Source organism: Nothobranchius furzeri, chromosome 16, assembly GCF_043380555.1.
Source record: "Nothobranchius furzeri strain GRZ-AD chromosome 16, NfurGRZ-RIMD1, whole genome shotgun sequence".
Taxonomy (NCBI): Eukaryota; Metazoa; Chordata; class Actinopteri; order Cyprinodontiformes; family Nothobranchiidae; genus Nothobranchius; species Nothobranchius furzeri.
Window position 1 is genome coordinate 50,580,018 of NC_091756.1, and position 52,827 is coordinate 50,632,844.

General features: G+C 43.3%; 3 protein-coding genes across 8 annotated transcripts in view; 1 reads left to right on the top strand and 2 right to left on the bottom strand.

Annotated features, from left to right (window-relative positions):
* The window catches only part of slc16a5a (solute carrier family 16 member 5a), a 28,534-nt gene extending 17,349 nt beyond the window's left edge, over window positions 1–11,185 (bottom strand). For 2 of the 4 annotated variants that reach the window (XR_011516924.1, XM_015962461.3), the window contains exon 1: window positions 10,812–11,185. The gene's annotated coding sequence lies outside the window, so the exon portion shown is untranslated. Of the gene's footprint in view, window positions 1–10,572; window positions 10,685–10,717 lie in introns of those variants that run through there. The other 2 variants (XM_015962463.3, XM_070545786.1) reach the window with 2 other exon arrangements.
* A 9,447-nt stretch (window positions 11,186–20,632) lies between these two features.
* kctd2 (potassium channel tetramerization domain containing 2) lies at window positions 20,633–28,765 on the bottom strand. Its single transcript, XM_015962464.3, has 6 exons — window positions 28,267–28,765; window positions 26,768–26,876; window positions 26,599–26,690; window positions 26,379–26,474; window positions 20,957–21,082; window positions 20,633–20,811 (listed from the first exon to the last, which is right to left on the bottom strand). Exons 1-6 carry the CDS (start codon window positions 28,618–28,620, stop codon window positions 20,782–20,784), a joined length of 807 nt encoding a protein of 268 aa, XP_015817950.1. The 5' UTR covers window positions 28,621–28,765; the 3' UTR covers window positions 20,633–20,781.
* A 6,874-nt stretch (window positions 28,766–35,639) lies between these two features.
* tubgcp2 (tubulin gamma complex component 2) lies at window positions 35,640–50,649 on the top strand. 3 transcript variants are annotated; one of them, XM_015962466.3, is made up of 18 exons: window positions 35,640–35,780; window positions 36,072–36,240; window positions 36,829–36,957; window positions 40,855–41,031; window positions 41,296–41,455; window positions 41,539–41,746; window positions 41,966–42,165; window positions 42,416–42,605; window positions 45,079–45,224; window positions 45,293–45,473; window positions 45,557–45,737; window positions 46,119–46,291; window positions 46,370–46,498; window positions 46,578–46,698; window positions 46,787–46,930; window positions 48,008–48,121; window positions 48,305–48,468; window positions 50,315–50,649. In XM_015962466.3, exons 2-18 carry the CDS (start codon window positions 36,091–36,093, stop codon window positions 50,388–50,390), a joined length of 2,643 nt encoding a protein of 880 aa, XP_015817952.1. In that variant the 5' UTR covers window positions 35,640–35,780; window positions 36,072–36,090; the 3' UTR covers window positions 50,391–50,649. The 3 variants fall into 3 exon arrangements, with proteins under 3 accessions (XP_015817952.1, XP_015817951.1, XP_015817953.1); XM_015962465.3 differs by having other exon boundaries at window positions 35,640–35,776; XM_015962467.3 differs by lacking the exons at window positions 35,640–35,780; window positions 36,072–36,240; window positions 36,829–36,957 and adding an exon at window positions 40,678–40,749.
* The last annotated feature ends 2,178 nt before the right edge of the window (window positions 50,650–52,827 follow it).

Below are 52,827 nucleotides of genomic sequence, written 5' to 3' on the forward strand. Positions count from 1 at the left end.
ACTTGTACTGCTAATAATAATGATGGTGATGAGTGTATTTCAGCTCATTTTCAGCTCTTTTACAGACACTCGGGTTGATGTTTCAAAATGTAAAGCTGAAACAAAACTGCACTCACAGGCCACCACGGAAATCTGTGTGCATGAGCCTAACTGGACACTTAACCCATCTAAACATTGATGGCTGTACAGTTTGTCCAGCTCTATTTCAGTGTGAATGTCACAACACAATTGGAGAAACAGGAGGATTATTTTCGAACATCAACTGTAACTTAATGCTACGAGTCCAGTCTGAAACCCTGTAAAGTCATACTGTGATCATATGAACACAAAAAATTCTGCTGTAGGGGGCCACCCCTCAACTATGATTACTTGATCCTCCCCAGATTAGAAACCTTCTTCTGTTTATTTTATTTGTTTTGTTTATTTTATAAAATGTGCCTATGTTTTCCGCTTACAGGTTTTGGGTTCTTGGTTGATGTTACGTGCAAAGCGCTTTTGCTGGCAGTTTCTATAGCTGTTTTCTTTTCCAGGTTCAAGTTGCCTGCTACACTGAGGTGAACCTTCCCTTTTTGTCAGTGATTGGCTGCTGTGTACCTGGTTGCCCAATCAGCTGTGGAGCCTGCCTTTAAATAGCCTACACCTGGTGGAAACGGTGGCCATTTTGTTCTGATCCTGCCTTTGAGCCCAGAGCTTGATTGTCCCTGTTCTTTAGTGTAAAGTTGAAGCTGAAGTCCTTTTAAAGCTGGTTGCCAGGTATGTGGTGGGAAGGTTGTGGACCAGGTAAGATGGGGTACCCTGTACATCTGCACACATAGTATCTGGATGTCTAAAAACACTAGGTAAGCGTGGGTAGTACCTCCCTTGTACTGGTTTTTGAACACCATTTTGTAGATAAGTAAGTTAGGAGTTTCTTTCTCTTTTTTTCCTCAAGGTTAAGAGTTCAGTTAGGGTGTGTTTAGTTTTATTTATTTCATTTATTTGGTCAACCCACAGGTCCCTTCTTTTCACCCACATTTCTTTTTTTTTATATACACAACCTTCAGCAAATAAACTTTTTGCTCTTTAGCAGACCGGCCTCCTCCATGATTGTGACTATCATGTTGCTTCCCCTATACCCTAGACTGGGGGGCATGTAACAAGTGGGGGCTCGTCCGGGAACCCGGAGCTATTTGACGATCACAGTTGGGTTTGGCTGTGTTTGCTACGGGTCATGATGAGGTTTGATTTGCAGGAATTTATTGATGGTCCTAGTCTGGAGAAACTTGAGTCTTGTCGCAAAGATGACTTATTGTGTATTGCTGCACATTTTGATGTCTGTGTGGTTAAACTGGATGTCAAAAAGGACATTAAGGATGTCTTAGTGGCTCATCCGGTAGAACTGGGAATTATTGAAAGCTCTGTTTCGGATGCGGGGATTTGTGTTGTGGATGTTTTGACGGGTCCATGTGTTTCTCAAGTAGGTGAGGAGGAGTGTGTGACCTCCCGTACACCACAGAGGCCGGAAAAGGAAGATGTGGCTCCTCCTCCAGTCCTTCCTCATTTTGATACATTGTCTCCTGATCGTCAAGGGTCGAGCATGAATGCTGGGCTTAAGGTTCGTCTGGCTCGTCTACAACTGGAGGCTCAAGAAAAATAGCAGGTGCGAAGGGTAGAATATGAGCTTCGGTTGCAGGTTCGTAAAATGGAAATAAAGGCTGACAAAGAAATAAGGTTGAAAGAATTAGAAATAAAGCCTGCCCAACTTTCTTCAAAAAACGTACCTCCTTCTGTTTCTGCTCAGGCTATGGCTGTTGAAGCTGGAAGTCATAAGTCGGGGTTTGATTTCAGTAAAAATATAAGTTTGGTACCAACATTTCGTGAAACGGAAGTGGATGCTTATTTTGGTGCTTTTGAACACATAGCTACCGCTCTTGCGTGGCCCGAAGAGATGTGGTCTATTTTGCTTCAGTGAAAATTAGTTGGTAAAGCGCAAGAAGTGGTTTCCTCCCTTTCTGTCAACGATAGCTTGAAGTATAAGGTGCTTAAAGATGCAATTCTGCGTGCATATGAGCTGGTGCCTGAAGCTTATCGGCAAAAGTTTAGAAATCACAGAAGGTCTGACAGCCAAACTTTTGTTCAGTTCGCGAGGGAGAAGGGAAATCTTTTTGACAAATGGTGTTCTGCTAATTATGTCAAGGGTAACTTTGAATATCTCCGCCAGCTAACTTTGTTGGAAGATTTCAGGTCTGGCCTTCCGGAGAAGATGGTAATCTTTATGAATGAACAAAAAGTTTCTTCTTTGTCCAAAGCAGCAGTCTTGGCCGATGAGTTTATTCTAACTCATAAGAACACGTTTTCCTCTTTTCTTTTCTTGAGGTAATTTTGGTCAGCCACCCACTCCTGGGGAGGTTCACCACTGTTCCATGTTGTTTCCATTTGTGGATAATGACTCTCACTGTGGTTCGCTGGAGTCCCAAAGCTTTAGAAATGGCTGTATAACCTTTACCAGACTGATAGAACTCAGTTACTTTTGTTCTCATTTTTTCTTGAATTTCTTTGGATCTTGGCATGATGTCTAGCTTTTGAGGTGCTTTTGGTCTACTTCTCTGTGTCAGGCAGCTCATATTTAAGTGATTTCTTGATTGAAACAGGTGTGGCAGTAATCAGGCTTGGGGGTGGCTACAGAAATTGCACTCAGGTGTGAAACACCACAGTTGGGTTATTTTTTAACAAGGGGGGACTGTTACTCAATAAACTAGACTGATACTTGGTTCAGAACTTCTCCTTTATTCCGCCATGACACCTTCGAACTCCCGCACAAAAAGGCCATTCCGCCGGAAGCAACCACACACTTTCAGAATAAAAGCATATATGCCAACAGGACATTTGTTTAACATAAAAGCATTATTAACAATCTCACCTATCCTTTTAAAAGAAATTATATTTATCACTTACACCTATAAAGATGTGCTCTTTCAAAAACAAAACCAACTGACTGTGATATGTGCGATCGGATAGGTTTAATACATTTTTTTATTCAATAGTCCATTGTCCCTCACTCAGCGTTTTCAGTAGCTGAAAGCAGGATGCCCCTTTTTTGTGAGACAGTCTGCAAGTTGAGCTTTGGCGCTGTGCCACAACACTTGCTCAACCTTCTGTGTTTGAGTGAGCTCCCTTATGCTGCTCATTTCAAGGCAAAGTCTTTTTTCAGAGACAGACTTCGTTGACTTGAGTGCGTCGACAAGAGAATGGTTGTCTGTAATACAGATTATGGGGACAGCATGTTTAAAGTCTCCAGTTGTCAACTCTGAAAACAATGTAGACAGGCATGGACGTAATTTTCACTTTAGAAGTGGGGGGGACACGGGGGGGGGGGGGTATCTTTACAGTATGTTCTAATGGGAAACCGGCTTCAACACAAACGGTTGTTTTCCGCTTGGTCCTAGAGCTCAACCAGTGTCAATTTAATATAGCGTAATATTGTTTTTGGATGGTAAAAAGCGCAGGGGTCAAAACTTGACTTTGGAAAAAGTGGGGGGGACATGTCCCCCCTGTCCCCCTCCCAAAATTACATCCATGTAGACAGGAAAAGTGCATTATCAATTTCATCAGACATTGCCAGTGTTTCGCCAGCTATTGTGCTCCGTACAACTCTCTTAACTCTTCATGACTGCCAGGAGAGTTGTGAAAACTTTCCATCCTTCCCCATGAGGACAATTAGATGTCCTCCTTGCGTTCCTCCGTCGGGAAGATTTCCAAAAGAAGCATCACTGAACACAGCAATCTTGAGATTGCCGTCTCTGCCCAGTTGTCCAAAGTTCAAAGTTACACTCTTTGTCTTCAGTTTGCACACTACTCTGTTAGTTTCATGAATTGTGTTCACAGTTGCATCCTTCATGCTTGACGCCAACATGCTTACATCAAACATTATATCTGGCCTGGTTTTGTCTTGCCACCCAAAGAAGCTGACCCACTTTGGATCTGAGTTGATCCTTTTCTCCTGGTAAGAGAAGTGACTCTTGTTGTACAGTGCGTTGGGGGTCCACATGTATGGGCTGCAGTTGTTGGATGTGGGTTTCCTGCTGTATGTGTGCTTTTTTGTCAATAGTCACAAAATCCATTCCCACATAACTGAAGTTGTTCTGCTCTTCACGGCCAACTTGAAATGCAGCTTTTAGCTGGGGTATCACTGTTGAAGAGAAGCTCTCTGTTCCTCCCCAAACGAAGTCATCCACATGACAAGCAAGTACTCCAACAACATTGCCTTCTTGACCCGTCCAACAGAAAACAGCAGGGTCAACCTTTGATATTTTTCCTACAAGTTTTTGTACAATCTGCTTTACACAATTGTACCAATACAGTGATGTATCTGCTAATCCATTCACACATTTTTTTAGTTTCCACAGTCTGCCGTCGGAGTGTGCTTCTGGTGGAGGTCTGATATAAAGATCACGTGACAATGCAGTGCAATTCCTTGTAGAAATGCAGATTTAATATCCATCGAGTTAAGCGTCCATTTTGTCTGGCAGATAACTGCAACAAGCATGTAAAGGGACTCTGAAGCACATGTTGGTGAGTCCTTTTGTAGTTCTGACACTTGTAATTCTTCAAACCCTCTAGCCACCAAAGGTGCTTTAGGTTTTAATCCATCAGACATCTCCTTCACAGTGCAGACCCATCTTGTGGAGACTGACTTTTGCCCTTCATCTCTAACCTCTACAAAAACATCATTTTCCTTCCAACTTTTTATCTCGTCTTGTTTTGCATCATCAAACGCTAAATGTCCCATCACAAACACCTCCTCACTTGTACCTGTTACATCCACTTCCATGTCAACGTCTACCTGAAAATCTTCCAGTTGTTTGATGTCAACTGAACTGGTGTTTCCTGCCAAAGAGTTAGGTTCCACAAGAACCACATTGTACCAGTTTCTATATTTGCCTGTGGCTTTTCCTGCACGGCCCAGCACTTTAGCTGTATGAAGGCCTCCAGTTTCACAATCTTTGTATTTTATCACATGTCCAGGTTTCAAACAAACAATTTCTGGCTGCACACCACTCTGTGCGTTCCTTTCATATTCTCCCTTTGTTGTTGCAGGTTCTGCAGTGGTTTCTCCAGCATCCTCACTAGCTGTTACTTCTGGTTGTCCCTGTGTGTTTGTGTGCTCTGCAGCCTCCATGTCATCAACAAAGTCTCTTGTCCTCTCCTAACTTAGCACAGCATTTTTTTTTTAATTTCTGCGTAGTTTTCCAGTTGTAAATCATCTTTCTCGTTGTCCACCTTTTTCAGTCTGAGTTGATGGACTCTGATACATATTCCACCATGTCTGACAAACACCACTGCACCATCCTGTCCAATGACGACCCCTGGTCCTTTCCACTCTGGGGAGTCCACTCTCTTATAATAAACTTTGTCACCAACTTCATACTTGTCATCTCCATGCCGAATCTGTTTACGCAGAGCTCGTCTTATTCTTTCTGAACATTCTGCTTCTGTAAATGCTTTTCTTGATGCATGCAGAGCCGAGATGTGATTTGCCACCCATTTGCTTTTTGTTGTGCCTTCCAATGCAGGTGGTTTGACAGTTAGCACAGATGGCAGGCTGTCCGAACACCAGCTGATATGGACTATAACCATGCACGCTCTGTTCGGCCAGTCCAATGCAGTATCCCAGTCACAGCTTGTGTCTGTTTTCACTTTCATTTTGATCTCCGTGAGCGTCTGATTATGCCTTTCAAGTAGCCCATTGCTCCATGGGCTGTATGCTGCTGTCGTCTTTACTTCTATGTTGAAGTTCTCTGCCATGTCCCGGACCTCATCATTGTTAAACTCTCCCCCATTGTCACTGAACAGCTTTTTAGGTGGACCATGCGCACTTATCCATTCATGAATGAAGTGTTTAACTATTTCAGATAAATTCTTCGTGGTTAGCATGCTTCCTGCACTAAATCTTGTGAACTGATCAATGACATGGAGGTGCTACAGCCCCGGCTTAAGTTCATGTAGATCAATTGCCACAGTTTCATTGTACTGAGATGCCAGTGGAAGACCAATAACTGGCTTTGGTCTGGTTCTGCCATATCTCTGACATGTTTCACATTGTTCTACCACCTTTTGCAGAATAGATCTACACTCTTTGTCTTTATTGCCTGAACTTATCAGCAGTCTAAGTTTTTCAGCAGATGTGTGCCCAAACTGCTTGTGAAGTTTAATCAGCATTTTTGTCTTCTCTGCAGAAGTAATTGTTTCTGTGAGTGCCAGTATCTGTTCTTCACCCTTCTTTACATTATCCATTATGACATTGTCATGATGACTAGATGGCATATTGTTATCCATTATGTTCACACAGTAGTGACCGGAGCTGGTAAAGTCAAGCTTCACAGGTTTGTTGAACATCACTGCATTGTCAATTTCCATGTTAAGCACTGTTCCTGCCTTTTTCATTGATTCTTTACTTAAAAGCAGAGGTATTTTTGTTGGGACAACTTCTGTTTCGATCTGACACTTAATCTGTCCAATATTTGCTGGTGTCTTTACCCTTTTGATGGATTTTACTATTTTACCATCTCCAAACTTGAAGGATCTACTGATGTGTACTTCTGACATCTTTAGTTTTTTTTTACTTCAACTGGAGTTAGCTTAATAATATAGCTGTCAAGCCATTCTTGTCCACATACTGTTTTGGTGCATGCTGTGTCTATTATTGTCGAACCAAGGCACTCAGTCATGAATATTTCCGCATCTGAGGGTGCCTCTTTTGTATATGGAGCAATGTTGCACTCCTCCACCTTCTCTGACTCACCAGCATAGGAAAGTTTAGCTTGCTCACCTGTGTTTGGACAGTCTTTTGCCCAGTGAAATGTGCTCTGACAGACTGCACATCTTGATCTGCGTCCATACCTGTCCAGTGGATTAGTTCCAGGGAGTGACGCCTTTTGTTTATCGCGCTGATTCCAAGAGTAGCGTGGTTTGCTTTTCTGTTCTGTTAAGTAGGCAGTTTCTTGATTAATTCCCACAGCGTGAGCTTCCCTCCGAAGATCCTTTTTAACACTGATTTCATTGAAGAAAACGTTAAATCTGTGCCTGCAGTTAGGGCCAGCTGTCGATCTTTTGCATCCACAGCTTGAGAGCCAACACCGCATCCGGAAGCTCCCTCTTGTATTTCCGCATCTGCAAGTATCTCTGTTCAAAGTCATTGATATAGTCCTCCATGGACACTTTGCCGTCTCTCATGATTCGGTCGAAGTTAGTGTATGCTTCATAAACACGGTCCTTTTCTTCTTTAAGAAATAAATAATCAAGTTTTCAAAGTAACGTCTGCATTCCGTCATCTTCATTCAAATCAGCCACCGATGTTTCCATCGCAACTTCTCTTGCTCTTCCAGATAGCACCAAAGCCATTGCGAGCGCTTGTTTATTTTTCTCCAAGTCCGTAACCCGAATCCAAATGGCGACTTCATTTTTCCAGCTTTCATAGGACTTCTTTTCATCGAAGGCTGGTGGGATTCTGTAGTTGTTAGCCATCCTCTGCTACCAATGTTACTCAATAAACTAGACTGATACTTGGTTCAGAACTTCTCCTTTATTCCGCCATGACACCATTGAACTCCCGCACAAAAAGGCCATTCCTCCGGAAGCAACCACACACTTTCAGAATAAAAGCATATATGCCAACAGGACATTTGTTTATTATAAAAGCATTATTAACAGGGGCAATTACTTTTTCACACAGGGCAATGTAGGTTTGGATTTTGTTCTCTCCCTAAATAATTAAAACCATCATTTCAAAACTGCATTTTGTGTTTACTTGCATTATCTTTGACTAATAGTTAAATGTGTTTGATGATCAGAAACATTTTGTGTGACAAACATGCAAAAGAATAAGAAATCAGGAAGGGGGCAAATAGTTTTTCACACCACTGTGTATAGCCCAGTCCACCTCCAGTCTGATTACTCTGACCAGCTGGTCATATCTTCTTTGCCACAGAACAGCCACTCCTCCAGAAACTCTTCCACTCACCAACTTGGTGCTATAGTCAGTGGTAGACTCCCTTGCCCCAAAAAAGTCTTTATGCAAAATGTTGAGATCCTCTAAATCTAGCTTAGCTAGAAAGGCCTTCTGAATACACAGAATATCACACGTTTCCGATAGCTTATCCACCACCAGACAACGTGACTTGTCTGCCTCTGAATGACCTACTCGTAAGCCACGCATTATAAGATCCAACATTTATGTTCATATATTTCAGCTAATGTTGCCTTCTGCCGGCACTAGGCTGAACTTCTGCCGTGCTAGCCGAGGCTACCGGGGCAGCGGGCTGCAGCTGTAGTTCACCCTCAGCACCAGACGTCTTATTAAAGCGTCGCCTGCTTGGCTCAAAGAATCGGCGGACATTTGTCCCTGCTGGCCAAAGTTGTGGATCATACATGTCGGAAACTTCGCCACACTCAGCACTGACCTGGAACGAACCAAATCTGCCACTGCTGGAGTTGATCTTCCGACAGGTGCCACGCCTCCCCAGTCTCTCCGACAGGTAGGATGCTAAAGTGTCTGCTTCCAGCGTGGGGGAGAATCGAGTGGCAAAAACACTTACCAATTTAGTTCTAATCACTGGGATGTTGTCTACTACTCCGGTTCCAACTATCCCAATGTTTTTCCGCTAGTCCTTTATCCGCTGCTCCTTCCTTGGATGTTGCAGCCATCTCTCCTCCTTCGCGCTGTGCGCCACGCTTTTGAGTCGCTCCTCTTTTCACAGCGGTACTCCAGGTGGGGGACTGTGGCAATCCACCCTCACCTCCTCCTCCTGGCTCAGACGCATGTCCCGCTGTAAGGTTCTCCTCACCGCGACCTCGCGCCGGTACCTCCAAATCCTCTGGCTGCTTCGGTGGGTTGTGGGTGCCCTCCAGAACTCTCAGCCTGTGATCCACAATCGCCACGGCTGCACCAAGATTATCATCCGCTTTTACCTGAGACTCCACCGCCGCTCTCAGGCACGCCAGCTCCCCATTCAGCTTTTCCATCCGGCTGAGTAGAGCCGAAGCATCCAAGTTCCCGCACCCCACAGGAGGAAGCTCATCCAAATAATGAGACGAACCTGGGAATGTTTTCACCACACTCGTTCAGCACTTTCAGACAATCTTTGATGTTATTAGAGTCTTTTTGTTGGCTTTTATGCCTGATGTGACGCACAGAGGAACTACATAGTTCAAACAGCAAGCGTTTGGATTCTTCAATCCACTCCGACAAGAAATTGTTTGAGACCATTAACACAAATTCATCCTGGGAGAGAGTTCTCATTTTGACAACAATAAAATTTAGAAGTTTGTCTTCCACAATTGTTTTTCCATCTGCTGTCTTATATATAAGGATCTCAGATTTTTCTTGAGAACCACCAACTCCACCAGCTCCTCTGACACGCACAGCCACACACCATGTCATCAACAGTTTAGTACTCTGGAAAATGATCTCCTGTTGACACACCACCGCATCCTGGTGGTGAACTCAGAAGCATTTATTGGGACAAAGACTTTTGTAATTTGATCAGATAATCGAAGTCTGCTGTCCTCCTGGTCCAGAAAACCAACTTAGAACTTCAAGCATCAAACTTACAGAGGATTTAACTGTTGATTTGAACAAGACCACTGATAAAACAGCTAATGCTTCTGCTGGATTTTTTCCCCATTATAGAGGGTTTTAAACTTCATTTACCTGTTTAAGTGTACATGTTGACTCGTTTTATGAAGAAGAGTGGCCACAGTGTTTGTTTTCCTTCCTGCATGGTAGAAATCTCTATTTGTGGATGAATCTGTGAAATGTGACTGCAGAGTGTTCTCTGGACATAAAAATCCGAAAAATATCTTAAGTTGAAACCCTTTTCAATTAGACTGTAAAAGACTGAACGTCCATGGGATGCTCCTTTTATTCTCGGTCATTTCACTGACCTGCATCCACCTGTTCCGCCAGGTGTGTTTCTGTTTAACCTGCTACACCTGCTAACCCCGTATAATAAAAAAGTACCTATTTTCCAAAAACACTACTACATTTCTATCTTGAGCATTTACATAGAAAGTTCTACCAGTTTTGTAGAATATTTTTCAGTATTTTTTTTACTTCTTACCTTTTTTTAACATATAATTAAACATAAATCTGTTCAAATATTCAGGTTTTACAAGTAGTGTTTTACAAAAACATGATGGTAATTTTTGTATTATGAGTTTTTATTTCTTTTTACCTTTTTGTTCCAGACAGTTGTTTGCTCATCTGGATTATACAATCTCATACTTTAGACCAGATAAAACCACCGTAGATTACAAAAAAAAAAAAAAAAAAAAACACCCAGGGGCCAGTAGCTTGATGTGTAAATGTTTTAAAGAGGAAAGTAAACCCTCTGTGTTACTGAACACATGCTGTTTTTCTTGGAGAGTAAACCCTTTAGCTGCTCTGTGGGGGTATCTATTTTAATAGAATAAACGCTTTTAGTGTGGATTAAAGAGTTCCTGAGCAGCTGACTTCCATGTGGGCCAGCCTGTAGCAGGATACAAAGCTGCTTTATTCTGACAGAGAGAACACACTCAGCAACCTGCTGTATTTACCGCTTAGGTGTGCTTTCACACGTGGCATCTCGTCTTTATTTAGGCTTGTTTACGTTTGAAAGCCCCACAGATGTTCCTAACCCGAACCCCGTCAGGCTGAACCGGTTCGACTGTCATTAGCTAAAAAAAAAAAACACCACGGTACCGTCACATCAGCTGCTGAGCCAGCAGGAGGAAGCGGATCACCATCATCACCTCCTTCTTCCGTTTGTGTTTAAAAACCAGACGCTGCTACTCGCCTGTTCTGCTGCTGCTCGCGGTCCTCCAGCCGGGTTGAGCTTCAGCTCCCCGCGGTGGCGGTGGTGATTGTCGCCCCTCGGTGACTGACCGCGCAGGCAACGGCCATCCGGGGGGGCGTTCGTAACTGACGTACGTCCACCACCGGGTAATAAGGGCGGAGACTGGATGTTGGGCTGCCAGTCGGGGGAGTCCCTGTGCGCAAGCCCCGACCCAACCCAGACCCATATGGCAGGCGGTCCTAGTGGGATGAACACAATGTTCAGCTCATGCAGAGGAAGCAGATAAACAGCTGCAGCTCCTCCAGGCTCTTCATTCCTTTGTTATTATTGCAGAGCAACAAATCTCATTTATAGTTACATAATTGGTCTCGTTTTTTACGAGGCTGAAGTTAGCTTCCGATTCGGGAAACGGCTAAAGGGCCATTACACCCAATTTTTCTCTACTCTGACCATCTTTAATCTGCTCTAGCTCAAAAACGACAACACCCACACTCTTCAAACCTGTTGTAGATTATTCTACAATAATAGCAGTTTGCATACGACATTGTTTGAGATTTGTAAAACCTTTCTCTGATTTGTGAAACTTAAACAAATCCTGATTTATGAGTTTTTTCAGCATCTGCCCAACACTGGAACAGCTGTAGCTCAAAAACTACAACACCCACACTGTTCAAACCTGTTGCAGATTATTTTACTATAATAGCAGATTGCATACAACCTTGTTTGGGATTTGTGAAGCCTTTCCCTGATTTGTGAAACTTCAACAGCTGTTCCAATGTTGGACAAATGCTGAGTAAATGCATAAATCTGGCTTTGTTGAAGTTCACAAATCAGGGAAAGGTTTCACAAATCCCAAACAAGGTTTTATATTTATTATCATTTTATATTTAGCCTCATTTTTACTGAGTGCAATCCCCAAAATTGCGGTGGTGGCCTGATGTGGGTTATAAAACACCAAGTATTAAATAATTGCTAGTGACATTTTTAGCATTAAAGAACAAGTCATCCCATACCAGAGTCTTACTCCACCCACCCAGACTAAAAAATGCACCACAAGGAGGCGTTGCCTCGGCGGGTCTGTGGCAGTGATTGACACAGAATCTGGCAGAAAATGGGTGGATGGATAAAAGTGATATAAGTGCAGACATAATTAGTGATGATTCAATACACAAACTAGCTTTTAATGAACTTAGTCACAGGATCTGGTAACGACCCCGCTGTTAGTTGGGTCTTGTTTGGTGAGCAGTTTGTTCTCTCTGTTCAGTTGCACGCTCCTCATTAGAAGTATGTGACACACCTGGGCCCATGTGCGCTCCTGCCCTAAAGCCTGCTCCTGGTATTTTCTCCTGGGTCTGCCTGAATCTTGGAGAGTCCCCCTGGCTGCCTCTAATTATGTTTAGTTGCATTCACCATGAGCATGTTCACACACCCAGACAAGCATTGTTTGTTAACATTCCCTATCATAGACACAGGTTATAACAACTTAAATTAGTGTTTTTAAAATGCAGCAAACAGAAAACCAACAGAATATGGAGAAAAAAAAGCAACAAACAGAAGAAAATGAAGCAGTTGGTCAAAAGCTGAACCACTGCTTCAGAGGATATGTACAATTTGGGCCGGTGAGCCAAGTCTAGCATTAGATGTTTTATAGTACACATGCATTTCAGCTGAGGTCTGGAGCCAACAGAAACAGGAAGGAACCCAAACGTTCCTTTCTCCAGCTCCTCCTGTTTTTCTTTTGGCTTTCATCTGTCTCAGGAGCCCTGATACTGGCCACTCCAAACCCCCTAAATCAGCCTTGCTGTGAACCTGTGAACAGAGCTGTTTACCCCTCCCACTTAGCCAGGACACAAATTTGCAAATGAGCTGCTTGCTAATTGGTTAGTTTAAAACAGAAGGCCTCAAACACAAGAGGCCCAATCTCATTACACGCACTTGCACCCTTGTGCCCTTCATTTGCACGTTCTGGCCAGGGGTGCGAGAGTGTAGGGTGTTCCGATTCTCAAGTGCGGAAGTTGACCACGCCCCCATTGCAGCCTTGATCTGCACTTCACCCAAGTTTGCAGTGATGCAGACCTCAGGCAAGGGAATTACCCACAAGTCATTGCTGCAGAAGAAAAGGCTCAAGTTTCTTTTCTGAAAATATGTATTTTCTAATGAAATTTGTTCATTTTAGGATGATTATTTGACACTCTGAATGTTTTAGACAAAGCAGCAATGAAGTGAAATTGATTTCAAATAATTGCTTTATTGTTTGTTTGAAAGTTGTTAATAAAGGTTTTTGAAAAAAGTTTTCAGCGACCAGAATCCCGGCATGCATTGCAATCGGTGACGCAATGCTACCTGTCTCAAATCTGCAGTTATTTGCACACTTGTGTACTACACTCTCAAACTGCGTGCTTACTGCACTTTGCTGAAGACCGCAGGTGTCATGTTCTGTGTCCCTCTGGTCCCCAGCCCCTCCTGTTCTCACTTCAGGTTCTCCTCTTGTGTCTCATTATCATCCCCAGCTTTCTCTAGGCTTCCCTCAGGTTTCCTTCTAGTCTCTCCCTGGTAATTCCTATTTTTATATTAGTCCTCCTCATCCCTCTAGTTATTAGTTGTTTATATTTGCCCTTCGTCTTTAGGTTTAGTTACTCCGTGTTTTATAGGTTAATGTTTATCTTCCCTCCTGCTCAGTTCTTTCCCAGCACACCTGCACCAGCTGCTAAAAGACAAAGAAAAACAAGCTCATTGCTAACAGGTAGCGTTGTAATGTCCACTGTGGGCCACGCAGAAGACTCCACAACTCCTAGCCAGGCTCTGAAGAGAGCTCTTCAACATTTTGGACATAGTCATTGTAGAGATGGAGGTAAGATTCTCCAAAAGCAATCTCGATCTCATGAAAACAGTTAACTGCCTTCAACCTCAGTCTCCCTCTCTTCTGGATCCTAACATGTTAAGTCCTCTGCAGAAAATGGCAGGAAGTGACAGTGACAAACTTTCCATTGAGATTCTTGTTGCAAAAATAATGTTGGAGAAAGAATTCAAAGAGACTGATGATGATAACAGTGTAGAGTTTGTAGACCTCTCCACCGTTAGCAAATATCTACATGGGTAGAATGCCTTTCCTCAGCTCCATCGCATGTATGTGACCTCCCTTGTGATTAGAATATCAGCAGCATCATGCGAGAGCTCTTTCTCCTCTTTGTCTCGTGTTCTTACCCCGTTCCGCCGTACTACGCTACATGAGAGAAAAATAAGTTTAGTCATTCTGGGTCATGAGAAGGCCATAACAACAGGCCTAGATCGGGATGGATTTGTTAGGACTTTTGCACAGAAAAGCAGACGACTTATTCTGTCATGAATGATGAAATCCATAAAGAAATAAAAACAACAACAATTCTAAAAAACTAAATAAAAAATATATAAGTAAAATAAAAAATGGAAGGATAGACAGATAAGATAGATAAACTAGATTAAAGACATAAAAAAGATAAAAACATTAAAAAATTAAAAGATAGATAGATAGATTAGATAGATAGATAGATAGATAGATAGATAGATAGATAGATAGATAGATAGATAGATAGATAGATAGATAGATAGATAGATAGATAGATAGATAGATAGATAGATAGATAGATAGATAGATAGATAGATAGATAGATAGACAGAAAGAAAGAAAGAAAGAAAGAAAGAAAGAAAGATTAATGCAGCCCCAATAGGGAACAAGCCAGTGTCCCATTTGTGCCGGTCCCAAGCCCGGGTAAATGCAGAGGGTAGTGTAAGGAATGGATCAAGGGAAAATATAGATATATGGATAGAAGAACTGTAATGATGCTAGTTTTCAATGCATTTTAGGGATTTGGGGGTATATGGCACCCAAAAAATTATTTCCCAGACCTGCCCCCCCCCCCCGAATTTCTACCTGCACCCCTTCGCAGGGCTGGCTAAATCCGGCCCTGCTTACAGTATGCTGCATAGTTCTGGAACACAAGTTTCATTTTATTCTGTTTTTTTTTTTAGTGGATGAAGGTTGCAATACTAGCTTACTGCCTATGTGTATATACATGTACCTTTGTTATTATTTTTCTTTTAATTATTCTCTAAGTGTATATAGTCTGAATTTCCCCACTGTGGGATCAATGACGTATACTCTCTGTTCTCTACAATATAAAACTTCACTTTATAACAATAACTTTATTTATATATTAAGATGACTTTTAGCAAAAAATTTTTGTATTTTTTTTAAAATAAATTCTGAATGGAGTATTTGTATCTACTGACAGCCTGGAAATGTAGTTTATGGTGACCTCTGGTGGTTTTACTACTTTACTTGTTGCACCATCATTACAATAACCTACAAATCGAAATATTATTTTTGTTGTACTGCTTTAGAATAGCAAATTTATTTCACAACATTAAAACACAGAGTTAAGTTTTTGGGAGGCTTGGGTCAAGGTCTTAAATGCTTTTATTTGTTTATTTGGAAACTTAAAGCAAGCAGACTTCTGAAAATCTAATCTATCGGCCTATAAGCTTTAAATAAAGCCAATGGATTTCTTCACAGCAAACATCTTGAAGTGAACAGTGGTGTGTTGACAAGGACAGAACCAGGATGCACAGTGGCAGGAGTGGCATGCAGCCCACATTGACACACCTGTGCTTACCCAATTCAGAACATCTGCCCATAAATAAGCTTGTTAAAGTAACAATAGGTTTTTAAACTTTAAGCTAGAGCTTTAACATTGATCTCAGTAACTGAGTCAGAAACTTGATCAGTTTCATTGACATCTCTCTGCACCCCTCTGCTGACAAAGAAAACCACACTTAATAGTTTTGTGGTGTGAGTAGGTGTTCTAGCGGGGACTTTGTGCTTCACAGCTGTTTGCTGTAATGAGACAGTTAGCATTTTCAATTAGTCAATAAAAAGCACAAGAAGAAAGAGAAGTTTGCTTTTACTGATGGCATCATAGCAGAGCCTGGAAGTAAGAGGGTAATGTTTTTAGAGGCGAAGCGAAGCTAAAACCATTGTGAACATTGCACCATACACTAGTTTGAGAGAGCAAAAGGAGGCTACAAAATCATGGACTGATGGTGACCTGGCTTTGTTGCTACTGGATTTGTAAGTAATTATTTATGGATTTTTTTTAACTTTGTGGTTTATTTTAGTATTAGTTGGCTCATGTTAGTGTTAGCTCTTTGTTAGTGCTACCGCAGGGTTGTTTACAACAGTTGCAATTCCAGTTTCAACCCGTAAAATGGAGGAGCAGGAGCCCGGCTAGTGTTACTGCTTCCCACATGTTTCATTTGGGAAATAAATCAACAATAACAAAAAAAGATGTAATAAATAGTCATAGTCAGAATTTTAAAACACAGACACATTTTATGATTAAAAACCAGACTGGGTTTTGTTAAAATTGTTACATGTAAATAAACAATAGTAGACAAATCTTGAAAAAATATAAAATAAATTAAAGTGAAAACAAACAATCGAAATGTTTTGTTTTTCAAGCTTCCAAACATTTCTCCACAATCTGCAGTGACAATTATTACATTTGACATCGATACTGTTGATAATGAACACAAAGTTAATAGGTGACAGTTTAAATACATCTAGATGAGTATACAGGTGTGCATGTCCACAAATGCATGCAGGTGTTTACAGATTAAATGGCGAGATGATCCACAAATAACTTTTATTTTCCAACTTATCGTCTTGTTTTGCACATTGCAGGTCATATGAATTAATACAGAAATGAAGACTGAGTATGCAGAAGGGTCTGAAATTTGGCGAAAATCATTTAAACCATTTTAATATTTAGGCCAAATATCTACGTTAGTTAAAAGGCTTGAAGATTAATCATGTGGGTTTATTGTACACCTGCTGTTCCACACAAGAAATATACAGCTACAAACCACAGAGCCATGCGACCATCTCTGCCCCTCACACCATGCATCACATTAAGTTTGCACTAACACAAAGGTCTGATAAAATCCAGAATAAACATCTTCATCTCTAGAACAACACATGCTCTCGTGTTTCCCAGTGCCCAAACAACAGACATCTATTTTGCAGAATGTTAACACTGTACATTACCCAGATCACTAGTCGTGGATGAGACTTAAAGCCAAGTTTTATTTTACTTTGTTTCTCAAGCCACATAGTTAGACAATCACATCAGTGGCTCTCAACTTCATCAGCTTATTTATTCTTTAATAGCTAAAACAGTAAAGCAAACCGTAAAAATGGTTTGAAACCAATGTTAAAGTTTAAGATACATCTTTTGAAAATGTCCCTTAATAATTTATTACTTTAGTAAAAACACAGTTCATATATTTACAAGGAAATGTTTGGGTCATGATAATTGTGAGAGGCTCTGATTAGCATTGCTTTCAGCTGATTGCTAATGCTAGCTTACTAAGATGCCTAAAGTATAGCCTTTCTTACTGTATTTGTTTATCATGTTAGCATGGCTAATAGTTGTTAATCACCAACAAGCACAAACCACTCCTCAGATTTACCCTAATTTTAAAGTTTAGTAAAAAAATGGCTTTTGACTAAATGATCATGTCAAATTGCTAACAAGGTCATAATTAGCTTTAATGTGTTAGCACATTATCATTCATTAGCCATAACCGACCTTTGAAGACAGATTGACACTGTTGGTAAAAACAGCCATGCTAAAGGTGAGAAATATTTGGGGGAAATTCTGCTTTTAGCTAACTGCTAACATCCTGTTCATGCCAACTCTCATATATCAGCACCAAGCTCAACTTTGAGCAACAGGAGATACGATAGTTTATTACTTAAACAAATCACAAACTAACAAAACAGCAGCTGGCAGTCATAACAATTCACTTTTTAACAAACATTTGATTGCTGTAAAAAAATCACAGACTGCTATTTTATAGCTTAACTTTTAATATAAATGTGGAAAATATAGAATAACAGAATAAAAGCTGACCTGGCTCTACTATTTCCATTAGCCTGTTAGCTTCTGCACCATTGTGCTGAATTTAGGAGAAAATAATAAAAATAAAATGCCAACTTTTTGTCGCATTTACTTTTGAATCATCTCATTAAAACTGGCTCCAGGGATCAATAATATTAAAGGACTTTTAAGAATATCTCCAACTTTCTTTTTGCAACTTTTTTGCAGCAAATTTTGGGCGCTGCTGTACAAAATATGCTGTATCTCAGTGCTGAACTGACCAAACAGGAGAAAGGGTAAATGTAGTTAGAAGTATGTGCAAGATTAAAATGTTGTGCTGAAAATTAGTGTTGTAAATTTTGTATAAAGCCTGCTTATTAAAGGCCTAAAGTCCTAGATCTGTGAAGAAAAAACACTGATACGACATGATAAATGCTAACGTTGTCACACAAAGGACATGCTAAATGTTTTATTTATCTTTTAATCATATTTTTTTAAAGTAATGTTAGTGTATACTAATGTATTTTCTTTTTTGCACAAATAAATCTTTTGATATTCACTTTATTTTTTAGCACTGTGGTGGTGAACATAGAGGATTCCCCCTCAACATTTACCAAGATGCCGTTAGCAGGGCTGGTATAATACAGTTTTTTTAAGTAATTAGTTTAAAGAACAACCAAAAGAGCCATTGCTCATCTCGTTTTTTAAGACTTATATATATTTTAAGCTGTGAATCACTTAACTAGTCACCAGGATAGGAACAATCTCAAGTTTATAAAAAGGTACAATTAAGAACATTACAAACTGAATTCATAAATGGGACTTTAACATGCAACTCAATAAAATATATTCTGTAAAAATGACCGAAATGATTGTAGGTTTATAGTAAAATGAATTGCTTTGAAAACGTTCACTGTTGGGAGTTTAAGATCCTACGATTCAAGCAAAAGGGAAAATCTTTCATTGTTTGTTTGTTTTGCTGTGACAACTTTCACGAGTCAGCTCCACAAATAGTTTCCAACAGTCAGAAATGTTTCCACCAGACATGGATGGAAATTTTAATCTTCAGGTGTGTGTTTGAACGTCAGCGATTTGGTTCAAATTTCAGGTAAATAAGCAATCAGGGTTTGTTTTGTTACATAAAAAAACAATACAAGAGATCAAGTTTTTCGGCTAAAAATTGCATTACACACACTTTAAGTAGGAGCCTTTTGGCTTTTTTAAGGTATGAGAGATCCTTTTGACAAGAGGGAAGAACAACTGTGCACAACACAGATCAAGGCACGACACTGAACACAGACGAAAGAAAACCACACCCAAGGTGCTCTGTAAGGACCCAGCTAGCAAAGGGAAAAAAAGTGCTCCTCAATGAAATATTTGGGTATTATTAGCAGCCACGTCTGCTCGGAAAACACACACACACACACACACACACACACACACACACACACACACACACACACACACACCAAAAATCAAGGAAAACGTCACATCAGAGTTTGAGCTTTGCGGCTGGCCTGAACATGTTCAGGAAGCAAAACCGGCTCCTTTCCCACATCCAAATTCTCTTGTTCATGTTCTGTTTGGTTGCATTTACCTTTTATACAAAGGATGAAATGATAAAGTCAATAAACATGTGTGATATAATGAAAAGAGTGGAAGCTCCTCAGCTTTCTGAAGCCAAGTTTGAAATGTGAAAAAGCTGCTTTAGTTTTCTGTGATATGTGTCAACGTGGCTCAGTCTCTGAATTAGGTTAGATACACTGGATGTTGATGCAGGCTTGGGTGGGCGGTAAATGTCAGCTGTACGGGTGCTACATGCTGCAGTGAGTCGCCATCTGGGTGTTCAGCTGAGAGCTGATCAAAGAACTGCATGATGGGAGCAAGGCCTGGGACAGAACGGGGCTTCAAGGTTTTGAGGCAGTTGAAAAAACGGGTTGTGGTCAACCCCGCCCCAACGCCCATCTGCACTGATGGCATGAGTTTCCTTATCTCCAAATACAATTATAAGATATGCACTAGAACATGAAAGGAGCTATAAGTTGTTATGTGACGACGAAGAAGGCTCAGATGGAAAAGCCAAGACACAGCAGAGGCACCGCGCGCACACGCACACACACACACACGGGAGTCATGGGTGCTTCAACTCATCATGAGAACTGATATCCGTCTCTGAGGAGACTCCCCCACAAAAATATGTCAATATTTGACAACTATGATAAACAAATCAATAATTACACCATTTGCATTCACTTTTTTCACATAATTTCATCATATAGACATTAAATGTGTGTGTGTGTGTGTGTGTGTGTGTGTGTGTGTGTGTGTGTGTGTGTGTGTGTGTGTGTGTGTGTGTGTGTGTGTGTGTGTGTGTGTGTGTGTGTGTGTGTGTGTGTGTTTTTAAATATAGCTTCCTCACATGCCTGGACAAACTGTGCACGAGTGGAATTCAAGTCTGTCTGTTTCTCTTTTGCGTGGTAAAATCCTCAAACAGAAGTCAGAAAACGACAGCAGTGTGTCTCGATTCGTCCCTGAAAGACGTCGGACTCTGGAACAAACCGACCGCTCCGTCTCCTCCTCCTGAAAGAGTCAGCAAGAGCTGAGAGGGGCTGATGCTCCATCTGACACTAGGTGGATTCTTCAGGCTTAGGAAGCATTTTAATCCCAAGATGAGAGTCCTGAGAAGCATTCTCCTAAACCAACAAGAGCCAAGTGAGCCTCTGCAAAATGGACATGATGGTTCAATGTAGGTCTGTGCTGTGCATCCATCCATCCATCCATCCTCTCAATCAGCAATCGCAGCCTGCTCTGCTACAGCTCCAAACACCAAAAAGGTGCAAAAAGGAGAATCTCTCACTTGTCATCCCTTTAAATTGGAGGAAAAGAAATGAGAAAATAAGAGAAGGTGGTGCTGCAGCAGCAAAGACGAGGAGGCGCCAGGAGCCTCAGCTGTGGAAAGGCACGCCAGAGGAGATGGGAGCGTACTGATGGAGGACAGTGGTCAATGGAAACTGGAATATGTGCTCATTTTGTTCCTGTTTATCAAAGTTTCTTCACATCCGTGAGCCTCGCTCCTGAAGGATCTATGGAGAGGAGAGAAAACAGCTTGATGCAGATAACCAGTTCACTTTAAAACCCTTCTAAAACCACCAGTAAACGTCCTGATTCCTTCTGGAAACCACTATCCAGCAATTGGAGTTGTAAGTAATCGTTTTAAGGAAGGCTCACCTTGGCTTTCTCAGTGGGTTCTATCACAATGCCGTTGGTAGAGTTGTTGAGTTCTCGGGAAACGACACATAAAAACTCTGCCTGATCCTCGTTACCGTAGTTGTAGGAGGAGCCGATGCTTATGAGCTGAAGAGGAAAACAAAAACAGGAATCCCATTTGTGCACCAACAAACAGAATCCGAACAACTTTCACTAGAAGATTTAAAGGTGTGGTACACTCATTTAATCAATACATTTGCAGTGGTCTCTGGTAGGAATGAATGCCATGCAAGCTGTACTTGGGGGTGAAAATAGCCCAGAAGTGCTTGAATTGGCGCAGAGAAGTCAGCTGCAGCAGAGAGAGGGACAGCACAGTTGTGATATTTGGACATCTTGCCTCAGATTGGAAAACAACAACACGACTCTACCACTGACTTGCAACGCTGATGTTTTATCGCCACAAATAACAAGCCTGGAGAAGTTCTGCTGTGTGGTGAAGTTGCTAATGCTAACAGTTAGCTTCTACTAGCTGAGACGCTCTCTGCTGTTTGCTGGATGCTAAAACAACAACAGCCTCCCCTGTCATGAGTCAAGATGTATGAGTCCATGAAAGTTAAAGCCTCTGTCAGTGCGCCCCAGGGCAGCTGTGGCTACATCGTAGCTCATCACCATCAGCGTGTGAATGAGTATGTGAATGGATGAATGATACACTGTAGTGTAAAGCGCTTTGGAGTCCTCACTCTGAGAGGCGCTATACAAGTGCGGGTCATTTATCATTTAAGTGTCAGTGTGACGTAGATCTGTCAGGATTTTTAAATCCTAGAGTTTCACTGTCTATTTTCTATCAGAAGCTAATGGAGGAGATAGGCGTAGGAGACTATTTTCATGTTCAGCCTGGATGAAAAACTCAGAGTGACTGATTATAATGAGAAACAATCATTAAAAATGCTTTTTCAAAGTTCCACACATTCATATATATATATATATATATATATATATATATATATATATATATATATATATATATATATATACATACATACATACACACACATATACATATATATACACACACACACACACACACACACACACACATATATATATATATGTGTGTGTGTGTGTGTGTGTGTGTGAGTGTGTGTGTATAACAGCAGACGATGATTCATTTTCTAGAACAAATGTTTTCATGATAAAAGTTATTATATTGCCAAAGTAAGGGAACTAAATTGGTACTTTTACAACAGAATCAAAAGAAAACTTCTTGCACATTTACTGTTTAAAAACATGATTTATTTTTGCAAAAACAGAAGCTGAATTTAGGAGGGACCTGTTAGCTGATTAAATAGTTTGCAGATTATTGCCATCCAGTTTATTTACACGGTAGCAAACATGCAGCAGGTCTGAGGTGAGATTTACTCTGGTAACTGTTTCATTACATGTAAGCTGTTCACCCGTCCAGGTTTGTGTGTAACTCTGGCCCTTCATCTAGATCCAGATTCACATTCAATACGGCTTTTAGTCATTCAATGATTTCTAAACGTTTGACCCAAAAAACAACAGCAGCAGCTACATCTGGCCTCAAGCATCACTAGATCGATTACATGCCAAACGTAGAAACGTCTAATAAAATCACAAACAGCTTAAAGTGAAACTATGATATTAAAGATTATTTTCTATTTATCATTTTTCCACATTCACAACACTTCTTTTCTGGGATCCCTTTCATGTTATGTTGTTAAAACTGTCATTTAATTAGATTTCAAAGTGACCCACATGACATCACGTGCTGCGTTTACGCAAGTAAAGTCCCACTGTGGGATTAATATTCTATTCTATTCTAATCTATTCTATTCTATTCTATTCTATTCCATCATGTGAGCTTGCTGCTTCCCACCTCCTCTAGGACAGAATACGTTCGTCTGTCATGCTTCAAAGATGTAAAGTATAATTTTATTTACATAGCACCTCTCAAGATAAAAATCACACCAAGTGCTCAAGAAAAACAGATACATCCAACATAAGCCAATTTAAAAAGAAAAGCTGACTCTTAAAGGAATCTACTGAGTCCAATGACCCCAGTAGCAGAGGAAGAGTGTTCCAGAGACTAGGAGCCACAGAGTAAAAGGCTATGTCACCATTAGTGGTTCTGTTTTTAAAGGGGACTAAAAGCAGGCCTTGGTCAGAGGCTCCAGGTGACCTGGTGAGGTGTAAACCACTGGTGTACTCTGGAGTTAGTCCATTGTAGCGTCCAGCAATGGTCAGTTTAGGCACAGTTTGACCTTTTACCATCTATTCAACATCTGGTCAGAAAGGAGACACAACATTGCTTGTGTTCCCTTTAAATCTGTCTGCTTCACACCAGCTGGGATTCAGACTCTGCTAGTCTGAAAGATAAACAATAACTTTCTTTCCCAAGGTCCCATCTGTCTGCCTCCAGAAGAAAGAAGATCCAGTTCCAATCAGTTCTATGACTTATAATCTAGATAATCATTAAATAAACATTTGTTTATTACTACTTATGATAATTATAGTAAAATGAAAAGCTTCATTAATCTGTGCTCACTGAATGGATGCCGTTTGTCTAATAGAACCAGCAATGTGTTCAACGTGTTTTGACGACAAGGTCCTCACACCTGCTCCACACAATAACAAGTACGGTTAAGTTAAATCCATAACACATAATTAACCTTTTACCCAGATCAGAGCCTCCAGATCAAAGAAGGCGTGCTTCTGAGATTATTGGTAATATCCTCAAACTTGTCAGCCTCTGATTGGCTGTGAAAATCATAATATCAATTCCTTAAAACTAGATCACTTTTAGTGGTTCTTCAGTTCTCGAGAAAGCTCAGACCGGCCATCTGAGCAAAACCTCTTTAACCATCAAAGATTTTAACATGTCGTCAAAACCTTTTTGCACCTACGAAGTTGAGACAGCAAAAAAGTTCCTGCAGAAACAAGCTGATATTGTTCAACTCCTTAAGAGTTATTCCTGAGACGCAAGCTAATTCCAACCTGTGCTGCCTGGTGACAACTCGGGACTGCAGAAGTCAGTGCTTGTGGTCAATCTACCGGACCTGGGTGCCCCGAGGTCATCCGACCTCTCTGACCTCCGGATCCGTGACGAGGGTCATCAAAGGGTGAGGTAGAACACAGAGAGATTGCGTCTGAATGTGCTTCTGACGATAACAACTTCATAGCTTAAGCAATCCAAATTCTTTTACATCCAGAACTCAGCTCTCTGAGATACGGAAGTTCTGGCCAACACCGCATTTACACATGGGTTCCTACATCACCTTTAGCTCCATCCACTCACAGTAAATGCTAAGTTCACTTGTCGTGTTATAATTGTAATAAAATAATTTCTTACTTTTATAAACCTGACTCTTTTCTGAATCAAAACGAAGTGTGTATAATAATTACTTAATAAAGCAAACATCCTAGAATCTTCTGATTAAGCCCTATAATCTTCTGATATTTACAATAAAGATCAAGCAAGGTAATATTTTATATTTATACAGAATATCAAATAAATAACACATTTGCCTCTGCTACACCATGCAGGACGCTCCAAGTCAGAACCAGGATCGTAAAGTGCACATGATAATGTACCGGATGCTAATGAAGCTACATTAGCAGTGGAGTGACATGAGGTTTAGACGCGAGTGTGGTAGCAGCATTAAAGTCTGCAACTGGTCTATGGAAGTTTTAGTTCAACATGTATGGACTGCATTACAGGAGTCCAGCCGAGAGGAAACACAGGCATGAATCGGCCTTTCCATTTCAGGAGAGACAGAGATCATCTTTCTCAAGGGACGGAAGCAGAGATCTGAAGTGAGTGTCCGGTTGAGTTAAAGGGGCCGTGTCATGGTAAATCCACTTTTTGGAGCTTTTCGTCCTGTGATATTGTTATTTTCTCACGAAGGATACCCCCAAATCGTTTTGGCTGCATTGATGCATTTCCTGTCTCAACTGCAATTTTTCAGAATTTTTTGGAAAAGCTTGCAAACACATGGGTAGGCCTATCAGGAACTGCATCATCAGCAGTGTTGGGAGTAATGGTGTTTAGGTACAACAGCATTACTAATGGCGTTTTTTTTTTTAGGTAACCTTGATAATCTCAATCTATTTAATTACTTTTCCCATTGGTGCAACGCCGCTATCGTTACTGGGCATGTAAAGTGGCGCGTTACTCCGTTACTATAATGCGGTTGAAGCAGATAGAGGAGGAAGAGTAGGGGCTCCAGCACAGAACCTTGTGGGACACCATGGGTAAGAGAGGTGGTGGAGGACCACAACTTGGAGACGGTCACAGAGAAGGAACGCTCAGAAAGAGAACCACTCCAGAGCAGATCCTGATAGGCCTACCCAGTCTCTCAGCCTCTCCAGTAGCAGGTGATGGTCAACAGTGTCAAAGGCTGCAGTCAGGTCCAGCAGAACAGAACAGAACAGAACCCTGCATCACTGTGAGTCGGAAAGTAATTAGAGACCCTAAGAAGAGCTGTTTTAGTAGAATGAGCTCTACAAAAACCTGACTGGAAGCTATCATAGATGTTATGTTCATCAAGAGCAGCTGTGAGCTGTTTAGCCACAACCTTTTCCAAGATCTTGGAGATGAACGGAAGTTTAGAGATGGGTCTGAAGCTGCTAAGGAGAGAGGGGTCAATAATACTTGATTTTTTAATGAAGTGTATGTATTACAGCGTTCTTAAAGTAAGCAGGGACCTGACCAGAAATCAGAAAAGCATTAATTATAGAGAGCACGCTGGGACCGATGGACTGAAAAGCAAAAAAAAAGGTTGGGAGGCCCTGGCTTGTCTTGGACACAGGAAAGAGGGTCTTCATAAAAAAAGGTTGGGAACCACTGCAGTAGACTACCATAGACAATGCAACAGTTGACTCACCTAAGACGCTGCTGTAGGCGCATTTTGTCTAAGTGGGTGGGGGTGGAACTTCACTCAAAAGGACCGTTTCATTTCCATGTATAAATTCAGGCTGACATAAATAACTTTTATTTAAGATAAAATGACATCTGAGTAGTGCCAACAGTCATGTTTTATCAGATGTTGTGCCTGCCTTTGCTCTCAAAGATTAAAATGGAATGAACTGGCTCATTAAAGGAGACATGACTGCTCAGACTGAGGTTGCTTTGGAAAGCATCAGACCTGATTTAGAACCACTTGTGAAATTAAGAAGCTGTTTGCACTCACAAGACGAAAAATGTGGGACACATAGGCTAAGAAGTGAGATTTTAGCCACCAAATTATTTTTGTTAAGCATCGCAATCTCATTCTGATGCTGAACATTCAGTTTCACTCATATCTAATAAACTCATTATTTATGAATCACCAGAGAACTTTCTGGAATGGTTTCTAGGTCGACTGGCATTCAAATTCATGAACACAGGAACCAAAACAGGAATAAAGATCTGCTGTATCTGTACCTGCTCAAACTTCCAGCCGTCAGACATGGTGGAGACCATCTGTGTGAGCTCCTCTTCTTGGCACTGTAGTACTCGATACACGTGCTTCACGGGGCCCTGAGGGAAGACACACACACACACACACACACACACACACACACACACACACACATCATCCATCAGAACACCAACAGGAGTCAGGGACAGAACGTGCCTCCGGCCTGAGGCTACTGCTTAGTACCTGAGATGTTCGGTTCTCATTGTCCCGTATCCTCTCCTTCACCAGCCTCACCAGGGAGGCGATGTTGTAGAACTCGGCCTCCTCGAGAACACCTGGAACACAAGGGAACCGAACTGATGCCGGTGCTCGTTGACAGAATCTGCTCTGGGTCCGGTTTTAAAGGTTTTACCTTCCTCGGCCAGATTTTTATCCATGATCAGTTTTCCATGTCGGAGGTAATTCAGGATTGGGCCAAAGTAAGTGGGGTCTCTGTCGATGAGGTAGGCCCCCGTCTCGTCCTGTAATCACACAACGTTTGGCAGCTTTACTGCAACAATCCACGGGAGAAATAACTGTAAACGTGTAAATAAATAAGTCCAGTTGTTTTTGTTTTCCTAATGGTCTAGGATCACCGTGCCCTGGATGACTGGGGATCTTCACCAGCCTAGATCAGAACATTCAGTATCACCAAAACTAAACATTATCAGCTGATTTTGACCCATTACAGATATACCAACGCCTCCAGAAGGCACTGGGGAAGCTCTTCTTTAAGTTTCTTTACATTTAGCCTCCCAGCAGCCAGACTTTCCTGTCATCTCTCAAACTGGACTCAAAAAAATGTTCTCCTGATTTTCTTTGGTCACTGGCAGCTTTTTCACCCATTCCCATTCCAGAAGCTGACCACAACAGCTTCTGGAATGTGTATTTGTGTGTATTTCAACAACATTTTGAATCAAAGTTTCTAAATTTTGATTTTTTATTTCCAATGAGAGAAAGGCATTGTCAATTAAACTAACAGTAAAAAAAATCATTAAAATGTGTAACTGGTGGGCTACAGTTGAAACATAATCAAAATAAACCTACATTATGACTTTTAAAAATAAACAAATGCAAGTTTTACAGAAAAACAGATATTGCAGGCTGATATCTGGTTGAGGAGACTGTTCAGAGCATCCTGCCTCAAACCTCGACAATTATGATGCTGCTTCTATCACAAACAGCAGTGAGCTTCATTATAATTTCTGCCTAGTGGTTTTGAATGGTGAACAGTGCTTTAATCACTCGTTGACTCATCACAACCCAAATAGACTCAGATAACACTTGACTATCATTTCAGGCTGAAGTCAATGATCCAACTTGTTCTGATGGGTTTGCAGTGATGAAGGGTGGTCAGGTTCATCAGAGGTCTGATTCAAACAAACAAATGAGACAATGAGTGTCACACTAGTTCATTCAGATAGAAATAAATGTAATTTATCTAATAAGTTATACTGTTCTATTGTAATCAGAACTGACAGTTTGTGTTGTAAGTCTGACATGACATATTTAATCACCGTTTTCTGATGCAAAGTCTCTTTTCTGTTTATGACTTTCCCCTTTGAATTGTCTGATTTTATCATTTGATTCTGTTTTATTGTAGAGCGTATTTACTGCATAATAATCATGCCCTGTCATTAAGTACACTTTACTTTTGATTGTATGTGAATCTGTCATTTGAACTTTTGCTGTTAGTTTTATGTGAAATAGCTTCATCTTTATGACTCCCAGAACAGAGCTACACCAATGATGCTTGACTCACTGACTGACAATAATAAAAAATACTAAAGCAAAACAAAAACAACTTTACTAATGATTGTTACGTGTAAATAAAAAGGTATAAGCGGACGAATTAGACAGAAGCTCACTGACTTTATCCGAGTCCAGGTCCGGGTCTTCCTGACACAGTCGGAACAGGAAGGACTTGGGGTCTCTACACAGCGTCTGTTTGGTCGTGATGAAGTAGGTCCCCCCGACGTTGAGTCGAACCCAGCGTGAGCCCGGCTTCTCCCCCGGTTCGGATGGTGAGCTCGGGTTGCTCTTCAACGGGAAGCCAAACCCCGACCTGCAGCCGCTGGAGACTCCACCGGGGCTGAGAAGACTGCTGCACCGTGGTGGAACCATGAGAGTGGGCGACGCCAGGCGCACCGAGCCCCGGACATCTCGGTGCTCGGACTGCTCTATGGTTTCGGTTCCGCTCGGTTCTACAACATGCAATTCAGCCATTTTTTTCCCGTCCCGAACGACACAAACGGTAGCACGATCAGTTAACGACACACTGCGGGGACTTGTAAACAGAGCGGAGGCTTTTCTCCGATGGCATCAGGGCGTTCCCGCCACCTCCACCGCCAGCACCCCAGATTAGGACACAAACACGACGTTATCAGCTAGAGAATCACAGCAGTATCGTCGTTAATCGTTCCTTTACTACATACATGGATCATTCTTGTCTATTCAAACGTTAATCAGAGACAGGGCAATTCTTCCGGGTTGGTTGCAACGTGATTGCTGTTTACTTCCGACGTGTCGTCGTGTTTCAAAATAAAAGCACATGCACGGAAAAAATGTTCTAACCGAACAAATGTAAACCAACGTATACACTCCCAAAACAAAAATTTAATTACATTAATCTTACCTTTAGTAACAAACTGGCTGCCCCCTTTGTAGGCAGTCACTGAGGAAAGCAGTTATTTAGCTTTTTTAACTTATTTTTTCAAACTTCATTGAACAAATTACGCATATAAACAAATTGTATACAAAATTGAACAAAGAATATATGCCAGGAGGTGCACTATGGAAATGTTACATAAACTCATAAAACGTCTGTGTGTGTGTCTCTCTCTCTCTCTCTCTCTCTCTCTCTCTCTCTCTCTCTCTCTCTCTCTCTCTCTCTCTCTCTCTCTCTCTCTCTCTCTCTCTCTCTCTCTCTCTCTCTCTCTCTCTCTCTCTCTCTCTCTCTCTCTCTCTCTATATATATATATATATATATACACACACACACACACACACACAAATACTTAATCGGTATTTATTCTCTTGGGAGTATGAGACTGAGGAGGAGGAGAGGGAACAGCATTTATAAAGTAATACTATAATACTAATGTAGTAATTCAATATAATAGGGCTGCTTGTAAGTCATATGAAAATCCTTGTGGTTTAAAAGACAAAATAGAAAATAAGTAAAAATAAATACCTAAATTATAAAATAACAAATGGAGGTAGAAATAAATCACTCTTACTAACAATAATGCTTTAGAAATGTTCAAATATGTAATGTATGTTTGATCAGACCAAAATAAACTATTTAATCCTTAATGCAATAACTGGCACCTGTGTGCCATAACCTTGCTAATTTAAATGTGATCATGAAAAATAATTGTTCCACAATGAAAAAAAGACCAATTTGTCATGGGAGACCCTACCAGGGGCACTAAGTGCCCCAGACAACATAGCTCCTAGGATCATTAGGGCACTCAAACTCCTCCACCACGATAAGGTGACGGTTCAAGGATCCTAGGAGCTATGTTGTCTGGGGCACTTAGTGCCCCTGGTAGGGTCTCCCATGACAAATTGGTCTTAGGTGAAGGGTGAGACAAAGAACGGTTCGAAGGATCTTTCATGGCGGTGAAAACGAAGAGTCGGAGTACCCGGCCCGGAGGGTTACCGGGGTCCCACCCTGGAGCCAGGCCTGGGGTTGGGGCCCGTGAGCGAGCGCCTGGTGGCCGGGCTTTCGCCCATGGGGCCCGGCCGGGCCCAGCCCGAACCGGATACATGGGCTCGTCCAACTGTGGACCCACCACCCGCAGGAGGAACATGAAGGGTCCGGTGCAATGTGAATCGGGTGGCAGACCAAGGCGGGAGCCTTGGCGGTCCAATCCCCGGACAAGAAAACTAGTTTTTGGGACATGGAACGTCACCTCGCTGGCGGGAAAGGAGCCGGAGCTTGTGGCAGAGGTTGAGCGGTACCGGCTAGATATAGTCGGACTCACCTCGACACATTGCATTGGCTCTGGAACCCGAGACCTGGAGAGGGGTTGGACACTCTACTTTGCTGGAGTTGCTCCGGGTGAGAGGCGGAGGGCTGGGGTTGGCTTTTTGTTAGCCCCGAGACTCTCTGCCTGTGTGTTGGGGTTTACCCCGGGGGACAAGAGGGTAGCTTCCTTGCGCCTTCGGGTCGGGGAACGGGTCCTGACTGTTGTTTGTGCTTATGGGCCAAATATCAGTTCAGAGTACCCACCCTTTTTGGAGTCCCTGGGACGAGTGCTAGATAGTGCTCCATCAGGGGACTCCATTGTCCTGCTGGGGGACTTCAATGCTCACGTGGGCAATGACAGCTTGACCTGGAGGGGTGTGATTGGGAGGAACGGCCCACCTGATCAGAACTCGAGCGGTGTTTTGTTATTGGACTTCTGTGCAAGCCGCAGTTTGGCCATAACGAACACCATGTTCGAACATAAGGATGCCCACCGGTACACTTGGTACCAGGGCAGCCTAGGTCACAGGTCGATGATAGATTTTGTAGTCGTATCATCTGACCTGCGGCCGTATGTTTTGGACACCCGAGTGAAGAGAGGGGCGGAGCTGTCAACTGATCACCACCTGGTGGTGAGTTGGATCAGATGGCAAGGGAACATGCCGCGTAGACCTGGCAGACCCAAACGCATAGTGAGGGTCTGCTGGGAACGCCTGGCAGAAGAACCTGTCAAGACGGTCTTCAACTCCCACCTCCGGCAGAGCTTTGACCACGTCCCGAGAGCAGTGGGGGACATTGAGTCCGAGTGGGCCTTGTTCCACTCTGCGATTGTCGAGGCGGCTGTTGCTAGCTGTGGTCGTAAGGTGGCCGGTGCCAGTCGTGGTGGCAACCCCCGTACCCGCTGGTGGACACCAGAGGTTCGGGGAGCCGTCAGGCTGAAGAAGGAGGCCTACAGGGCGTGGCTGGTCTGTGGGTCTCCGGAGGCAGCAGACAGGTACCGGATAGCCAAGCGGGGTGCAGCAGTGGCAGTTGCCGAGGCAAAATCTCGGGCGTGGGAGGAGTTTGGTGAGGCCATGGAGAAAGACTATCGATCGGCTCCAAAGAGGTTCTGGCAAACTGTCCGGCGCCTCAGGAGAGGAAGGCAGCAACTCGCTCACACTGTTTACAGTGGGGATGGGGAGCTGCTGACGTCAACTGAGGCTATAGTCGGACGGTGGAAGGAATACTTTGAGGAGCTCCTCAATCCCACCAATGCGCATTCCGAGGAGGAACCAGAGCTGGGAGGCCTGGGGATGGACTGTCCGATCTCGGGGGCAGAAGTTGCTGAGGTAGTCAAACAACTACACAGCGGCGGAGCCCCGGGGGCGGATGAGGTTCGTCCTGGGTATCTCAAGGCTATGGATGTTGTAGGGCTGTCATGGTTGACACGTCTCTACAACATTGCGTGGTCATCGGGGGCAGTTCCTAGGGAGTGGCAGACCGGGGTGGTGGTCCCCATCTTTAAGAAGGGTGACCTGAGGGTGTGTTCCAACTATAGGGGGATCACACTCCTCAGCCTCCCTGGAAAGGTCTACGCCAAGGTACTGGAGAGGAGGGTCCGATCGATAGTTGAATCTCGGATAGAGGAGGAGCAATGTGGTTTTCGTCCTGGCCGTGGAACTGTGGACCAGCTCTATACCCTTGCAAGGGTGATGGAGGGGGCATGGGAGTTTGCCCAACCAATCCACATGTGCTTTGTGGATTTGGAGAAGGCTTATGACCGTGTCCCCAGGGGCACCCTGTGGGGGACGCTCCAGGAGTATGGGGTGGGTGGCTTTCTGTTAAGGGCCATTCAGTCCCTTTACCAGAGGAGCGTGAGTTTGGTCCGCATAGCCGGTAGTAAGTCGGACCTGTTCCCAGTGAGGGTTGGACTCCGCCAGGGCTGCCCTTTGTCACCGGTTCTGTTCATCACTTTTATGGACAGAATTTCTAGACGCAGCCGTGGTGTGGAGTGTGTCGAGTTTGGTGGCAGGAGAATCTCGTCTCTGCTTTTTGCGGATGATGTGGTCCTCCTAGCTTCATCCAGCTCTGACCTTCAGCTCTTGCTGGGTAGGTTCGCGGCCGAATGTGAAGCGGCTGGGATGAGGATCAGCACCTCCAAATCTGAGACCATGGTTCTCGACCGGAAAAGGGTGGCTTGCCACCTCCGGGTCGGGGGAGAGGTCCTACCTCAAGTGGAGGAGTTTAAGTATCTCGGGGTCTTGTTCACGAGTGAGGGTAGGAGGGATCGGGAGATCGACAGGCGGATTGGTTCGGCGTCTGCAGTGATGCGGACGCTGAGCCGATCTGTCGTGGGGAAGAGGGAGCTGAGCCAGAAAGCCAGGCTCTCGATTTACCGGTCGATCTACGTCCCAATCCTCACCTATGGTCATGAGCTTTGGGTAATGACCGAAAGAACGAGATCGCGGATACAAGCGGCCGAAATGAGTTTCCTCCGTAGGGTGGCCGGGCTCAGCCTTAGAGATAGGGTGAGGAGCTCGGACATTCGGGAGGGACTCGGAGTAGAACCGCTGCTCCTCCGGATCGAAAGGAGCCAGTTGAGGTGGTTTGGGCATCTGGTCAGGATGCCTCCTGGACGCCTCCCCGGGGAGGTGTTTCGGGCATGTCCTGCCGGCAGAAGGCCCCCGGGTCGACCCAGGACACGTTGGAGAAGTTACATCTCCAATCTGGTCCGGGAACGCCTTGGGGTCCTGCCGGAGGAGCTGGTGGACAAGGCCGGGGAGAGGACGGCCTGGAGCTCCCTAGTTGGGATGCTGCCCCCGCGACCCGGACCCGGATAAGCGGAGGAAGACGACGACGACGACGACAATGAAAAAAAGTTTTTTCCCACAGTTTTATGACTTTCTTTTAGTATGTTTTGCTAATAATTTAGTAACATTGTGGTTATTTACATCGTGAAAAGTAATTATAACATCCACTTTATTTTCCTCTCATACAACTTATTGTACTCATCACAGCTGTAATGTGATGTAAGTGGTTACTTTTATTAAATGATCGATAAGATGTGTTATTCCATATACAAATGAACTATCAATATTATTGATCCTTTTTTATAAAAGTATATTTAATACTACTGATGACACAGAACAAATTATGATGACTGACGGTTGAAACAAGACAACTGAGACAATGAATGAAATAATGGAATGTAAGCTTAGCTTTTATGTAACCTGATTACGTGTCTTAGAAGCTTGTGATGTCTGGGTTGTAAAATCAGTCTGACTGTATGGTTTAACAAACTATCAATTAATAAAAACCATCCCACGCCAGTGTGCAGAGTCTCTGAACCCTTGTGGTGAAGGTCCTTGTGTGATCCAAGGGTCTGGAGAGGTCGGTACGGACAGGCTGCTGATGGCGTTGACTTCTGCGGTATTTGGAGGCCGTAACTCTAAACAAATACCAAACGTCTGGTCTGAGATACCTTCCAGGTGACTGCTGGAATCTGGCGGAACTATTTAACATGTGATAAAGTTTGCAAAGAAGGTTTTGACCTTGAGGTCAAAAAGGAGGATGGCTCCTAATGCTTTGCTTCCCCAGTCGGCCGAACCGGGTAGCTTGCTAAAACTGGCTGTTCAGGAAGTGAACAAGCTTTTATTAACTATTGTTCATCAATTTGGACAAATCAGAAAATGACAAGTTAAAGTGGGTGTTATCAAAACCCTCAGACGCCACTCCTTTCTCTAACACTTAGAGAGGTTATTTCACCTAATGTGGAGTAAATCTTATTAAACATTACTGTGAAGTGAATATGTGAACCATTCATAACAATATTATTATCATTATTAAATTCGACAAATATACCAATCTGGTGTAATTTAAGATCTGAAATTAATCATGGGAATAAATATTCATGTTAACCCATCATTCATTACTGTAGAGTATTCACCATTATTAAAACCGTTTAGATTTACAAGCATATTGTAGGTACCACAGAATATGATTGTAACAACCTGTAATGTTAGAAAGTAATGTTTTGAGTCACAAAAGATAATTTTATTAAAAGGACTTGATAAAGAGTCTTGTGTCTTCACAGGCGTATTGCTGTCTTGTGGATAAGTTAAGGATACTGTTCAAGGTCATAGATACTCATATCGACACCTCCGGGAAATCAGTGGATCCCAGGAAAGGCGGGATAAGAGCAGAACAAGGAGAGGGTGATGACAAATTTCATGCAAAAGCCAGCTTGAACAAGACTGTTTTCAGCTGCTTTTTAAGGGAGACCACTGAGTCCACTGATCTCAGGTTCAGGGGGAGAGAGTTCCAGAGTCTGGGGACCACCGCAGAAAATGATCTGGCACCTTTGGTTTTCAGTCTGGTGTGCTGCACAACCAGTAGGCTTTGGTCGCTGGACCTCAGGGACCTGCTGGGGGTGTAGGGAATGAGAAGATCACCAATGTATGATGGTGCTTGTCCATGTAAGGCCATAAAGACCAGAACCAGGATCTTGAAAATGAAGTTGACTGGCAGCCAATGAAGCTGGAGGAGAAGCGGGGTGATGTGGGTGTGTTTGGAGGACTTGGTCAGAAGACGAGCACAGGCATTCTGAACCACCTGTAGACGGTTCAGGGAGGTTTTGCTCAGACATGTGAAAAGAGAGTTGCAGTAGTCTAAGCGTGAGGAGATGAAGGTGTGGAGATCTGTCTCAAGTTCAGAGCGGGACAGAATGGGACTCAGCTTAGCAATGTTCCTGAGATGGAAGAAGGACGAACGAGCAAGACAACTGACATGAGAATCCAAGGTGATAGCTGGGTCAGCATCTTGTGGGGCTTAAAGGAGATGTATGGTTGGATGTCATCTGCATAAAGATGTTAGGAGATTCCTAAATAAATAAAATAACTCTCTGATACTTTAGCACAGGTCCTTGCCCTGTATTTGTGTGCTTTTGTCCTTGCATGATTGCTCCTTAAACAGGAATCTGTCACATCAAAATCAACCTTTTTTTGCTGATTAACTGTTTAATTGAGTGTCTAATAGTGCTGTAGACGTGTAGCCTTTATTATTTTTTTTTTTGCATTTTGGCACATTGTCTTTAAAAAGGTGCTCACTGGATCTGTCTGAGTCCAATAACTTGTTCCCGTCCGACTGATGAATCCCTGTAGTGTCTGTTTCCAGTAATTGTTTTTTTCTATTGAACCATGCAGCACTAGCCAGGCAAACCAGACTAAATATATTATTAATGCAGCCCAATACTCACAGAACAACCTAGTGTGTACCTATAGGGGGCAGTGTGGCGCCGCAGATGTGTGAATACTCAAACGAAGAAGAACAATTTGAGTGTTGTTGGGCGCGTTTGTTATCAGCGCTATTGTTTTGTTTTTGATACGTTCACCAGATATTACGCTGACTGCAGAGTTTGATTACACCTTTCATGTAGGTTAGAAACCTTGTGTTGTTACATTTGCCTTTTGGCTAAGCTACACACAATGTAGCATCATCATGTAAGCTAGTTAGCAACTAGCCTTTAAAACGCGACATTTTTGTTTCTCATCGCCACGACAACAAGCTAATAAGTCTAAAATCGTTAAGTGGAGATGTATTTATTATTCTACGCTTTTTCGGATTATTTTTGGTACAAATCAGCGGCTCTAATTTCAGTTTGAATGGCACCATTGAGCTAAGACGTTGTCTTAGTTAATTTCTGATTTGCTTTAACTAAAATCACCAGGCGAGCTGCTGTCTGAGCTATGAGTGAATTCAGGATCCACCACGACGTGAACGAGCTGCTCAGCCTGCTGCAGGTGCGAGGAGGTGATGGAGCAGAGGGGTACATCGACTTACTGCAGAAACACAGGACTCCTTATGTTACCACAACAGTCTCTGCTCATAGTGCTAAGGTGGGAACACACACACACCAGGCATGTTAAAGTCCTTGATAAAAGAACCTCAGTAAATGATATCACTTTGACAGTAATTGGTACTGAAACTGAAAACAAGGAAAATATGATCCATATTTCAGAGAATGCTGATATTCAATACCCGATTTATCTTATTTCCACTAAAATGGGCCCCAGTGTTTACATTTACAACTCTAGAAGACGATTGTTGAATTTCATTTAAATAAACTTGAAATAAAATCTCTATGCTCTTGTAAACAAGCTCTTATAGTTGTCAAATGTCATACACATTTCTTTATGGGATTTAGTCAAAATACAAAATTACAAAAATACTAAACTAGCTAATTTTTTTGCAGGTTATTTTTAACCTCTTCTTTCATTGGTCATATGTCTTTGGAGAAGTTTATACTCAACAAGACCGACCGAGAGCCTTCAGTAACCAGCTGACAATAACACTACAGTGGTTTATCTCCTAATTGTACCACATGTGCATAAAATGGCTTTAGGTTAGGTAGAGCAGTGATGAGGAATTTTATCACATATGAACTCAGACTTTTGCTTTCAAATGGTCTTTTGTATCATTTTCAGGTGAAATTAGCTGAGTTTTCCAAAACCCCTGAAGACTTCTTGAGGAAGTACGATGAGCTCAAATCCAAAAATGTTCGCAACCTCGACCCTTTGGTGTATCTGCTCTCCAAACTCTGTGAGGATAAAGAGGTAATGCTTGAAAATTCCGTTTGTTTGGATAAGGGTTAATTCACTGGTATGAAGTTTTGTTCCATCCATCCATTTTCATCCGCTTATCCGGAGTCGGGTCGCGGAGGCAGTAGCCTAAGGCGAGAGGCCCAGACTTCCCTCTCCCCAGCCACTTGGGCCAGCTCCTCTGGGGGAATCTCAAGGTGTTCCCTGGCCAGGTGAGAGACATAGTCCCTCCACCGTGTCCTGGGTCTACCTTTAGGTCTTTTCCTGGTTGGACGTGCCCGGGAAACCTCACCAGGGAGGCGTCCAGGAGGCATCCTGACCAGATGCCAGATGCACCTCTACTGGCTCCTCTCGATGTGGAGGAGCAGCGGGTCTGAGCCCCTCCCGAATGACCGAACTTCTCACCCTATCTCTAAGGGAGGGCCCAGCCACTCTTCTGAGAAAACTCATTTCGGCCGCTTGTATCCGTGATCTCGTTCTTTCGATCACTACACAAAGCTCATGACCATAGGTGAGGGTAGGAACGTAGATCGACCGGTAAATCGAGAGCTTCGCCTTCTGACTCAGCTCTCTCTTCACCACGACAGACCGGTACAATGCCCGCATCACTGCAGATGCAGCACCAATCTGCCTATCGATCTCACACTCCAGTTTTCCCTCACTCGTGAACAAGACCCCGAGATACTTAAACTCCTCCACTTGGGGCAGGACCTCATCCCTGACCTGGAGAATGCATTCTACCCTTTTTCGAATCAAGACCATGGTCTCAGATTTAGAGGAGCTGATTCTCATCCCAGCTGCTTCCCACTCGGCTGCGAACCGCTCCAGCGAAAGCTGAAGATCACGTTCTGATGAAGCCAACAGGACCACATCATCTGCAAAAAGCAGAGATCTGATCCTCAGGCCACCAAAACGGATGCCCTCCTCACCTTGGCTGCACCTAGAAATTCTGTCCATAAAGGTTATGAACAGAATCGGTGACAAAGGGCAGCCTTGGCGGAGTCCAACTCTCACTGGGAACGAGCCCGACTTACTGCCGGTGTCGGTACAGGATCTGCTCGGGTGCTGGATCGGCTCGGGGTCCTTTGACTGCCGATGACGTCACATTACTGCAAATCTACTTGGCTTTCAAACATACGTTTTGGAAAGACATCAGCAGTTTTGTTAATAAATTCTTGTTTGTTAACACCTAAATGCTTTCTTTATAATTGTAATTTGTTAATAAAACACCATATTATCTTTGTTTTGTAAAGAATGTGAAACTGCATAAAACCAACATCGACAAAAAATAGAACAGTTCTTATATCTGTTTGTATTATCTGTATTATATCTGTTGTATCTGCCATATCTGTTTGTATTAATGTGGAGTTCGTATGTATATTTCCTTAGTTGTTATCTAAATACATTCTTTGACTCAAAATATTGCTTGGTGTCTTTCAATAAAGTTCTTATATTTTATTTTGCTCCATTTCATCAACATCAAGAGCTCTTGAGGGTCACCGTTTATCATTTGCTTATATTTTACATTTCCTTTAGAAATTCAAACATATTTTCTGCAAAAAGTGTTGATTTTTGGACTACAGGACTACAACCGCTAAGACTACGACCGCAAATTTGTTCTGACCAATCAAAATCATAACGTGATAACATAACTTCCGTAAGCTTCATGTTCAGCCAATCAACTACTTTGACGTCATCGGTAGTCAAAGGACCCCGAGCCGATCCTGCACCCGAGCAGATCCTGTACAGACACTGGCAATGTGGACCAAGCTCTGACACCGGTCATACAGGGACCTAACAGCCCCTATCAGAGGGCCTGGTACCCCATACTCCCGGAGTACCCCCCCACAGGGCCCCCCGAGGGACGCGGTCAAACGCCTTCTCCAAATCCACAAAACACATGTAGAATGGCTGGGCAAATTCCCACGCACCCTCCAGGATCCCCTAAGGGTATAGAGCTGGTCCAGTGTTCCACGGCCAGGACGAAAACCACATTGCTCCTCCTGAATCATCTGAGGTTCAACAATCCGACGGATCCTCCTCTCCAGAACCCCTGAATAGACCTGACCAGGAAGGCTCAGGAGTGTGATCCCCCTGTAGATGGAACACACCCTGCGGTCCCCCTTTTTAAATAAGGGGACCACCACCCCGGTCTGCCAGTCCAGTGGGACTGCCCCCGATGTCCACACGATATTGCAGAGCCGCGTCAGCCAACACAGCCCCACAACATCCAGAGCCTTAAGGAACTCCGGGTGGATCTCATCCACCCCTGGAGCCTTGCTACAGAGGAGCTTTTTAACCACCTCAGTGACCTCAGCACCAGAGATTTGAGAGGCCAACCCAAAGTCCCCAGACTCTGCTTCCTCACTGGAAGACATGTCGGTGGGATTGAGGAGGTCTTCGAAGTATTCTGCCCACCAATCCACAACGTCCTGAGTAGAGGTCAGCAACACACCGTCCCCACTATAGATAGTGTTGGTAGCGCACTGCTTTCCCCCCCTGAGGTGCAGGATGGTGGACCAGAATCTCCTCGAAGCCATACGGAAGTCTTGCTCCATGGTCTCACCGAACTCCTCCCATGCCCGGGTGTTTGCCTCGGCGACCACCCGAGCCGCGTTCCGCTTGGACTGCCAGTACCCGTCAGCTGCCTCTGGAGTCCTACAGGCCAAAAAGACCTGATAGGACTATTTCTTCAGCTTAACAGCATCCCTAACCACCGGTATCCACCAGCGGGTTTGGGGGTTGCCACCACGACAGGCACAGACGATCCTGCGACCACAGCTCCGGTCGGCCGCCTCAACAACGGAGGCACGGAACAGGGTCCATTCAGACTCAATGTCCCCCGCCTCCCCCGGAACATTTTGGAAGTTCTGTCGGAGGGCGGAATTGAAGCTCCTTCTGATAGGAAACTCTGCCAGACATTCCCAGCAGACCCTCACGATACATTTGGGCCTGTCTGCTCTGACCGGCATCCTCCCCCACCATCTGAGCCAACTCACCACCAGGTAGTGGTCAGTTGACAGCTCCGCCTCTCTCCACCCGAGTGTCCAAGACATGCGGCCGCAGGTCAGATGAAACAACAACAAAGTCGATCATCGAGCTGCGGCCTAAGGTATCCTGGTGCCAAGAGCACATATGGACACCTTTATGTCTGAACATGGTGTTCATTATGGACAATCCATGACTGGCACAGAAGTCCAATAACAAAACACCACTTGAATTCAGATCAGGGGGGCCGTTCCTCCCAACCACACCTCTCCAGGTCTCACTGTCGTTGCCCACATGAGCGTTAAAGTCCCCCAGCAGAACGAGGGAGTCACCGGAAGGAGCGCTTTCCAGCACCCCCTCCAAGGTCTCCAAAAAGTAGTCTGAACTGTAGTTTGGTGCATAAGCACAGACCACAGTCAGAACCCATCCCCCCACACGTAGGCGGAGGGAGGTTACCCTCTCATTCACTGGGGTAAACCCCAACGTACAGGCACCAAAATGGGGGCAACTAGTATGCCCACCCCTGCTCGGCACCTCTCAGTGGGAGCAACTTCAGAGTGGTAGAAAGTCCAACCCCTCTCAAGGAAACTGGTTCCAGAGCCAGAGCCATGCGTTGAGGTGAGTCCGACTGTATCTAGTCGGAACCTCTCAACCTCACACCACCTCAGGCTCCTTCCCCACCAGAGAGGTGACATTCCATGTTCCAAGAGCCAGCTTCTGTAGCCGAGGATCAGACCGCCAAGGTCCCCGCCCTCGACTACCACCCGTCACACACTGCACCCGACCCCTTTGGCCCCTCCCACGAGTGGTGAGCCCATGGTATGAAGTTTTAGTTCTCAAGCAAATTTAAAAACACCTACATCATCTTTTAGATGTGCTTTCACAAAATTATTGTGTCCGTTCCGGTGTTTTCTGTTGTTTTAGATGCTTCAGTGTTTGCAGCAGAATGCTAAAGAGAGGTCCGAGTCCTCAGCGAGTGCAAACTCAACCACAACCTCCAGTTACACTCTGCCTCAAACAAGCACAAAGATGTCCATGCAGGAGCTGGACGAGCTGCGGAAAAAGCTTGGCAATGTGACGGCCAGCTCTAACGCTCCTCTGGTGAGGTTTTATCATTACTCAAACACTCCCCTTCCTCTGCTTATCCAGGCTTTGTGAAACACATTTAGTGCATTTTGGGTTTTTCTTTTTTATATGTATCTATAAGGTTAGTTGCAATCGAGACAAATCTACAAATTGAAACATAAACCTCTCATCTTTATTTAAAAACTGGTATCACAATTAATGAGGCTAACCTGAATCTTTAGGTGTAGATTGAATCGAGATGTTGCGTCATTAATCTGCTTTTTTATTTTATTTTTTTAGCCTGCTGAAGTCACGCGGAAGATGCTGAGGGACAAACACAACAAGAAGAATCCCACTCAGCCCAACCCCGTGTTTCCTAACTGGGTCTACGACCGACCAGCTCTCATTGGAGATTTCATCATCAGCCCCACCCCAGCAGGAGATCCAGCTGCGTCCGTTGGTACACAGAGAGTTAATGTTCTCACTAAGTTCTGCTTCATGTGGCGTCGCTTCTCACATTCCCATTTGCTGGTTTGTGTTCAGGCACGCTGCCTTTGTCCACTCAGGAGCAGTTTGTAGTGGAGGACCTGCTTTTTGTCCTGGTTGGAGTTGATGGGCGAGACATCACGGCTCAGCCAGTGCTGGGGAGACAGAACCGTTCTTTTATAGTTGATGCAACGCTGGACATGTCTGTAAAAGAGCTGGTTAACAGAATATTACCCGTGGCATCGTATTACTCCACTATAACACGGTAAGGAACCACGTCAGGGTTGACAGATTTACACTCTTTTTACGTCATAAATTAGATTCTAACCTTTTCACAAAGAATATTTTAATTTTCAGCTTATTTGACTAATTTCACCGACTATGAGTGTTTGATAACAGTTTTAATAAATTGAGTAATTAGGCTGATAATTGTGGATTTTTGGAATTCTGAAAATCATTTTCCATCGTCTGATTTGTTGCCCAGGTTTATTGAGGAGAAGTCATCGTTTGAGTACGGCCAGGTGAACCACGCCCTCACGGCAGCAATGAGGACTCTGATGAAGGAATATCTAATCCTCGTCACTCAGCTGGAGCACCTCCAGCGGCAGGGCCTTCTGTCGCTGCAGAAGCTCTGGTTTTATATCCAACCCACCATGAGGACCATGGAGATTCTGGCATCTATCGGTGAGACACTGACCTCCTGCTCCATGGTGCTTCTATCCAGATAGTGCATCTTTTGTCTGATTTACACAGAATCATTGAGATTTTTCCATTTTTCCAAGCGTGACATGGTTTGACCTCAGGAAGTTACTGGGATCTTTACCTCACTTTCCACTTGTGATAAATCTTTTTGCAGAACGATGGACTCCAAATAGTAACTATAAAAGTCTGTCTCTTACTAAAGGAACACAACTTTTTTCTGGTATGTTTTCAGCCTCTTCGTTAGACAAAGGGGAGTGTATGGGTGGTTCAACTCTCAGCCTACTTCACGATCGGACCTTCAACTACACGGGTGACAGCCAGGCTCAGGAACTTTGTCTTTACCTCACTAAAGCAGCCAGCGTTCCATACTTTGAAATTCTGGAGAAGTGGATTTACAGAGGGATCATCAAGGACCCATACAGGTTGGTACGCATAAAAGACGGTTTCAGAATAAAAGAGGATGCCCTAGTCCAGAACTTCTTTATTCCTTATGCAGATTTAAGTCATTTATGCGTCTTCAGATATCCACTCCCATTTAGCTTTAATTATAAGACACTAACTACACCAGTGTTAATATAATAAATCTTACACCATTTGTATCACCAGCACATATTCAACCAGGCAATAAAGAAAACATTTGTTTTCATTAGTTGTTACAATGAAAATAGCATTTATTTCCTTTGCTTTTCACACAGTGCTGGATGACTTGTGCATGGTTTAGAAGCAATACTAACTAAAACATCAAAAGCAGGACATTTATATTATTTCTTATTGTAATCGGTCACTGAGTTTTTCATGCTGAACATGAAAATAGTCTCCTACACCTATCGCTTGCATTAGCTTCTGATAGAAAATAAATGGTGAAACTCTCACAGATCTACATCACACTGTCACCTAGGGCTGGGCGATATAACGAAAACGTATCGTTATTGAAATTTTTTCCATGTCAATAAATTTGATAATGAAAAGATGTGTGTAGGTTGGCAACATTCATGTCCCTTTAACTCATTCGCTGCCAGCCATTTCCTGATCGGTAAAGCCGTTCTTTGCCAGCGTTTCTCACCGTTTTTACTGTTTTTTTAAGAGTCACAGAACGTTGCACGCTAGGATGATGTCGACGCTAAAACTACCAAAACAAAGAGGAGACTCACCTCTTACATCAGGAAGAATACGCGCGTTTTGAGTGTTATCCGTTCTTTCATAATCCGTTGAATTGCTATCGGCAGAAGCTTTTCTGGTGCGCCTCACTTATTTTTATAGCTGCGGCCCAAAACTATCTCCTAACACATGGATTTTCTGCTATCCGGTCACGTGACGTACGCAGATGAAGATCGGCTTTAGAGCTGAGATGTTTGCTCTCACAGTGCGGGGGCTCGTTCCGATGCCCACACAGTAAAAACATGCAAATGACGACTTTAGCCGTCATTGGCAGTGAATGAGTTAAGAAGCTGTACCACATTAAGTCACATAAAAATGTGACTTACCCCGGGTTTCCACGGGAGCCGTCAGCAGCACGTTACTGCAGCAGCACGTCTTGCTTGCGTAAGCTGCTGCTTGGTCCTTCCCACGAGACGCGAAGCAGCAGGGGAGCAGCTGTCACCGACCGAGCACGAAGTCACACGAGTGACTTCGTCAGTAAACACAACAACAAGCAGGAGAAAATTACAACATGGTTTGTGTTTTATGTTCTGTCTATTTTATAATCGCCTATACGGACCTGAAAAACAAAGGAGACCGCTAGCTAGGTGATAACTTCTCACGGGGCCGCACAGTTAGTAACCTTTTTTAAAAGTAAAGCAACCGTAAGGCAGTACGTTCTTTATTCTGAAAATATCGGTAGACTCTCTCCATTTCCGCGTCCGATTTCCTGTCTTTCCTTCCCCAAAAATGTCGAACTTGACCCGTTTCAGAGGCGCCGCGTGTAGAAAATAGAACCGGCGCGTAAAGGCCGCGACATGCTGCTCCTGAGACGCGGCCGACTCGCGCTGCTGACGGCTCCAGTGGAAAAGGTTCTGTTGACCACAGCGGTTCCTATCAGCAGCTATGACGTGCTGCTGCAGTAACGTGCTGCTGACGGCTCCTGTGGAAAGCCGGGGTCAATGTAAAACATGTGACAGCCCCATCTAGTGGACAACTGTTGTCTCTGTGCATACCTGTAGTTATCGTCCATTTATCGTTATCGGGGTGAAATCCTCTATATACCGTGATATTGATTTTAGGCCAGATCACCCAGCCCTGCTCTCACCTAACATTCATGAACTCGCCCATTCTGATTCACGATGAGGAACGCTGTTGTTGGTTTAGCGTCCAGAAAACAGCAGAGAACATCTCTGCTAGTAGAAGCTAACCATTAGCTTTAGCAACTTCACCACACAGCAGAACTTCTTCAGGCTTTTAATATTTGTGGATATAAAATGTCAACATTGCAAAGCAAACAGAGTCAGTGGTAGAGTTGCATTGCTGTTATCCAATCAGTGGCGAGATGTCCAAATGACATAAAATAAGACTCCCAAGACGCCGTGTTAAGCTCTCCCTGGATGTGGCGGTCTGCTAGTTCCTGATTCAGGCACATCTGAGCTTTTTATCCCCCGAGTAGGAATTACAAGGCATTCAAGAGTATTAAACGAGTGTTCCACACCATTAAAAAATAGAAAAATAAATCTGCTTTACGTTAAACAGCATCTGTTTGTAAGTTACATTGAATGAAGCATCTGACGTCGCCTAGTTCACTTGCTGCATCGTCGCTTCGCTCAGTAACCGCTCGATCAATCAGAAATGCGTTAAAGACCCGTGACACATTACTGATCCAGTCATTCTAGTTTTAAGTGTGTGTGTGTGTGTGTGTGTGTGTGTGTGTGTGTGTGTGTGTGTGTGTGTGTGTATGTACTATCATAGTGAGTTCATGGTGGAGGAGCACGAGCTGCAGAAGGAGAAGATTCAGGAAGACTACAACGATAAATACTGGGATCAAAGATACACCATTGTGCAGCATCGGATTCCCTCCTTTCTACAGAAAATGGCCGACAAAATATTAAGCACAGGTATAAACAAAGACAAAATGTGTAAGATAGACCATTCCTCACATGGATTTAAATGTTTTTTTTTCCAGGTAAATACTTGAATGTGGTGCGGGAGTGTGGCCGGGATGTTACGTGTCCTGATGCTAAAGAGGTTCTGTACACACTGAAGGAGCGGGCCTACGTGGAACAGATTGAGAAGTCGTACAATTATGCCAGCAAGGTTCTCCTGGACTTCCTGATGGAAGAGAAGGAGCTGGTTTCACGTCTCAGGTTACGGTTCACTCAGAGACATTGCCTGGAACAGGTAGTGGAGAGTGGATTCCTGAATCCTGTGCTAATTTTGTCCTCAACAGATCCATAAAACACTACTTTCTGATGGACAAAGGAGATTTCTTTGTCCACTTCATGGACCTGACAGAAGAAGAGCTGAAGAAGCCGGTGGATGACATTGTTCCTCCCAGACTTGAAGCTCTGCTGGAGCTTGCTCTGAGAATGAGCACAGCCAACACAGACCCCTTCAAAGACGACCTAAAGGTCAGTCCTAATGTTTTCTTGTGCCTTATTTGCTGTAAATCAACCCAGTGGCTTTGTGCAGTTAAAAACTGTTGGTGACATAAAAGGGTAATTAGAAAACTTAACAAGAAGATCAGGTATATGTGTCACAGTTGAACAGACAGCACAGGGACCGTAGTAGCTCCAAGTCCATACCAGAACTTAGCTGTGTTCGAGCTGCTGTCAAAGGTGATGCTGATGGTATTCAGTCAGGAAGAATAATTTTTGTTCAGAAAATGTGACTTTTCTAAAAAATGTGTATGAATTTCTGCATATGTACAATAAGATATTTTTGGGTGGGAATCCAGATAAATAGAACTGTTTTTAAAGCACTATTTTTCTGACTTTCTCGTCTCTGTCCAGATCGATTTGATGCCCCATGATGTCATCACTCAGCTGCTGCGAGTTCTCGCCATTGAGACCAAACAGGAGAAGGCCATCATCAACGCTGAGCCCACCGACGGGGTGCTGAGCGGGCTGGAGGCCTTCTCCTTTGACTACATTGTCAAATGGCCGCTCTCACTCATCATCAACAGGTCTCCTTGAAAAAAAAATCACTGAATTCTTTGGAAGTCTGTGAAAAAGAAGCTTTAATGTTTGTTTTTCTTATCCAGAAAAGCGCTGACGAGGTACCAGATGCTTTTCAGACACATGTTTTACTGCAAACACGTAGAGAGACTTCTGTGCAACGTGTGGATCAGCAGCAAAGACTTCAAGCAGTACTCGCTGCCGTCGGCCAAATGGTGAGCTAATGAGTCAACTAATTTGTGTCAAATCTGAGGCAGAAGAGGTTTTTGTGCTCAGAAATGGATCTGTGTGCAGGTTTGCAACTGCGTTCGCCCTACGCCAGCGGATGCTCAACTTTGTGCAGAACATCCAGTACTACATGATGTTTGAAGTGATGGAACCCACCTGGCACGTCATGGAGAACAACCTGAAAATGGTGAGGGGGGTCAACAGCGTGCAGCACTCAAACATAGATGCACTGACTTCTGTCTGTTTCTAATATTGACTGTGAACTTTTCTGCCAGGCTTCAAACATCGATGACGTTCTGTGTCATCACACCAGCTTCCTGGATAACTGTCTGAAGGACTGCATGCTCACCAACCCTGAGCTTCTCAGGATCTTCTCCAAGCTCATGTCTGTTTGCGTCATGTTCACAGGCTGCATGCAGGTTTGTTTGCCGGAGAGAAAGAGAAACATGAAAGCATCACCGTTTACTGAATTTAAGCCCTCTTGAGTATAAATTAGTTTCTGTGGGTAGGAATATTGATCCAATTCACAACAAAGTTCCTCTCAAAGCTGCACAAAAAGCAACAAATCCAGTTAATTTTAGTCCAGATTTAAGACAGTTTTTTGAAATGTTCCTGATTTTAGCAGTGCTTTGTTGAAATAGACAAGGCAGTTAACTCATTCACTGCCAGCCGTTTCCTGATCACTAACGGCCTTCGCTGCCAGCGTTTCTCACCGTTTTTACAGCTTTTTTAAGAGTCACAGAACGTTGCGCGCTAGCATGATGTCGATGTCAAGACAACCAAAACAAAGAGGAGACTCACCTCTTACATCAGGAAGAAGCCGTGTGTTTCGAGCGTTATCCGTTCTTTCATAATCCGTTGTCGAATTGTGATCGGCAGACGCTTTTCCGGTTCGCGCCTCACTTTTTTTACAGGAACGGCCCAAAACGATATCCAACCACATGGATGTGTTGCTTCCTGATCATGTGATCTGTGACGTATGCGGATGAAGATCGGCTTCAGGGCTGAGATGTTTGTTTTCTCAGCGCGGGGGCTCGTTCCGATGCTCAAACAGTAAAAACATGCAAATGACGACTTTAGTCGTCATTGGCAGTGAATGAGTTAATAAAATGTCTTATGTGGGAGTTAAAGAACCGATCCTGGTCCAGAATAATGCCGAGGTTCCTTACATTAGGACAAGCTAATACGATCCGGAGGAGGCTAATGTCTGCAGTTCAGGCCTAAAATCCACAACCTTGATCTTGGCTGAATTCAAAAATAAAACCCACTTGTTATGAATAAAATGACCACATGGAGAGCTAATTAACCAGCAGTTTTGACAACATGGTGTAAAATAGCTGATTCTTGGATGCATCTGCTCTTATTTCAACTGATATTCCAGAATGACACCTAATGTCTCACCGTATTCTAATACATTTTCTAATAAATCAGAAAACAACTCTTATCTATCATTACAATTGTTGTTATAACCGCTCTCTTTTTCCTGATGGTTGCAGCGGTTCACACAGAGCTTGAGGTTGGAGCGTCTCTCTCAGGAGCAGGAGATGATGGACGAACCTCCAGCTCAGAGTGACCAGGCTGAGTCTGAGACCAAGAGACCAACCACTAAGGTATCTAAAATATTTTCTTCTTTATCTGCCGTTTGTCCGATCTAACATCTTTTGCTTGTGTTGACACACATTTGAATGAGATTTAGGAAAAAAGTCAATATTTGTGTAAATGCAGCCAAAAGCTATTTAAACACATTCCTCTAAGTCCTCTCAATAAACATCAAATTTGTGTCGCTGCTCCAGTTTTTATCTGAGCACGCGGACGCCCTCCAGTCCAACGCCGGCATTGAAGCCACCATCAGTAAGTTTGACAGCAACTTCGGCCTGCTGCTGCTCGACCTGCTGGACAAGCTGAGCATCTACAGCACCAACGACTGTGAGCACAGCATGATCAGCATCATCTACAGGTAATCATTTGGAACCCTAAGGTGCAGGAAGAGCTTCGCTGTGTCTCAATTCAGGGTCTGCATCCTTCGAAGGACCCAGCCTACTCGGCCGACGTGGGCTGAGTCCTCCGTCGGCCGGGTAGACCGGATGTTAACGGCTGTGAATTTGGACAGGCCTAGCCTTCATGAATTCCTGCCACTCCCTCGGCGAACGTTCCGTCGCCTAGCAACCGTGGAACCGCTGAGCAGGAGGGAGAAGGAACTTTAAACGATGGAGCTCGAAGTTTTATTTAGCTTTTTAATCATTTCCTTGACTGTTGGAGAGCTAATTCAGAGAAAATACTTTCGACAAGCTGAGCCTGAGCAAAGATGTGATAATAGTTTTTAATACTTTCTAAGGGTCTCAATTTGACCAAAACCGATTTATCACCTTTTAAGACTTTTCAAGACCCAGCTGATACCCTGTAATATGAAACAATTCTCATTTGTAAACAAAAATAAAATTTAAGTTTAATACAGAATAGATTTTATTTAGATATTTCTTTTATATGTACATGTTTAATCTTTCGTAACCATTTTTTCTAGCAAACTAAAAAGCTGTCAAAGTTCTCCCTTCTCTCCTGCCCTCTGCTGCTCTGCCTCCCTCTGCAGCCTCAAGTCCTCCCTGATCAGCTCCAGAAGCTGGTCATCGCTGTCACCTTCCCCTGGATGCCCATTTTCTCCAGAATAGTCTTAACAAACATGTAGGAAAAAACAGGAAGAGAAAAGAGGACAACGGGTTATTCCTTTCATGTTTTTGCAGAAAAAAACTAAACGACAGTTTTTAAAATATGAGATGTTATTGTACCTCCACAGCCGCCGAATACTTTGCTCCGGTGATCATGTGGTCCATCTCTGCCCTAAGCTTAATAAATTCCCTGGTTTTCTCTTTTGTCCCTAAAATACAAACTTCTATTAAAATCAGGGGGAAACGTAGCGGGAGAAGTACGACACCGAGCGGCCGAACATACGAGCCGAGACCGCAGTACAAGCACTTTTACTGTAACATTTCTAACTAAAATAACGTTCATGTATCACAAAAAGCCCTTAACCTAACAGTTTTCTAGTTTATACTGACATTTATATGTGCAATCCTCTCCGACAGCTCCCGCTTCACTGTCCGCCATTGTTTTTAAAAGTTCTGCCATCCTGCCCGCAAAGCATCTTGGGAAATGTAAACCATTGAAGGATACACCGGACCCATCCTTCATTCAGGCGAAAAGAAGGCCGGATTCGTCGACCGCATTTGAAGGAGTCTTCAAATTGGGACAGGCCTAGTCGCGGCGCTGTGACGTAACTGGCCGACGAATCCGGCCGTCGAAGGATGCAGACCCTGAATTGAGACACAGACCTAGTGTCAGCGAGAAGTGAATAATGGTGTTTTTATTAGCTGAAGTTTTCGTCAGTTACATTGATTTGAAGTGTCTTAGTAAGAGGATGTTCAATGATTTAGTGTTTCATAAACAAAATGTAAATATTTGGTTTTTCACACCACATCCACCTTGTAGAGGTGTGGTAACATGGGATCTATCTAAAGCCATGCTCTCACTAGTCTGCTGCAAACAGCATTCATGAAGGAGTCTCCAAAAAGTCTCGAGATGTTCCTGAGTGTTCTTAATGTGCATTCGTTGACCATGTTTGGGTAAATAAAGTTACCAAATCACAGCGAGGGTCTGAAACCCTTCTAGCTTTCTCAGTTTAGCTTGTTTCAGAAAATATAAAGAATTGTGAGGCAACGTTTGGAGGAGTTGGTGATTAAATTGTAAGATTTGTGCAATGGTAACATTTGTTTCTGTTGATTTAATCAAAATGGAATTTGGCTCCACAGGTTGGACTTTAATGGGTTCTACACTGAGAGGTTGGAGAGGATGGCTGTGGAGCGCAATCAGAAGGCTGCAGCGTAACATTTCTGCTGTTTGTGAATAAATAATCATTCAGAAAATAAACTTTTTTTTTACCTGTGCGTCACTCATAAACATCACTGATCATCAGCTGAAGGGTCATTGTGTTTTATATTATCTGCTGTGTAAAATGTCTTGATCAGCAGGATTATTGTTATGTTTCGTCTCAGAACTTCTAAGTTGTGAAACTTCATGTTGGTAACTTATTGTACAGCAGAAAACTGTATTTGCATTTCATTAAAGCAAAACTTTGCTGATCCAACTTTGAGTTTTGATTTTTACTACAAAATCCTCTGCCTCCATCTTAAAACCCAAAGCTTCAGCCAATTTTCATCTACTGTAAAATACAAAAAATATTTAAGGCTTGTCTTTTGACTGGTTTTTCCAAAAAGCTGTGAAGCAACTGCAGCTTATTCAGAATGCTGCTGCAAGAGTCTTATCAAGAACCAAGAGAAGTGAGCACATCACTCCTGTTCTGCACCTCTACCTTGGTTACCAGCATAGGCGTCATTTTAACCGGGACGCCGGGGACATGTCCCCGGCAAAATTTGTGATTGGCAGCTGTGTCCCCCCACTTTCAAAAACGCCTGCTGATGAGGATTTTTGTTTTACCAGCTCAGATCTTATACCAGGGGTCGGCAACCTGTTCCCATCAAAGAGCCATTATTACCCGTTTCTCACGGTAATTTTGGACGGACCTTAATAAGCAGTGACTTAAGTGAAGCAGGCAGGTCGCACTAGAAAATTTCGTTTAAAAAGACGTCATAAATGTGTTCCCCCGTCATTTTTATTCATAAAATATGAAGTAAAAACTCACAATTTAATTTTCATTTGTCATTAATGTGTAGTCTACACCCGTGCGTTAAGTGGACCATCTTCCAGTAAACGCAAAGCATCCAGCCCACCTCTCCAAATGCGTAAAATGTGCATCAGCCGCTAGTTAGGCGCACCGCGCGCACCATCAGCTGATCAGCCCAGACAAGAGCAGAGCAAATAGAGAAAGAATAGAGGATAATTGTGTCTGGATGTGGATGGAGATTACATTTTACAGCAGCCTGATCATCATTTAAATACGTAAACCATCACCTGGCTTCTAGTCCACGCTATCAGCATTATTTTAATTGGTGTGTGTGTGTGTGTGTGTGTGTGTGTGTGTGTGTTTTCCACTTCAAACACTGGTCTAACCAACCAGACCAGCGTGTCCAGTAACATATTAATGTTACAATTAAACAGTTTCACTTCATGTAGGCTAGGAACGTTTCACCTGCCGTGGCCCGACCGCTTCTGCTCCACATGAACTTTGTGCGTGATCAAATGTCTCTACGCGTCATGCGTCTCCATATTAGAGACGGGAGCAAGCGCTGTTCAGCCAAAGTTTCATAATTTCATAAAAAGAACATTTTTCCAAGTGACACATCCCTCAGAGAGACCGGGTTTCCAGACTGTTTCAGTGGGAGGAAATCTTATCGCATGCATGTGGTTCTGCACTGCGCTGGAACCCCAGATCTTCAGCCCACTGTGCACCGTGGGCGCTCCGAGCCGCGCTGAACACAGTGTCCAGTATAAAGCTCTGATGTTCTGATGGGAATCAAGTTACCTCTGCAATGTATTAAAATGTCAGCTCATCCATGCGCATCAGTGTGCGTCGGGATAATTCTTTCAAACCAAGCAACATCCTTGAGTTCATCTGTCAAAATAAACAGTCAAATGGAAATATCTGTAACCTGCCGTTTAACTGTTTTGCCTTCCTGTGAAGATTGTTGCAAAGAGAAACAATTAAACTTGATTAACCCCAGAGCCACCCAGAGAACCAGTGCGCATGCGGGAAGATTCCTCCCACTGAAGCGAGTGTTTTCCAAACCCTGTCTCTCAGAGAGACTTGTCACTTAGAAAATGTTCCCTGATTATGAAACTTTGGCTGAATAGTGCTTGTTCCTGGCTCCAATGTGGCGACACATCCAGGAGCCGTCTGAGGAGAATCCCAGAATCTCACATCCTCTTCAGCTCATAAAGTGCCGATATGATTACGCACAAGCATGACCGGTCAACCACCGCAGACCGGGTTGGACCTGTTCAGGTTTACGCAGATAATCTTTACATTTAGGATTGGCATACAGGTGTAAAATTAATGCAGTAAAATATAAAGCATTTTATTTAAATATCCATTCATTATTTTATAAGCACAGAGAGCCGCATCAGATGGATGGAAGAGCCGCATGCGGCTCCAGAGCCGCGGATTGCCGACCCCTGTGCTAGCCTACTTTATTGTCCCCAGCAATTTTTAAACCCCACTCAAGTGTATGGTTATTGTCCCCAGCAATTCTGAAAACAAACTGACGCCCTTGGTTACCAGTAAACTACAGAATCGATTTCAAAGTAACTACTAGTTTATAAATTACTCAATGGCATGGGGGCAGAATACATTTTGGATCTCTTTCAT

What these genes read in the sequence shown, in the direction of transcription:
- kctd2 (XM_015962464.3), bottom strand. Translation starts at nt 28,620, where the DNA reads ATGGCTGAATTGCATGTTGTAGAACCGAGCGGAACCGAAACCATAGAG. An exon ending in TAAAAATCTGGCCGAGGAAG is followed by an intron (nt 26,691 to 26,767) that starts GTAAAACCTTTA and finishes CTTGTGTTCCAG; the next exon opens with GTGTTCTCGAGGAGGCCGAG. An exon ending in ACGGCTGGAAGTTTGAGCAG is followed by an intron (nt 21,083 to 26,378) that starts GTACAGATACAG and finishes TTTCCTCTTCAG; the next exon opens with CTCATAAGCATCGGCTCCTC.
- tubgcp2 (XM_015962466.3), top strand. Translation starts at nt 36,091, where the DNA reads ATGAGTGAATTCAGGATCCACCACGACGTGAACGAGCTGCTCAGCCTG. An exon ending in TCTCTGCTCATAGTGCTAAG is followed by an intron (nt 36,241 to 36,828) that starts GTGGGAACACAC and finishes TATCATTTTCAG; the next exon opens with GTGAAATTAGCTGAGTTTTC. An exon ending in CCAAGAGACCAACCACTAAG is followed by an intron (nt 48,122 to 48,304) that starts GTATCTAAAATA and finishes TCGCTGCTCCAG; the next exon opens with TTTTTATCTGAGCACGCGGA.